Below are 72,089 nucleotides of genomic sequence, written 5' to 3' on the forward strand. Positions count from 1 at the left end.
TCACAAGTGCAAATTAAATCCAAATTAAAGGAGAAAACCGTATGATTGATTACTTATTAATAATATAAACATGCATGGAAGAAATGCCGGAAGACATTTCTTGAAGCCATTTTTTCTCATTCGAGAAAACCTTTTTTTCAAAGTTTCCGCACAAAACTTTCGTCATCATTTTTACGTAATATCACTGGCTTAGATAATTTCCTATTGTCTTTCAGCCAATTATAATCCAGAGTTATGATGTGTAATTTGCACTGGTGTTACACTTGAACTGCACTGCTCTCAGCCAATCAGAATCGAGTAATTTTTCATGTATCTTATTCTTATTCTTATTCTTATTCTTATTCTTATTCTTATTCTTATTCTTATTCTTATTCTTATTCTTATTCTTATTCTTATTCTTATTCTTATTCTTATTCTTATTCTTATTCTTATTCTTATTCTTATTCTTATTCTTATTCTTATTCTTATTCTTATTCTTATTCTTATTCTTATTCTTATTCTTATTCTTATTCTTATTCTTATTCTTATTCTTATTCTTATTCTTATTCTTATTCTTATTCTTATTCTTATTCTTATTCTTATTCTTATTCTTATTCTTATTCTTATTCTTATTCTTATTCTTATTCTTATTCTTATTCTTATTCTTATTCTTATTCTTATTCTTATTCTTATTCTTATTCTTATTCTTATTCTTATTCTTATTCTTATTCTTATTCTTATTCTTATTCTTATTCTTATTCTTATTCTTATTCTTATTCTTATTCTTATTCTTATTCTTATTCTTATTCTTATTCTTATTCTTATTCTTATTCTTATTCTTATTCTTATTATCGAATAACCAATACACGCATAGGCAAACATTACGCGATGGGGAGCATGAAGCGTTTAATGCCTTCAAAATAATTCCTTTATATACTAGAGCGGGGATTAAACGTAGTCAGTTCGCCTAGACGGTGTTAAGTGTTGTTGCTTATGCGAGCCACGGTCTTCCTAATTATCAAAGACTCTTGCATTTCTCAAAAACAATCCTCCACATTTGTGCTATTATTATTTTCGGTGTGAGGTATATATGAAATAATTCATATTTGAACTGTGGTAGTAGATGAAAGTGAAGAATGATCATCGCAGTAAATTTTCATATTTAAGCAATTGGAAGGAAGAAGCCAGGAAGAAATTCAGGGTTCCAACGGGATTCGAACCCGTGACAACTGCGATACCGCTGCGATGCTCTACCAACTGAGCTATGAAGCCACACATTCTTCCTTCCAATTGCTTAAATTGGAAAATTTACTGCGATGATCATTCTTCACTTTCATTATTATTTTCATAACTTTAGAATAAACAAAACAGGAAGAGAGCAAAAACAGAAAGTAATGATAATAATTAGAAATGTCCCTCAAGGCCTTTCTTTGACCTTATTCCCTTAAGCTAACTTCAGACTGTAATTACAACCCACGCGGCAAGACTTAATTATAACACGGTGAATTTGAATATTATTTTTTTCTCCTCTCGCACATTCAAGATGCAAGCAGTCTGGCCTTCTATCACAAAAGGATTCCAATCTCAAGTTCAGGAGTTCATGATTTATGTAATAAATTTTATATAAATTGTATAAATGAACTCCAAGGTATAAAGAAGAAAGCAGCTTAAGAGAAAACACCATGACCAGCTGTCGACCTCATTATCAACAGTTGCTCAATAATTTCAGTTATTCTTGAATACTATCCTTCACAAACAGTATTTTAGCTTCTACTTCGGAATATTGTTACTACTGTCTGATTTAGCATTTTCTTTTCTTTTCTTTTTTTTTTTTTATCTATTCCAGCAATTTTGTCATGTTAAATGTATAACAGACAACGGTGACAAAAATGTAGATATATAGCTTGCAAGCAGGGTCCTTTTTTTCTTTTCCCGCCTAGAGCCTCTAAGCCTCGCAGGCTAGTAAAATACGTGCGAGGGTCTGGTCTATCGATTTTAGGCTTTTTAACCAGTATTTCTGATCGAATGCCTTCAATCGAAGTCGCTAAATTTTCCTATGCCGCTAAAGACAATGTCCTCCTGTGTGATTCTGTCCTTATAGTTTTCTAAAGCTTCCTAATTTTGTTGAGAAATATTGCGTTTCTTTACATAAACAAAACGTGCAATTAATATGGTAATATGGTGTAATTTTCATCTCTTTTTATAAAGCTAGCATATAGCAACAAACAATGTAAATTTACACTTCAACAAGGAAAACGCCTTCATTTACGGAACGCTAGAAGCCCTTGTTCTTGCAATTACCCTTTACTGTTAAACTGTAAACTCTGTTACAAGCTTTACTATTATAGCTATTTTTAACATGTTTCTTGATGATGGGTGTTCAAGATCAACTGTGTAGGACTTTCGTCTTCCTTTTAGCATGCAGCTGTTCAATTGAAGGAGTTAATTAATAAAACATTGACATGTCTGGAATCGTGCCGTCCCAAGTGGCATTATTGTTAAGCGAATGTTAAGCAATACATTGGAAAACACAACAATAGATGGTATTATAAATAGAAGGCAGCAACGGAAAAGGAAGAAACATTTTACATTTATTGCAAGCCTTTGACGTCTAGCAACCTGAAGTCGGCATGTGTAAGCCATTTGACTTTGTTCCGTATTCCGTTGTTTAATTTGCGGCCTGTATGGCGTTAACCAGCCTACCTCAGAAAGTTCCAGCACTCTTTTTAAAAGATATCAAAATATATGGTAACCTTGAAGTTTTCTTAAAATTTGGCAAATTTCAGCATCGATATTCTTAAATTTCTGATACTAGTCACTTGTTTGGCATGAAAACAACCAACAATCTCAAAAACTAGTTCTTACAATCTTTTTTTTTTTTTTTTTTTTGGTAAGAATATTGATATAATTGATATTTTTAGCTTGTGGTAATACAAAGTGGGGTATGTCGACACAATGTCAGATAATTTGCCCTATCATATCATGATTGATGGCGTTGAAGTTACTTTAGAGCCAGAAGCCTGTCATGCACATAAGTTCTTGCGGAAATGTTCTTAGCATCGAACATACGGCTAGTGCTATTTGTGTTGCTTCTGGGCTAGTATTGCTGTTTAGAGAAAAGAAGAATTTTTAAACGGTCTAATGAGAAACATATAATTATATGTGTTGCATTTTCTACTCTAAACACAGAAAATTATATTCTTTTCAATTTGTCAGCCTCGGGCTTACCGGATACTTTTAGAGGTGTCTCGTGTCAAAGCGATTTAGTGCTTCCGGTTTCAACTGTAGATACCTAACCATCATATTCTTATTTTTATTCTTTTGCAATTGCAGTCCAAGTTACAGAATGTTTTCAAAATAGATTTAAATAAAATCGTATTCTCCTACTAAAATCATTCCCGAAGAAAAAATATTTCGAATTAAAAAAAAAAAAATCCCAGACAAAATTGTGTTGTTTATATGTTAACTAGCTACTGTCCAAATATGAGGGCAAACGGAAAAATCCCTTTGACTTGCCGCTTTCAAAAGGTGATTCGGACACTCACAGTTAGAAGTCTTGGAAAATTCGACAATTTACTTTATTTCAAAACAGATTTTGGTATAGTTTGATAGCCAGCTCTATAAGCTTTAATTTGGTTTAGGGATTTGGTATCTACAGTTTAAACCGGATGCACTTCATCGCTTGGATGCGAGACACCTCTAAAGGTATTTGTAATCTTAAATATTAGTGAAATTTCAGCCACAATATCCTTATAAAATATAACCTTATATAATTAAGGCTGTCATTGCACGATAAATTTATGTGGTATTATACTAAAACAAACGTTCAGTGATGGTTTGAAGTGCTAGCTGATATATTCCCCCAAAGTGACGCCTTGTCTAGTTATTATATGGCTGTGTCTTACAAGGACTGGGAACTACCGAATTCACGAATTTGATTGGCTGAAATCGATATTGACCGCGGTCTAGATTCTCCCATCTAGACCGGCTTCTAGACCGGTTTCATTTTACGTTGAAAAAGTAGCAAACTAAAATACAAAAATGTTCGCTGTTTTCTTTTCTTTTCTTCTGAATCATTTATGGAAGTGCCAAAAAGTCTGATGACAACAACAACAACAAAAAAAAAGTAAAGAGGACGAGCAAATTTCAGCAGGTTTAAGTTAAGCTCATCGCCGTTCGCAAGGAAAATGTCAGCAAACCAGTTAAGCTTACATTAAACGAATTCATAAAGTTTTCTTCTTTGCCATATAATAAACATCTTATTAACCGAACTAAGTCGGTCTGTATGGGAGAATCTGGACCTCGGTCGTGTGTACAGACCTCGCTGCGTTCGGTCTGTACTCACGACCTCGGTCAAGATTCTCCTATACAGACCTCCTGCTCGGTTAATAAGAGCTAAATAATAGTCATTCTTAAAATCTATGAAGGTTCTTGTTCGATGCGGCTTTGTGACTTATGAAGGCGTTTTGTTACTGCACATATAAAAGAAATAGGGGAGGTTCCGTAAAGATGGGCGGGGTAAACACTCAAATTTGGATGTAACATTAACATCGGCTAGTCCGTATCTGTAAATAATAGAACTTGCGAACAATTATAATCCTTCTTGCGGCTGAGAAAAACGAAACTTCAGAAAAAGAGTAACATAATTCTTGAAGGTTGTCAAAAAAAATCACCATACATTTGCATGTGCGTTGGGTTGTCAAAATACTTGATAGCAACTGACTACGTTTGTAAAAAGCCAGCAGAGTTAATTACACGGAGACGTAAGAGCGTCAGAGTTCATGATAGTTGAATAATACCCATGCAGATAAATGAAGATAATTCTTTTTCTTTTCATCTCTTTCTGAGTTTCTCTCCTCATAGTTTTCTGCTTAATTTTGCAGGGAAATGTTCGCTTTCTTCCGTTACACAAAATTTATAATTAATATGTTAAGATATTTTACTCTTCAACATGGAAATCACTTTCAATTAAGACACGCTAAAAGCCCTTGTTCTTGCAAATGTTGCCCTATACTGTATAACTGTAAACCCAGTAGTAATTTATACCATTATAGCTCTTTAAATAGAGGTACATGTTTTTTGATGATAGGTGTTGCAGAACAATTATCTAGGACTCTCGTTTTCCGCTTAGCATGCAGCTGTTAAATTCGAGCAATTAATAAAACATTGACATGTTTGGAATCGTACACTCCACAGTGGCTCTCCTGTTAGCTTTGTTTAAGCGAATTCTAAGCAATAAATTTGAAACAAATAAAAAACCAATAATTGGAAGACATAGACGACATCAGTTGGAAAGGAAGAAATATTTGGCATTCATTGTAAACCTTTGACCACAGATGACGTGCACTAGGCATGTGTAAGTTATTTGACTTTGTTCATCAACTTACAACCTGTGACCTGTATGGCGTTAAAACAACATATCTCAAAAACTTCCTGCACCTTTTTTTGATAACGTTATAGTTTTCACGCCCAGCCATAAAATTCTTCTTCTTCTTCTTTTTTTTTTTTTTTTCTTTTTTTCTGGCGATTTAACGCTGAACATTTTCTTGTGAATATCATTAGATTATGGTAATACAAAGTAGACGATACCGAGACAATGTCATTTGACCTGTCTTATAATGACTTTGATGGCATTGAAGTAATTGTAAAGCCAGGCTGCTGGTAATGAAGCTTGATATGACGAACAAAATTTCTTGCGGAAATGTTATTAGGATCGAACATACGGCTTGTACTGTTCTTGTTGTTTCTGGCTAGTTTTGCCATTTAATGAAAGGAAAAAATTCTAAACGGTTTAGTTAAAAACATATAATTATATACATTGTATTCACAATTTTCAACACACAAAATCATATTCTTTTCAAAATGCCCGCCTCGGGTTTATTCTTAAAATTTTGCAAATTTCAGCTCCGATATTCTTGGGAAAGATATATTTTTATGTTAAAAAAGAGGGTAATTACATGAAGAATATACATGTGTGTCAACGTTATTGTGGTTAAAATTTATGTTCAGTGGTAGTTTTAAATACTTACGTAATATATTTCCCCAAAACGGATGTGTTTGCATGTAGCTTTTCTTTTATTAATAATAATCAAAATTGAAATCTATGGAGGTTTTCCTTCGATACGGTGTTGTGGCTAATTGAGACGTTTTGTTTCTGTGTATATAAAAGAAAAATGTGAGAGGTCTAGTAGAGACGGGCAGGACAAAATCTCAAATTTGGGTGTAAAATCGGCTAGTACGTATATGCAGAAACTAAGCTTGTGAGCAATTCTAAACTTCTTGTGGCTGAAGCTAAGGAAGTATTTGAACTTTTTGATCATAAACAAAATGCTTTACTTTAAGACACTTGAATTACGCTCGTTTTTAAGTAACATATCGAATACTTTTTATCACCAGGGAATGGAATAAGATGCTCGCGCGATTCCGCAGTATTGAACAAGAAGTTTACTCTTCTACACCACCTGCGATGCAATTAACACGCTGTAAATGACGAGCTATACTGTCGCCCTTAACTGTCTAAACAATGGTGGTCAACTGAATGATGACTTAGCTGTGGAGCTAGTACAGGTTTTACATTGTTTGAATGATTATGCCACATGAAGAAATATAAATTTGCATCATGTTTTCAATCTTTATTTCGATGGGTTTGTTTATGTGAAAAGAAAAAAAGAAACTTCGGAGAAAGAATTACCTAATTCTGAAGGTTTTCGAAAGAGTTACCATACACGAACGTTGGTTTACAACTGACCGCGTTAAAAGCCATTAGACTAAATTACAGAGAGCAAGAGCGTCAGAATTCATGATAGTTGAATAAGATCGCTAGAATGCCAATTTATATACACGTAAATTCTACGAACAAATGATCTGTCAGCCTGAGGAGAAGGTGTATTTATCACACGATCACGTAACGTTTTTATAGGAACTACTGAGAATGAAAGGGCCCTGAAGCTGATACGGTGGTGGTTCCGAAAACAAAACCCGAAACTGACAAGGACCTTCCTTGAAGCCTTTAGTCAATGTTTTATTTGCCAAATTAAGAAAAAGTGAGATATACGCCGAGTGAGGTAATATTTTATGCACAGCTTTTGCCACTCGGCCACGAAGCAGAACTTAGCATTCAGACGAGTGTCTCTATGTTAAATAATAATGATAAAAGCTTCAACAGAGAGTAATAAGTGGTAGTATCCAGCCAGTCCTGTTTCTCGTTCAATTACAGAGTGCTATGCGAAAGATTTCTATAAATCTAGTTTAAATGCCTTATTTTCTGAGCTATAAAAATAATTTTTATTCAAACAGTACGGCACGTAAGTTCTTTTCAGCTTGAAGAAGAATAGTGTTTGGGGGGATTCTTAGCTTCCTCTCCATCCCCAACTATCAAAAGACTGAGCGATGATAACCAGTACAACAAGACCGGAACATGGACAATCGATACCTTTAATGCAATGCTTCCATGTTCATGTATGTCAGAGTGGCCCTTATGAAATTTGGAAGACAACATAAGTAATTCAATTTGACAAATACAATTCACCGCTACTGAAAATTAGCTTTCATTTATTTCTTCGCATCCGCAGACACTTGAGAATCTTTGTTGTATTTTTTGACATTTCTGACAGACCGTGGCGGCATAATAACAGCTGATTGTATAAGGTAACCTTGAAATTCAAGTGGTGCATCATTTCACACTTAGCCTTCTTCGTTCTTGTGCTCAAATTAAGCACGAGTCACTAACAATACGAAATAATTGGAAACCTTTCTGGTCAACTTATTAAAAATTGGATCGAACGCGTCTGCTTAGCGAAGAGTTTATAGCTTGTCGCCGAACAAACCTTCTCAAGGTAAGAGTTTGGATTCAGAAACATTTTGTGGTGTTTGAATTCACTCCTGAGAGCGAGATGTTCGGTCAAAAGGGCATTTTTAAAACAGCTGATGTAAATTGTATAGCTACTGTTGATTGCATTATTTGCGAAGTCGTTTCTCGATTTAATATTGCTTGTATGTAACTTTCTACTGTGTAGAAGTATAGACGTAATCGAAGCAAGAAAAGAGTACTTCTTTGTTTCGTCAGGCCTGTGTAGACACACAGTACTATGTACTGGTCCTCAAAGTGTTTAACGTGCAACGCGTTTGAGATTGCTATGGTTCTTTCTTACATGCACATGTCTAGCTCCTCCCATTTATTACTTCGCTTTATTCATGTCAACTAAAAATGTTCTTCAAAACATTGTTAAAACTGGGAACTTCACCCAATCTTCACTTCAGTCGGTAGTTTGCGATTGTATTATGGGGACCTTTAATGTTCAGCTTCGAATCGCAACATTCATGCAAGGAAAAAATTTTGAGCCACATTTAACTATAAAATAAGGCATTCAGTTCCAACAAACGAACAAACATAAAATAGATAAATTACTAACTAAAAAGCCAGAGAGAAAAAAAAATGTAGGAATGGACAACCGTGAATTTTCAACCGGACGGTTCCAGCTGAAAATTACAAGGTTAATCGAAATAATAGATCTAAATTACTTAACATATTCATTGTGGGAATAAGCACGTATATTTTAATGGTGGTTACTTCAGGCTCTAAAGGATTCTGTCTGATGCTGGACACTCAAATACTTTAAGGCTAAGTGACAATTTTATTTGAAATACCCCACTTGAGTCCTCCAGCTACCGTACTAATGGCAAGCTATTATTCCTCTCAGGTGACGTGAGAAACACGATGAATCAATCAGGAACCCGATCAGGAACTGGGTTTAGCGAAGAGGACTCAAAGCTGATCGACTTGCCTCAAGTTTGGACTATCTTCCTCATGCTTGTCATGATCCTTGTTCAAGTCTTGACAGTTCTTGGGAATATCACAGTCTTGGTAGTTCTGCGCTATTCAAACGTTCTAAACATGATTGTCAATTGTCCTCTGCTGGTTTCTCTGTCGATTGCAGATCTTCTGGTAGCCATTCTGGTAATGCCTTGCGCACTAGATGCCGTCAATACAGGTTCGTGGAGATGCGGAAAAATCTGGGGCAAGTTCAACGGATTTGGAAACTTTCTTTTCTGTATTTCGTCAATTATATATCTAATGGTGCTGTCGTTTGATCGTTATCTAGCAATTTCTCGCCCACTATTTTATCCATTCGAAATGACCACTAACCGAGCTATAATCATCTGTCTCGCCGCCTGGATGTACTCAGCACTTTGGGCGTTCTTACCCTTATTCGGTGTAAGTTCCTACGAGTGCTTCATCTCCTACATCGGCGAGTGTCAGGCTGAAGACTGGTCCAAATATGGTTTAAATTTTGTTTTCGCCATTTCCGTTGTGTCAGGGACATACGGCCTGGCTTTGGTAGCGATGGTGTACGTCTATTGGAAGATTGCGTGCGTCATACGAAGTCAAAGCCAACGCATTGCAAATACTGCAACCAGCTGTAATACAAGTCTCTCCGACACCAACAACATGAAGTCTTCCTATAGGAGTTCGATAGCTTTTACAAGAAAACTTAGCCAGCATAAAGGTGTTATTACCCTATTGATAGTTATCGTAGTCTATCTAATATGCTGGTCTCCATTTTGTTTCCTGCTCTTTTATGAGATCGGATCGGGAGAGAAAGTCAAAGGACCTGCAGGCACAGTGGTAATGTTAGCTGGGTTTGCAAACAGCTGCTGCAATCCAATGATTTATGCCATAAAATACAAGAACTTTAGAGCTGAAGTCATGCGCTTGCTGCCAAAGAAGAGGCTCAATTTAGACAACGTCTATTTTGACAGGAAGAAAAAGAACGTGAAACTAAGAACGCTTGAAAATAACGTCAGGAATAGTGGAATGGATGCAAAAGTTTCAACACTGGACCTTTCCAGTATAAATAAACACTATTTTAGTTGAGGTAGAAATGGTCGAATTCTCCTAGTTCGCTATCTTTTATTTAGCTAACGGAAAACTTTAAAAAATATCTTTCTGTTTAAATAAGCATTTCACACTAAGCTCACGCATAATTCAGTTTCAAACATGTATTATTAACTACTTAATAACCGAGAGTGATTTCGTTACGGGAAAATCTCAAACTGAGGCCTTGCCGTATTGACCGAGCGATAGCGAGGTCAATACGGTAGGCCGAGGTTTGAGATTTTCCCGTAACGAGCGAACGGTCGAGGTTATCAAGTTGTTTATTATATGGCTCATAAATTAGAGAAAAGAAAAAAAAAATTCAAGCGAAAGTCGTCAATTTACATCCGGTAATGCGCGCGTTTACCAATTCATTCATCGTCTCAAACCCAGGGCAAAACTACACAGTCAATGAACTTCACCGCTCTATTACGTATTCCGTTAAAAACACATTTCTTTACGGGAAAAATGATTGTCACAGCCTCAAAAAGGTATTTTAGTATCGTGGGGCCAAAACTTGATGGGAGAGTCTTTCCGACTTTTGGGGCGAAAGGTCAACGCACTTAGAAAAGAGAAAAAGTGCTCTGAAATAGTCCAAACTGAAATAGGTCTTTCGGTGAAAGAAAATACTGCGCAACATAAATCGATCTTCGCATTCGTTCGACAACATATCTTCGCCTTCTTCATGATTTATGGATGAACTTTTCAAGCCTTGTGAACGTCTAAAACTTCCCGCAGTTATCAGAAACACTGCTACCGACAGAAACCGCCCGATTGTTTACATCTGATGTTCCTGGAAGCTTGTTTGTGTTAAAGCTAGGGAATCTATTTGATGAAAACTGTGACGGAGTTCAATATTGCAGTAACTGTTGTGACTAAGATGATAACGTATAAGTTTCTTCGTGGTGTTCTGCTCAGGATGCATGACAGATCTGCCGATGGTGTTTTTCACTTGGCGACTTTAGCTTCACTTAAGACTCGGCAAACTTTGATTGGTTTTCACTAGTGCCCACCAAGGTCACAGGCTGGTAAGTCAAAAACGACTTCTACATAAATTTTATAACGGAAAAATCTCTGAACTTTTAGCCTCTCGGAATTAAATTTACTTTCTCTCACTGTTTTTAATCGGCTTTCATCGTTTCAAGGCGCTTGAATTTTCAGAGCCGGGCTCTTCCTAATTTGCATAATCCGTAATCGGCCCGTGGGCATTACGACTGCATAGTGACCGCTCAGATCTCGCTCTTAGCCAATCAGAACGCGCGTTATATCGGCCACAAGCCAAAGCCATATAATAATGATTAAAAATAACTGACTTTATTATTTTAACACAAAGAACTGAAACATAATCCTCGAGTTGTAGACGAAGCGCGGATAATGCAATTTTCTGGGGAGTTTTAATTATTACATTGTTTTAGTTTTCTATATTCAGGGGCGGTTTTTCATAAAACAATTATTCCACTCGCGCCTATTGCAAATGAGATGATTAAAACCAACTCAGCGCAACACGGCTCGTTGGCTATCTATCATCTCATATCCAGCGTGTGCTCGTGGAATAATTGTTAAATATATTTGTATATTGTTAATTTTACACACAATCCTTCCATTCCTCAATTATCGTGAGAAAAATTCTCAGCTGCAGAGCCTTCGGTCTTTAAAGCCCTGGAAACATTACGTCGGCATATAGTTTAAGTCTCGCCGGAAGAATGGGTTCCATAATGAACGCTACTAGGTGACTGCTTAATTCAATTTCTATTTCCAAGAATTGTTTTAAATCTTGTGTTTTTTTCGACCCGAAATTATAAACATTTGGTACAGAGTAATTTGCATTTAGGAAAGCAAAGAATGACTTTAGTTGAACAATACATGTGTTTGTCCCGAGGTTACCGTCTTGTTTTGACTGACGTTGTGCAGAATGAAATATGGTGGTCTGGATGGGGTCAAATATGGGATACCACTAAAATCATTCAGAAAAGCTGTATCCTTCCTTCGCGTATATTCCTTCAAGAACGTCTTTTCTTGCTTGGAGTATTTACTGCAGTTTCACAAGGGTGTCATCATTTACAAGTGATTACGCATTCCCCACCCCACTTTTTGTTTTGCGTCAACTACTTAATAAACAATCGCCTCCATTTGGCGTGAAAATATGCTCGGATATTTGTCCGCGGATATTTGTCCGTGTGATAACCTATTGCATATGAATATTAATGTAATGTTGAGAAATTAGTGTGGACAGGATTTTGTCTGGTAGACCACGGTATCCTTTAATCTTGTATCTCTTTTAATGTCAAAAGCTGGCAAACTTTGTCACATTATCTGAGATTTACCCGTGAACTGATTTAGTTTCACGTTTCATTGCATTCGGAATTTGATGTTTCCATGGGAACTTTAAAACTTTAAAAAGAACATGACGGCGTTTTATTTATCTCCTAGTCTTCTTCCTGTCTTGTGGTAGGCGCAGTGGCGTCATGGTTCCGGGTTCAAGCCCTAGCCGGGGACATTGGGTTTTGTTCTTGGGTAAGACATGGTGCCTCTCTCCACCGAGGTGTATAATACAAATGGGTACTGGCGAATTTACTGCTCGGGGTAACCCTGCGATGGATCAGCATCCCATCCAAGGGGAAGTTGAAATACTCCTAGTCGCTTCATGCTACATAAACCGATAAGCGCCGGCCTGATGGTCCCATTGGCTCGTATGCAGACTTTAACTACTTTTTTCCCGGCTATACTATCACTATAAAAGTTTTGCATAGAATGCAAGTCAAGTAGTAAATTGAAAGTGTGCACCTTTCGGACTTAAAAAGCTTTGGAGGACAGCAAAATTCGACTTTTTGTTCGCAATTGGACACGTACGATTTTGGGGGAGAGGGGGGGGGGGGCTTTTAACTAGGAATAGGTGACCTGGCTACTTGCTGTAACCCACCATCAGTGAAATTTAGTGTACATGTTAAAAAGTAGATTGCTTTCCTGAGTAAGTTATTGCAGCTGTTTTTATTTCTCGAAGGATCCAAGCTCAACTCTAATTGCTTTTGTTGACTACTTTACATCGAGAATTTTTAAAGTTGTTGTTTAATCAAGGTGATTGAACTTTTATGACATTTACCGAGAGCTTCGAATCCACCGAAGGAAAAAAGATGGCGGCTCTACATTTTACCACAGTACCTTGCGAACCTAACACAGCCTGTAAGGCACAAAGAAAGACAAATTCTTACAATATTTGTCTCTGTACTAAGGACTTTGTGTATGCTAGCTTTTAAGATTTTGTAACTCTTCTGTGCGTTTTTATGAACGTTGTTAAGGCTTTGGCTCGCTAAGAACTGTGGGTAAATGTACCAGTCGCCATCCTTTTTCCTACGGAGGATTGGTAGCCTGCGAACAGGCTCCCGCGAAGGCTGAAAAATATTCGGCGAGTTCCCTCTTGTTACCAGACCGCTCTCAGCTCGCTCCGCTCGCCCTATACCACACTCGGCTAGCTCGCACTAAAACCCAACCGGGTGCTTGTTCGTAGGCTACGAGTTAATAATTATATGTCTTAGTTTTGTTGTTGCTGTTTAAAAGATATTGAAAATATAACCACTGTAATGCTTCAAGATTGCAAAAACTGTAGATGGTAATGGTTGTCGTCTGTTTCTGGGCCGCCATGATAGCTACAGTGTATATGTCTAACAAAGGAACCTTTTGCTCTAACCTCCTCCCTTCAGTTTCATTCACAGTCTTGATTCTGTTATTTCCAGTGGATGTATTCTCCTGACGTGATCATCACCAATTGTAGACATTCCAGCGTTAGACATCGAAAACTTCAAAACGAAATTTGTTTTACCCAGCATTTTAATCACGGCGATTCTAAATCTCCTGTATTTTATCGAATAAATGACAGGATTGCAGCAGCTATTCGCAAATCCAACAAGCATGGCAACGGTTCCGTAAGGTCCTGGTATCTTCTTCCCTGTTCCAATCTCTACGAAGAGCAAAATGCAAAACGGTGACCAGCATACCAGGTAAACCAAAGTCACAACCAGTAACGTGACCACCCCTTTGTTTCGGCTCAGTTTGTTGGCCATCTTTGCCTGCTTGTTTGTAGTCGAAGGACAGTTATTTTCCCTGTTGTTCGCCGACGTTTTGCGGTCCGTGTACGTAACATCTTTGATGCGTCGAAGTTGCTTTCGGATAACCCGAGCAATCTTCCAATACACGTACACCATGGAGATCAAAGCCAGGCCGTAAGTGCCAGACACAACGGAGATGGCAAAACCAAAGTTCAAACCATATTTGGACCAATCTTCCGCCTTACACCAGCCGATGTAACTTATAAAGCACTCGTAAGAACTTACACCAAATAAAGGCAGAAACGCCCAAACGGCGGAGTAGGCCCATAAAACGAAACACAATATAATGGCGCGTGACTTTGTCATTTCAAGTGGATAAAACAACGGACGAGCAATTGCCAGATAGCGATCAATCGATAACATCATCAGATGCATAATAGACGAAATGCAGAATAAAAAATTTCCAAATCCGTTGAACATGCCCCAGATTTCCCCGCATCTCCATGTACCTGTGTTGACAGCATCTAGTGCGCATGGCATTACCAACGTAGCTACAAGAAGATCCGCGATCGATAACGAGATTAAAAAATGTGAGTTAACGATGGAGTTGAGCACATTTGAGTAACGAAGAACAACCATAACGGCAATATTTCCTACTATAGTCAACATGACAACAATAACCATTATGGCGACAATAATAATTGTCCAGACTTGAGGTATATCGACAAGCTTGATGTTGTCGTTGGTTTCTTTGGTGTCTTCTGTCGATAATGTGTCGTTCATAACGTTTGCTATCAAAAAAGAAAAAAAAATAGACATGCATCATTAAGAATCGTGATTGTAATGGCTACACTACTCATTATATCCATGCATGTATATTGTCATATTAAAGGGAATATGAACTGCATTAAGACATTTACCCACTACACGATTCGCTGCCGACTATTATCAAACTGTCCATTATACTTGTATGTTTTTATCAATATAAACGAACAACACACAAGGTTTCAATCGTAAGCCACTGAGGAACGAGATTTTGTGCTGTTTACACACTGCTTCCTTTTCCTTCAAACCCAAACTAAATAAAAGAAGACTATGCTACAGATATATGTTTTACAGCAACAATTCGAGCACAAATGTATGTCAATTCAGGCAGTATTCGCCAGCTTTGGAGGAAATATCAATGATATTGATCAAAGTGCCGCACAATAATATAAAAACGAGGAAGTCACTCCGCTCTATCCTTTTTTAGTTTCTCTTCATCCCCACCCTCCTCCTTCACCAGCACAAACCTTCGACGGACTTTATAAAGGACCTACGAAAAAAACTTGCAAAGAGCTCCGCCGATAAGCTAACTTCCGTGTAATAATTTAGTAAATTTCCTGATGATTCATTTAGCTTCGTGATTTTATTGCTCTGTTTTCATCATGTACTGCGATTTTCTTGTATACGATCGCGTTTCTTGCATATCCCGGCGTTATTTATGTCCAAACTACGGCGGAAAAAGTTTTGAAGACGGAGGTTTTACTCTGAAAATGCATAAAATGTATTCCGTCCTCATTATGCCAAGTGAATTCAACAGGGCGACAATCACCGATCATTTTGGATTTGTGTTTGAGGAAAACTCGGGGAGGGAAATCCCATGATTACCGTGACGCCATCGTTTTCGATAAGCTTCGTTTTTAAAATGTTTTCTGTCCACACGAAAGCCGGCGTCTTTAATTTCCTCTTGTTTGAACTGAGCGTTATTGAAAAGCTCCGTTTTTCGTGGCGGATTAGTGTGGACGGTACGCCTAACCAGAGAAATAAAGCTGCGTTTTCAGAATTATCCGGCGAAGTGTGGACGCAGAATGACTCTTATTTTGATTAGCAAAGCTCAGTGTTTCCTTCAGTCGTGTACAAATAAAGCAGTCTCTCTATTAAGGAATCATCATGCTGTACAAGACGTTTCCATCTACAGCTGTAGTTGACATTTTGACCATGTCGATTATATAAAGGATGAAATAAAAAATCTTTTGTCAGTTAAACAGGTCGACAGGCGGGGTTTCAATATTTAGCACACGTCTGTTGCCATTAAATGGCACAGAGATGTCGAAAAGATACCCTAGCTGCATTCAACATTCGCTGTACTTACCACTGGATGTCGCAATCCTGTTGAGATTTTAAAAGAGTAATCGATTTTAAGGAGATGTTTATTTCATTGTTTGTTTGTTTGTTTTTTTTTTTGGCTTTATTACAACTGCTAAGTAACGGCAAACAAAAAATGATCTTCAGATAAATACACGCGGTTTTAAATATGAAAAACAAAAGCAAAAATAAAAACACGTCGGGGAGGATCTGCATCCACCGTTACATTAATACCACACCGCAGATTGGCCGTGTCTTTAACATGTTCTTCAAATTTAAAAACGTGCATGCTTTATGCGAAGGTAAAGATGTCACCTTTGAAAAATCCGAACAAAAATACACCCTGCTGCTTTTATTTTTGGCAAAAAAGCTGGGCTTTATTCGTCAGAACTGGGTTGATTGTCTCGAGGTTACTTACGAAGCCATTTGCTTAAACGAAACTGCCACTTTGACAGTAATTAAGGAGGTCATTAAGTTATACTCTTATCTGAAAACGACAGTTAGTGAGGGTAATGTCAAAGAAGTGATATACATGTATGTTGGTCCAACGGATGTAAGGACTGAGCGGTTCCAACATTTTCACTAATTTTAAATTTTCGTAAATCACCGGACGAGCTCTGAAGAGTCGCGATATGACGTTTTTGTACAGTTCAGTTACTCTGGACTAATAGGTTTGAAAGGTTTTTCGGTTAAAAGGTCTTGTGGAAAAGCTCCAACAGTGATTAGACCGCGTACATCAGTTGTTCTTGATTGTTGAAAGTGTTTACGGTAGACACTGAACAATAGGTCACGTTCGACAGATCAATATTCTAACATGGCTCCGAGGCTTTCAGGACAAACTTCTATATTTGGTGGTCTTTTCTTTGTATTCAAGTCTCTTGGAATTGAGGGACAAAAGAAACTTAACAAATTTGTAATTTTGTCCTGAAAGCCTCGGAGCCATGTTAGAATATTGATATATCGAATGTGGCCTACTTTGAATCCGCTCATACAAAGTCATTATACCGAGAAACAGAAACACCACCAACAACAGACACATAAGACTGAATAACAAAAAACAAGCAGACAAAGATCGATCAAAAGTGACGTTATGAGTTGAATCATGATAACAATCTCACAGTTATAATACTCCATGTGAGAATTGAGTGTGACCTTTACACTTTGCACACAATTTTAATTTGTTGCGAAACCTCGCTCATATAAGCTCATATAGGTTCGTACCTTTTACTCTCCAAATAGCCATGTTGCTTGTTTAGAATGCTATATATAAAATGATGATGTTGATGACAGACTATTTATACAACGCTTGATTAACTATTCTGAATCTCAAGGATTAGTGTGTATATTTTAATTCTTTTCTTGATAAAATTTACAGAATACAAAAATACAACTGACATCTTGTTTGTCGCCATTGATACCCGATGCTTTGTTTTTCAAATAAATCGAAACACAAATTTTTGAGAAAAAAAAAATTTCATTTTATCTAGATTCAAAAATTTGAATCAATAACAGAAAGACCAGTTCCGAAACTACAGTAGATTGTTCTTTTAAAAATGCATTTTTTTATTGCGTACAAAGTGATATTACCTCCCTTTTCATTGCCTAGCGAATGTCAAATATAACCTCTCAAATACCTTTTTCAGTTTCTTTTAATTTTGTCAAATTTTCATATTAAGCTTTACAAAATATGTTTGCTCTTCTAAGAAGCATCGTAAGCATATAACTTCTTTGCAGGCCGTGTTCGTACTTAATGCAGATTGCTGGATACAGCATTAGTTCAGTCATTCGTCTTAAATGACTTATTGGTACTACGTTCAAAACTCGAACTTGCCTTTGGCTTGTCAATAATATTTTCCAGAAAGAACTATACACTAGTTATGCACAATGGCATCTCTGTTGTAGTTTAGAAATATCGTTAGGGACGTAGGTTGGTCGGCGGATTGATTCAGGAAATACTCCTCCGATTGCCTGGAGTTTCTCTTGGTAAAATCAGCGAATTCGTACTCATACTCACATCGGGTGAATTCCAAACAGCTAGGATTCGTACATGTAACTGCATTTAGCTCCCACGTAGGTGGCTCCCACGGCACTTTTTTTTTTTCATATACCAGTTGACGCACCTAATCTTTTAATTTATGGCAGTAGGCTTCCAAACTAAAACTAGAGACACATACCTGTAGACACAAATATATCCCTCGAGCTTTCTTTTCAGGATTAACCTTTTCGACACAGCTGTATATTTACCGTACCTCTGAACCAGAATCTTTTTTTATGTAAATTATGATACGCGAACGCTACATCAATATAATTATGCAAATGTGTAACTTCTGCCTTTTATTCTGTTTAATTAGTTACTATGCCATACATTTATCATTAGCATCAGTTCAGACACAAGTAATATTCCACAAACACTACCGCCGAAATCTCAACTCGCCGCTGCTCAATCTTCTTTTGAGACCAAATAATAGCGCTTTAATGGAGATTGTTTTCGGGTACTTCACTTTTCTTTGACATAAATAAAGCGCTCCAATTCAATGAAATCCGAACTTAATCTTTAAGCACCAGCAGAAAAGAAATCGACTCCTTCGCACGCCCGCTACAAAGCTTCCATGCTGGACTCTTAATTCACGCCCCAGGCTCAATGTAACAAATAGTAAAAGTTGTTATCACAACTTCCTCGCGTCGTATATGACAAATTTGCCAAATTTGGAAGCCTTCCTTTCATTTTGCCTTTCATTTATCTGATTTTTCCCTCTTGACCTTGAAAACAAGCAAACACGAGAAACATATCAACATCGAAGAAGCGATTTTGTTCCGACTCAAGCTTATACTCTTCAATGCAGTCGAAATGAAGTGACACTGAAATTGAAAAGCAAAAAAAAAAAAAAAAAAGGTCCTGCAGACCTCTGAAGATCCTCAAGTTTGTTGAATGCTATTTATTAACTATCCTATAGCAAGCTAAGGAAAACAAGAAACTGTGTATTTGAAAATTTTCAGCGTCCGTAACTGAAAACATCACGTGGAAAACATCGTTGTTTAGGAGAAGCAAGGGTGATTGTTTTTCGTTGTTGAATTTCGGTCCAATTCAAAGAGCATATGCTCTTCTCAGTACCACATCAGGTGATCAGTTCCGAAGGCTGGGTACACGCAATATGTATTATTAATCTCTGCCAGCCGTTAAAATAATAGTAGCTAACCGTTCCTTTTTTAAGCCTATTTTCCCGAAAAGGCCTTACTTTGGGTGATTTGCTCAAAGTTTGTGGTAATCTTTTTTCTTCCGTTTTAATTCGGATCAACATTTCATGATAATTTTTCAAGGTAAGTACTCCTTGAATGTTCCGGCGAGCAATGCCGTTGGCCACCGGATGTTGTTTATCATGGAGAAAAACAGGACAATGTTTTTCTATCTTAGTAGTTTATAACAATAGCCAGTGTTTATTGAGAATTGGTTTGATAGCAAGTAAACAAGGAAGTTAAATGTACTTTATCAAATAAAAATAAATAAACTTCTTGTATTCTCTTAATGGTATTTTCCATAAAAACTATAACCGACCATCTAGAATTCAGAAAAAGTTTTGTTTAGTTTTAGTAACGTAATTTACCTTAATTATTTTAATTTAATAATTTTTAGTGCGGTGCGATGAAACGTCGCTTATTTAACGAAATACAAAAAGTCACCTAAAGTAGCAGAACGTCCAATTTACATATGTATTGCTTTCTCTATCAATATGGAGTATCGATAAATATTTGCTAGGAACTGATTTACAAAAGACCCGGCCTCACGTAAATACAGATAAATTTCAATCCAATTAATAAAGTGAAGTGAATCACACGTGAAAGTTGCGGAGTTGAACCATTACCATTCAAAATACTGTTCTGCTATGGTTTTTGTGTGACGAAGATTGATTGATTACTTGATTGTCTGCAGTGTTTTGAAGGAATGAAGATCACAATGGGAAAGAGCTTTAAACTCAATTGATTTTTCTTGTTTGTAGAAATGAGTCCAATGGTTTTAGATTGCGAGATAATTAAAAGCCAGTTCAGCTAAAACTGAGAGACACAGACTGCGGAATCGTATTTAAAGTGCTAACGCAGCCGGGAAATGAAACTCTCGGACAAAATCACCAAGGATATGTGACAAAAACACACTCCATAATATTTTTTCGGTGATAGAAAAGTCCATGATTCATTTTTTATAGGAGCCTAAGTACCTGGTCTCCATGACGCTTCAGTTCATATGACTGAATTAAGGCCGCAAAGAAAAGGACACAAATAAATTAAATGAATTCGAACGAAGATATAAATAGCTTAATCGTTTTGTATTTAACGTGCTGAAACAGGCGAAGAATGAGACTTTTTTCACGCTTAGACAAAATTACCAAGCTATTTCAGTCGGCTTTTTAAGTTTATCGAAGGAGAGAAGGTCAAATGAAGAATATATCCACCGTAGCTGACTAAACGAAGGCATTTTAAGCCCGAAAGAAGGTCAAACCAAATCAGTTTCTACCAGTCGGTGAGCAGACTGTGAGACCCTAATTCGGCAAATACCACGCTTAAAATATTCAACTTAATTTCAATTACCCAAGAAGATACTACGCACATCCAGCTATATTCGGTTTAGAATTTAAATTCGTTTGCGCTAACGAAAGTTAGCCACTGACGAGCCTTTGTATCGAAAACGTTGGCCACCTATTTTGTGAGATTTGTAACGTCAAACGAGCGAATTCCTATTCTCTTTAAGAAATGGAAAGCGTTTTCTGTGTTTTTCTCGAATTATAAAGCACGAGTGGTAGATCGAGGAAGTTTGCGAGGACGAGAAATACGCGGGAACACGAGCTGTAACAAATTCACTCATCGTCGAAATGTAAATTCTCTTTACTTAAGCAAGTTCGATTTTCTATCGAGTAAAGAAGTGTTGCTTTGATGGCGCACTTTCTTTTACAGGGTTTCTCAAAATTATACTGGAAATTTTTGAACTGTTTGTTTTATGTCTATAGCAATCAATACATCTTCCTGAGATAGTAAAATGTTGAAATGACACTCGAGTCGGATAGATTTAATTAAAACAGAAGCTCAATTTTAAAAGCTTCAATATTTACCTAAATGAGTGTATTTGTTATCACTTGTTTTGGTTTAGATTTCTTATTTACCAAAACGAAATTAAAAGATGCTAGTATATAATAATTTCTCAATGCGCAATAATTTCCTTTCAGTAATGTAATCTTATCAAGGAAATTCACCAAGAGCAAATGTTTGAATTTTGGTAATTCTCACGGTTATGACTTCTAATTTCCTTGCGGATTTTTCGTTTTTGTTTTCTAAATAATCTTGATGGTTTTGACAAAATTTACAGCGAGCCGTGATTTCTAAGCTGTCTATATCTCAATTTTTCTTTTTCCGTTGTATTTTGCCCTCGACGGAGCCTTACTGAAGAGGCACGTTTGTCGTCAAAAGCCAAAAAACGATATACCATGTGTTGAATTAGATTTCAATATTTAGTTTGTGATATAAACTGGCTAAGTTTATCCGACTAAACAGATAAGGTGTTCACTTTAATGTTATTTAAAAGAGTGTGAAGAAAAAGCAATTTTCCAAAAAATTCTGAATTAAAACACTGGTTACAATATCGTACGCAGGAGCGACTGAACATTTTGCGATGAATAAAAGAATCATACCCTTCTAAAAAGAAAAGATTATAACGAGTTATGACAGTGTAAATAAGGGTATCGCTTATGAAGGAAGTATCTTGTTTTTGTTTTTTGTTTTTCTTGAGTGTCTGGGTTTTTTAACGTAACAGAAAGGACTTACCATTGGAAGATTATAGCTCTCACTTTGGTTCCTTGTGATAGAAAGTGAAATATTCCAAAATTGAATTTTGACAAAAACATAAATTACTTATTCCATTTCCAGCCTCAGTTTGGGGGATTCATATCCGAAGTGACAGTAAATAACCGGATTTTCCGTCACGACTAAGCTTATATAAATTTGTCTTGAACCAGTAAGAGGCTTCAGAGCGGCCAGGAGTGGAAGTGGACTCAGTATTCGCGACTAGCTCCCTTTCTATTTTGATTGCATTTCCGACAGAAAGCGATGCTTGACATCTGAGCTATTGATAATCGGGAAATGAAGTAAAAAAGTAATATTGAAATTGTACAATGTTTTCTGACACTTACCAGGAAAAATAGCTCTTTCTCGTTCCGGAAAATTCTAAAATTTCTATTTTTGTTTTTTTCCTCGCCTCTTAGCTAGAAAAAGTAATAACATACTTCCAAGAACGGCATTTTCAGTGACTTGGATCAATTACCACCTCTTGATAATTAACGTCCTAATTTGCATTGCCATATTCAAGAGTCTTTAATATTCTCAGTTTTGAAGCCTGAGTGTAACTGGCCTTTTTTACAACAACACTTCATCCGTTTGTCATCATCTTCTGATACTCGAATGTCAAGCAAGGAAAATTAATGAGGCCATTAGGTTTACTTCAGAAAGCAAAAAAAAAAAAAAAAAAAAAGAGTAAAATATAAAAATAAACATGTCAGAAGAAAAATAAAAATTAATCAAAGAGTGCGCGACGAGCTAAGTAAAGATAAGCAAAATAGATATTAAATTTTTGCCCGGCATGATATTCTTTCACCTCTTTTGTAAATAATTTAAGGGCCACAAAGTCAACTGCTGGGTCTACCAGTAATTGTGTTATAGCCTAAATGTTAAGTATTATATAATCGTATACAGTTGGTACGTCAGTTGGTGGAGTTCACACTTGTAAGCTATGAAATCGTTTTCTCCAAATTTAAATGTTGTTAGGTTATTTAATATATCTACCTGATTTTAGAGCGGTTTCGGTGGGTGAAAGTAAATGCGTTATGGAGTAAAAGCTGGGAGGAAGATCTTTTCAATAAGCTGAATAAGCCTCGTCCTAAGCGATATAGGCATGTGTTGCCCTTTTCTGAACCGAAATTGATTTTTGCTTTTCCATTCTGAATTTGAGGGGAGTCAGGGCTCATATATAAATGAACGATCTGCGTGAAAAAGGACAATTTACCGCTTCAGCACCGGGAGGGGGGGGGGGGGGGGACTCCCATCTATAAAGGATGGGGTGCTCCTGTTTTGTGGGCTTGGCTTAAAATTTTTTCATCCCTTAGAGGTACCAATTCTAAGGCAACACATCATCTCCTGTTGTATTGTTTCGACTCAACACCCTAAAAGGTATTGCAAAAGTTCTCACTGTGGACCTTTTAAGGCTTAACACCCTAAGAGGTACAAAACCGTATGATGAGCGCCCCCGTCTTTTTTATATGGAAGTTCCCCCGGGAACTCCTGCGGACTCATCTGAAAAGAAGGAAAGATATTTGAGTGCCAGGTCTGGAGATGGGTGTGAAAAGTATCGTACTTATCTGCATTCACTTACGAAGCGATCGAAAAAATATTTGAACAATCATGAATTAACTCTTGCTGTATACAAATTCAAAATTACAATCATATCTTTATAATAACTACTTAATAACCGAGAGTGAGGTCGTTACGGGAAAATCTCAAACTGAGGTCTTGCCGTATTGACCGAGCGACAGCGAGGTCAATACGGTAGGCCGAGGTCTGAGATTTTCCCGTAACGACCGAACGGTCGAGGTTATTAAGTTGTTTATTATCTGGCTCGCGAATTGAAGAAAAAAAAATTATTCGAGCGGAAGTCGTCAATTTACATGCGGCGATGCGCGCGTTTACCGATTCATCCATCGTCTCAAACCCAGGGCAAAATTACACAGTCAGTGAACTTCACTACTGTAATTCTTTACGGGAAAAATGATTGTCACAGCCCTCAAAAAGGTATTTTAGTATCGTAGAGCCACAACTTGATGAGGGAGTTTTTCCAACTTTTGCGGCGAAACGTCAACGCATATAGAAAAGACAGAAAGTGCTTCAAAATGGTCCAAACCAACGGTCTTTCGGTGAAAGGAAATACTAATGCTTCAGAATGCACTGCCCAGAATAACTCGATCTTCGCATCCGCTTTCGACAACATATCTTGGCCTTCTTCATTCTGGGACTTATGAATGAACTTTTCAAGACTTGTGAGCGTCTAAAACTTCCTGCAAGTATCTGAAACACTGCTACCGACAGAAACCGCCCGATTGTTTACATCTGATGATCCTGGAAGCTGATTTTCACTTGCTTGTGTTGAAGCGAGGGAATCTATTTGATGAGAACTGAAACGGAGTTCAATATTTCGGTAATTATTGTGACTAAGATGATAACTCATAAGTTTCTTCGTGGTTTTCTGCTCAGGATACGTGACACATCTGCCGATGGTGTTTTTCACTTGGCGATGTTAGCTTTACTCAACACTCGGCAAACTTTGATTGCTTTTCACTAGTGCTCGCCAAGGTTACCGGTAAGTCAAAAACGACCTCTATATAAATTTTATTAAGGAAAAATCCCTAAACTTTTAGCTACTGGGAATTAAATTTACTTCTCTTACTGTTTTTAATCGGCTTTCATCGTTTCAATGCGCTTGAATTTTCCGAGCCGGCCTCTTCCTAATTTGCATAATCCGTAATCGGCCCGTGGGCATTACGGCTGCATAATGACCGCTCGGATCTCGCTCTTAGCCAATCAGAGCGCGCGTTATATCGGCCACAAGCCAAAGCCATATAATAATACTTGTTAATATACTTGTACGTACAGTAAGTGGTGATATTGCTTTTGTTCTCAGTCGGTACTGTGATTTCCTAATTAACAATTAGACCCGTAGACCGCTAGGGTTACGGGACAATAGCCCGTGAGGCGAAGCCGAATGGGCTATAGACCCGTGGCCCTTGAGGGCGAAGGGTCTAATTGTTTTAGTATCACCCAACTAGTCGAACAGAAAAGGCAATAATAAAGTTAGCAAATGAAAGTTGAAGAAATAAAAGAAAGCGTCACACTCGATACGCCAATTTCACTACTCTAGGACTATTACTAATAGTCCTCTAGTAGCGTAGCCAATTAAAATGCGGGATTTGCATTAGTCCACTAGTTGGGTGATGCTAAATACTATCGTCAAGAGTTGCTATAGTCTTATCTGAACAAGCAGTAGTGTTGTTTTTTTTTTTCCCTTTTTTTAAAAAAGCATATTTAGATAACGCCCTTCTTCAATACACTTCACAACAAATATTCTATATGTGTAATTAGTAGAATTCTACTAGTATACTAATGCAAATGCTGCAATCTGATTGGCTGAGCTACTCGTATACTATCAGCCGTTAGCGTAAAGTGGCTGTCGGTCGTCCACGAAATGCGACGTTTTTCTCTTTTTTTCCGAGTTTTGGAGGAACGTTTAAATGAAAATAAATAATTAAATTTCTGAGAAGACTAAAAGAAGGACATTAACGGTTTCTTGACTTTAAAAACTTGAAAATATTGGAAAAATGGCTGTGTACGCGTACACAAGTGCAAATTTACCAAAGACGGTTCAATACGTGCGATGTTGTTAAATCGTAAAGTACGATAATGTGTAGAAAAATAATTGGAAACCGTTATTTGCGTTAATTTCAGTTAGAATTCTACTAAAACAATTAGATTATTCGCTCTCGATTTCTATGCGGCGATGGTTGATTTGGCCTTCGGCCTCATCAACTATCACCTCATAGAAATCTCGAGCTCATATTCTAATTGTTAAATAGAAAAGGGAATACAGTACCATGCTGACTACAAACTCTCGGATAAATAATCTGGTAATGGGTTTAGATCTGCGTTCTACTTGGTAATTTATTACCTATGTCCATTGGACGTCAGTACATTAACATAGACACTTAATGGACAGAGGTTACGTCCTTAGGGGCTGGGGGTAGTGCGCCATAACAAGCATTTTATGGTAGGAACAAAATCAGTACTTTAAGTTTGATTTTTATAAGAAAGTAATCGAACACGATTTGGCAAGGCAGACAGTTCTGCAGTTCAAAATCTGAGAATTGCACGACTGATTACAGGTTTCGACGTTCTCCGTGCATTTCATCTCGCACCCACCTCCACGACAAAACTGAGTGCAGTGTTTAGCGTTACATTCCATGTTGCAGTTGGCTCCAGCACAATCTTGCAAACACGTGTAAGATGTGCAGGACATCGAGTCACATGCACCTTCTGAACACGTTTGCTTGCATCTGTTTGAAGTTTGGCAGAACATTGCTCGGCAGTCTCCCTCACTGCACATCTGATTTATGGAATGGTAAATTCTAAGATGTATCCATCCATGTAAAGAACAGCTACGCTTTGGAGGGCATGTTTGATGGCATTCACGTGTCAACATTGTGCATCGCACTCTCCTGAACACTGCTTTAAGTCTGGGACCCTCGGCTGGGATTACGCAGCTCCCAGAGTCACAATAACGCTTACACTGTTTTGCGTTGCATCCAAGAACGCAGTTACCACCGGGACACCATTGGAGACACTCGTTGACGTTGGACAGACAGCTCATGCTGCAGTCTCCACCTCTGCACATTTGGAGACAGGTTTCCGCTTCGCATTCCATTTTGCATCTTCCAGCAACACATTCTTGAATGCAAAGTTTTGAGTTGCATAGGTATTTGGTGCATTTGCCACCAGTGCAGATTTGCGTGCATCTTAGTGGCGCTTTGCAATCAAACTCACAGTTTCCTCCATGACAAACCTGGAGCAACGAACTATGATGGGTGTACTTATAGTTCATGCCGCAATGTCCTTCGGAGCATTTCTGAACACAAATGCCCGCATGTCTATCATCGTTCTCATTGCAGTATTCTACGTATCGAGGAGGAAGATGTACGGCTTCCAGATCTCTGGCTACCTTCAAGCTATAGGTACACTCTCCTCCATCACAAGAACGTTTGCATGTCTCCGCATGGCAAATCATCGTACATTTTCCACCCTTGCATGTCTGTTTACACACCTTGACACCTAAAGGACATCGCATGGTGCATTTTCCCGCTTCGCAGCTCTGAATGCAACTTTCTGCATTTTTCGAACAAAGCATGTCGCAGCCACCCATGAAGCAGTGCTGTCGACAGTTTTTCCCGCCACAATCGATCAGTTGGCACTTCCCTCTTATGCAAATTTGACTGCAGCTCTTCGAATTGCAAAGCATAACGTTGCAACGACCTGCCACACACTTCTGTTCACACGAGATTGGTGCGTTGCACTGCAAGCGGCAACGGGCGCTGTTACAAGTTTGCTGACAAAACTGATATCCCGAGTCTCTCCGGCAGATGATCTCATGGTCGCCTACCTCTCGGTACTGATGACAAGCGTTTTTGTAGATTAAGTTGCACTGAGTTGGCTTTAAACGTCGAAGACCACCACCCACTCCCAGCAGCAACAAAAAGAAGAGGAAGGGAACAGTGATGCTGAACATAGTTTTCTGAAATACAAAATTTAGTCTGTTAACGCAGAACATCGCTAGCACCTGTATCTTGGCAAGGGGTTTTGTAAATTCCTCGTTATTTACTTTACACGTGAACATGAGGTTTAAATTATTGCAATTTTAAGAGATGTTGTAAACATCTTGCAGTTTCAACATCGAACGACTGACATAACCTAGCCTAAGTAATTGCAATATAACTGCAGTTGGTGAGAAACAGAATCAGTCGAACAAACATATCTGTACAAATCTAAATTGATGTTTAAAATCGATCCGTGACAGACGTCTTCTTTGTACTAGTATGTTTGTTTAGATATCGAGATATCTTACTTGATCAATCCAAGACCTCGGCAATCATGTACACACACCGCTTAAGGCTACCTCAGTTCTTATCTTCAACTTCAATGAATAATCTGAGTTGGGTTATGCTGTTTTCGTTACTGCTGTGGAAACGTTGCACCTTGAATTTAACTTCCACTCACTCCTGGCACTATATTAAGTTTGCCTTTTTCCCTATACAAAGATCCTGAATAACAGATATCTTTTAAAAATATCGCGTTACGTCCCTTTATCTCCTGCATGCGGCAGTCTATTTATTTTCAAATCAATGTTATGGCAGAATGAGGTTTCTTCTGGGTGAAGGAACATGTAATTACCGGATACGTCGGCTATTTCATAAGTAAAAAAACATTCTGGTATTAAAATTAGCACCTCGAACGTCCAAGAGCTCCTCTACCTAAGTTTTGGTTGCGTCAATTTGCTACCATATCAAAATCTGAACGAAAAATCATGGCGATATGTTAACGTAGATAGATCTCAAGTGTATAGCTAATGCAGATAAATCTTAATTAATATTGTATTGCTAATGCGGATAAAGTTTAAAGTGTTTATATTAATTCGGTTAATCGACACCACTTCGAGTCGAGAGGTGGAGTTCGTCCGCTTAGAGCGACGCGATAAAAGTAAGTTGATGAGGACGCAATCATTGCATTTTTACGTCTGCTTTTTATATATAGCGCTATCATGATGCACCATCAGCACAAAGCCGTAAAAAGTTAAATGCACGTCAAACAGAACTTGATTAACACAAGTCGGTCTGCCTGTATATATGCTGATACGAAGGGAAACGTTTTGCGAACTCCAGAGACAAGAACCTTAAAACAAAAAAGCATAGTAACAGGCCCACCAGCCAACAACGTATATTAGGTGGGTGTATTTCCCTCTTATGTACTGTACTGTAAATCATAGCTCTGGTAAGCGGCCAGCTCTTGTCCAAATAAGAATCTGAAGTGGTCATTTCTGTGGTTTAAAACCTCTACTGTAAAAGGACACAACACAAGATAAAAGACATTTTTAAGATGTGACTCAAAATATCATAGAAGAAAGACACTATAAACAGACAAACAAACAAAAAATGCATGTACATGAATTGAGATATACATTTATTACAAAATAAATGGGTAAAATTATACAACGTTGAGAATTTAAAGGGTAAAGAGTTAAAAAATATATATTAAAATATTTTTAAAAAACTCGAAATTACATTTAATAGTAAATTGATAAATAGTAAATGAATAGGACAATAAGGTGAAAATAGTTGAAAGGCAACAATAATTATTAAATAACAACAAAATAGTATTTACACAATGGCCTAGTATAAAAAGGATTTATGTTCTAGGTATGGGATTAAAAGTACTTTCGAAAAAGAGTCACTGTATACTAGCATAATAATAGTTATCCAACGGCCTAGTTTAAAAGGTATTTTTTATTGTTTATTTTTTTCCAGGCCAAAAAAAAAAATTTTTGTAGTCTAGGCCATTGTGTCATTATTCTCTACCCTGTTTTATTGAGCAAACGGCGTTCGCTTAATTTATCACTGTATGGCAGATTTTTATCGACTGCTGGGCGGGAGATAAAATTAATTAAGCTATTGCACGCTTAAGAGAGATAACCTTATCACTAGCGGGAAATCTTTTTGTAATTAAAATCTATTTATCGTGAAACCACATTGTTTACAACGAGCTATCTAGTATAATTCTTCACATGATTAAAGGATTGAAGTCGATAAGAGAGGGGGTTCCAGTTATCTTAATAAATTATTCGTTCAATTTCGACTAAATTGTTTGTATCATGATGTCTTGATCGTAGATGTTTGTTTAATATCGGAATATCACATTTTCTTCTAAAAATAAAACATTTTCTAGGTACCAAATTTATCTAACGTGCATGTGTCTGTGTGTGTTTTGCTCTTAGTGTTTCGTCTACAATGAGTAATCCGCGAGGCATTATCAACCACTGAACAATATGATAAACACATGACACGACACGAAGAATTGAGCTGTCTTTTGAGCTGTCAAAAGCGGAGAATCTACAGAATAGACCCACAGGGTTGACTGTGTCCTATGATGGGAGACGGGGTCGGGTTATTGATAGCCACTTCTAATTCTGAGGGATTACATAATATTTTATCGCACCGTAAAATATATGTTGATTATCCGTTGTGTTATTCCCTTATCTCCGTGATAAGTTTAATTCGCCAGTTATTGCTCATACCCCAAAATCTGCTTTCAAGATCAGTGAAGGACACCAAAGATGGTTTCGCACACCCCATAATTCCCGTCTCGCTTTAATCACATGATCAGAGCCACCTTAAATTTTCAAAAATTTAAGGTGGCTCTGAAGCTACTCTACAATTGTTTTAAAATTTTGCAAAAAGTTGCAACTTATCATGCTCATTACAATTCGATGATAATAATAATGGGGGTCACCGAAGTAGTTTGTGAGTTAAAAGCACTTAAAACCAAAATTGAGGGTGTTTTTAGCGCGTCATGCTGTTGCTATGGTTATCTATTGTGTCACGAAAATGATTACGTGTTCGCCAATGATTGGCCAATATTTTGATCAACTGATAAAGGGTGGTTATAATGACCTATCAAAATCTAAGTCCTTGAAAGTGCTGTAAACTGTTACCAGCCACCTTAACGTGGAAAGAGACTAGGTAAATAACGGGTAAGCTACTAGAATTTATGATAAGATCACGCAAATAAAGACACAGTGAGTGCAACTGATCCCTAGTCTTTTAAATGAAAAACACGTTTCAGTCACGTTGGAAGGGTCTTAGAAGATAATTAGGGGTACTTTGTTAACATCGGAAGTGATAAGCAAACCAAGAACCGGGTAACAATGTGAAGTGATAGTAGCTGTTACTCGCACGTAGCATGTATGAATATGACTAGAAGTATAGAATATATTACTTCTCACTGATTGAGTTAAAACGCTGCCATGCATCGGCCACTTGTATTTGGTTTTCTCATTAGGCGATTTTAAGGTGTAATGAAAACAAATTAAAATTCCTCTACGCGCTACGCTTTCCTCTTGGTAATGTCAACATTCCATATTTTCTCGTATATTACGATGACGAGACCTTTAAAGGCATAATGAATGGCAAAGTCCGAGGCCCACCGAATACAAAGACGGTTTCTATGATGTTTGGACCAATATTAGTCCTAAAACGGTCTACCATTCTACGTCGTAGGTTAAGATCAACCGCGGTGTCAATCTCGAAGAGAGGACTCAGAGGCAGCGCGGTCGTAAGACCCCATCCTCCCTTACCTTCCCCTGCAGCCACTCTGGCGGGACCTGCCTATCTAGGCCTCGTCAGCCATGAACAAGCCTGCACCCAGTAGGCGAAGAAAGCCTTTTGTAACTTTTATCTGCGAAGAAACGTTTTGAGTTCTAAAGTTGAATTTTTCCGATTGTTTGATATTTCGAGACTCGAAGCAAGTTTGGTGAGGTATTTTTGGAGCCGCTCGTGTTTGTTCTCAATTATGCAACCCAAATTATGTTGTTATCGGCGTTGTGACTAACGAGAAATATATATTTGTTATAGTCAAGAAGATGTAATCACTGTACACCGCCTTCTATGTGCTGTAAACTATCCCACATGGTGATATTGAAGAGTTTCTTACTCTTACACTTTATCGGCCTATGTCTACCTATGGAGAACAAAAGTGTCTGAGGCAGCCTATTAAAATCAAGAAGCATGTGAAGCTACGATTTAATAGTTATAAATATCGGTGACATTTAAAGACCTACCTTATTGAGAGGGCAATCGGATGGGCAGAGCTGAGTAGGATAATCTGTTCATCTGGATTAATCATTTGCGATAAGGCTGCTTGAACATGATGGTATCATTAGAACTTTCTAGATCGTTAATTGCGTTGAGAAGGGTGGATTGTGAGAAAATACAGCCCACAGGGTTGCGGACGAAAGGACAGCTTCAATTTCAACAAATCCACTCCACTATTTATTGGCAGGCTATAATTATAAAAACACAATTTCATACCTTACTAATGGCTGAGCTTTAGTAATGCACTGACGTTCTTTTCCAGACAAATAAAGGGCTACATGTTTTTAACACAGTCCAGAACAACTTTGTTCGACAACCTTTTACTTCTGCCTCGTTATCTGCTAAAATCGCCGTAAACCGATCATGATAAATATCTTTGTGCCATGGAAGGTTAGGGACCCGTCAAAAAGTATTGGGGGTGGGTCAGAGCAGAGAGGGAGGGAGGGTCATCAGTTTTTGAGCCCTTGGTAAAGGGTGGGTCGTTCAATTTTTAGCTACCCATAGGAGTGGGTCATCCTATTTAATGACAGTAATTGGCACGCATTTATAATATGTATATTTTAATAATCAAAATCTTGATACTACTGGAACAGTTGGCCACACATTTAAATTTTGTACGCAAAATTCTTTTGTGTCTTTAACTTATATATAATATGTAAGTCTGTACTAAAGCTAAGAAGTCTAACAAATGAGCAAGGAGTCCCAGTGCAGAAATTTTTCAACTGACTACGCTCTTTCTACATGTTGGTCTCCAAGAACACCAAATGGCCTACTTGTGTCCACATGCTATTTATCCACAAGGGTAAAGGGTCTGGGACTCACACTAGCTCTTGGGCCGGGTCTCGACGTTTGCTGGACAGCCTTTTTCTAGATGGATCACTATTCCACAGGAGGCAAAGCGTGCAAGGTTTACAGTCAAGTGTTTTTGTAGAGTTTACAGACATGACTTAATACTGCAAGAGTAAAGGAAAACAATTTTACTTTTAGATGCGTTTGTATTATTATTAGGAAGTATATCTAAAACGTAAATTTCACCACAACTTTCTTACAGAAATTGTGGTTTTGTTAACTTATACAACCAAAATGTCATGTTTTATAGGGGCGACGGGTGGTGTAATTTTCAGCTTGCATTTAGGAGTGGGTCACTCAGTTTTCAAACCGGATTTCTCCCTGAAACACGGTGCTCATAATAGAATCGTCACCCCAAATGTCACTATCATCAAATCTCATATCTATCCCAATTAAATAAAAATTATAATGATTTTAATTGCGCAGCTCCGGCGGTCCAAAGGGCAGCCTTGCGGAGCATCATAACTGCAGGAAGAGAACCACATACATGCATAGAAATAAAAAACCAAGCAACTCTTTATTCATGGTCACCATGGCTAGCGGCATGGTTCGCTTGGCGGCCATGCTCCAGCTAATTGGTCGACCGCAGCATCCAGCCTTGGTTTGCAGCGTACATTTTTGATACTGGACATCCATGTTCTGGTCAATTGAGACCTGTCAAAACAAGGTATCGGCTGACCATTATCACGTGACCATATAAATTAACTGCTGGCCGTAAAAAGGCCATAACATTACCGCTAGCCGTAAAGCCCCTACCCTATTGAGACCCCGGCTATATGGGGTATTCAGACACTTACCCTTCATTAACCCTTTGTACGGAGTCATAACCTGTTTTTATTATTATTATTATTATTATTATTATTATTATTATTATTATTAATTTGTATTGAGTGATTCGATGACAAAATCAACTTGAGTTGTATCCGTTGGAGCAATATTTATAGCCTGTTCAGTTTGATATATTTTCTTCATATCCGAGTTCTTGAACTGGTTCAGCAATTCAAGCTTGGTTTCCCTCCTGAAAATATTCACTGGTTATAACTTTGTCTAGTCTGAAGGAGTTGCTTTCGATGATTTTTTTTATTGTTAGAGATCAACTAGTGGATCTTTTCGGGAAGAAACCAGGGTTGAATTAGAGTCAAATAGTGACAATCCTAGTTTGAGAACCGAGTCAGTTCAATCATGTCTCCACATTTACATCGTGCCAAGGCAGGGAACAACAATCAGTGTGTATGCCCTTTGGACAACATCAGACATTGTTTACAAAGTTGAAAAATAATTATCCCCTTGAACTTAGCAGTAGCTTGTTTCGCTTTGACGTAATTTTGCAAGGTAACTGACAAGTGCACGATGAACCGAGATATTACACCCCATTTGTCGATTTGCCACATCAAAAACTCGCGCGAGACTGGGAACAAGCTTATTTTACAGGTGTCTGTAACTATCATGAAATATAATTGGTTAGTACGTTGTTTCCAAAGGTATTTATTGACCAATCACTGCACGAACACTGTAAGTTAAGCTGTCAATTTTTTTTGCTGTTTCTAATAATGACTGGAAAGCGTGAATAAAATTCAGATCGCCGTTTGATTACATTCATTTTGCCCGTTACTAAACCGAAGAAAACTACGCCATACCAGAAATTTCAATCATTGTTAGTTTCACAGAAGGCGACTGATATGGAGAATGTCATCTTTATCAGCAGGTAACGTAATCTTATGGAAGTCTTGTTGCGTCGTTATTCAAAGGTCACTCTCTGAATTTCGCGAATTTTCCTTTAAATGGTTCGCATTTCCGAAATTAATTAATTCAACATTTCTCGCATTTTCTGCCAACTTTGCTAGAGAATTTTCCTACCATTTACCCCGGCTCAAAAAGCGTCGAAATTAAGCCTATCCTGTGGTGTAATTGAAAGAAATTCGATTAAGTTTCTTGCAACTGATGAAATTCGCAATCACTTCATTGGATTTCTGAGGAAAATAATATCAGGAAAAAAAATAACAATACGCGGAAATTCGGTTTCAGTATTATTTAGTACCTATAAATGTCTCTTTATTGTTACTTTTTTGTGATCATTGTTGGTGGCGAACTAAATGGAATACACTGAGGAAAGTCACGCTTTCTCTGATCATGTCGCTGTTTTTGGAAACAAGAAAATGAGCGGGAGACTTGACTTGACATGCGCATGCCCGAAAAAGGTCCATTCAAACAGGAACAGGGATTCGTGCTATTTTCGTGTGTTGCAATCAACTAATTTTGTTTTGATTCGTTTTATTATATTATACTCCTCGAGGCTGTGTCTAGTTATTTCTCTTATTTTACCGGATATCTGACATGGGCGAACCGTAATTAAACCAATTGAAAAATGTATTTTTGTGTGTGACGTTTCCCCTGCATGTGTTGCTTGGTCAACAAACGGACCCTTGTTTTGTTTAATTTGACTACAGCAATTACGAGGCGTATGAAACAAGCGTAAGCCAGTTGAGACTTCTCTCGTCTCTTGTGGCAATCATTTTTTTTTTTTTTCAATCAACTTTTAAGATATTTCTTTAGAATACCAATAAGTCAGTACACTTGTATTGATATTCAACATAAATGAATTTCATCCAGTTGACATAAATGAGTACAGTTTGTCAAATTAAAAATTTCGTCAGCCACCATGAAACAGAACGCCCTTTTTGCCGTGTTGTTCATTCACTGAGTTGTTATATTTTGCGTGGGTTTCCTGAGGCAGATATATCTCCTCTAGAACGAGTCTCCTTGATTGAATGAGCCAAATGTTAGAAATTACTTCCTCACTTTTCAATTTTATTTATCTATTTAGTTGTTCCTGTTTGCTTTTAGCCGCTGTCCAAACGCTTTCTACTTATAGATTCTTCAAATGCTCTCAGCCCAAAACAGTTCCGAATAGAGAAAAACAAGCTAAGATATAATGATTTTCAGCTGTTGAGCGACTGGCAGACATGTTTCTCGGTTTTCCGGCTGATTTAAGAATTCGAAAACTATTTAAATTCGGAAATTAAATAGAAGCTTAATCCTCAACGCCCTTTTCGTCGAATGATTGGTCTTGGCTTGACAGAAATTATTAGGAGTAGTATCTCGGCGTTCGTTAGTTAATTCCAGAATGGTCCGCTTTAATTAACACTGGAATAAGACAATGCTTGCATGTAACCATGAATGTGTTGGGAATAAAGAAAAATTTTCAAAACAGCGGGGGTGACGAAGCCGTGCAAATCGCATTATTTTGTTGAGATCAGGCCTGTGCATATTGAAGGCAGGAAAACCATTTAATCTTTGGAAGATGCTGACAAAATGAATGAACAAAAATAGAGCCAATTTTACTTTATCGAAAGCAGTTTTAGTCGGGCAAAACACTAATAAAAGCGTGGAGTAACTGCAACCTCTTCTTTTGGTTTATGCTGAAGCCTTGCTGTTTTCCATACTGCAAACACGACATTGTTCAAAATAATTGAAAATTTTCTCGTCCAGTGAATTACTGGGTAAGTGGTTACAGCGTAAGGTCTGAAATCAAAAGAAAACAGTCGTCTGACAAACAGGTCACGGAAGAAGCTGCATCATGTTTCCGTCAGCTGAAAAGCATACTGCCCGCTTGGGGAATTCTAATATCTTGCGCCAGTTCAAACCCTGGCGTTTAATTTATCACAGTTGCCCTAAAGCTTTTAATGTGCCACAGCTAATAAGAAAATTGTTGATTTTGAAGGCAGAGCAATTTCCCCCGATTTTTAAAGCCTTTAGGATGGCATAGTCAACATCGGGAGGAAAATTGAATTGCATACCTAGTAGGAAAGGTTTAGATCGGTAGTTTTTCTTCTAATATGTCTAAATTGATAAGCTGGTATATCGAAGAAAAGTGCCAACGAAACTGATTATTATAATTTAGAGCTGTTTTAGGAAAATAATTTTCCTGTGGTTTTCCTGTCTTTCCGTGTGAAACAGAGTTCATCACAGCAATTCATTGACCAAAACCCTGATTCCTATTAAATATTTCCGTGTTTAAAAAACTTGATGTATCTTCCGTGAGAGAGGCTACATATATGCCAAAAGGAATATCTAATAACAAAACGCTGCTGACAACTTATCGAAAAATGAGACAATTTTCTTCTCAAAATCCGAGCAAAGTGAATGCAGCGTTGATAACTTATAAAGTGCTAACCGGATTATTGGAAATCTATTTAGAAATTTATAAAATCCCTTTCCTTTTTTGTCTATCCGGCCTGGCGGCCTTTTTTCGCCATCCTCGGTAATAAGATTGTGTTCGTTAAAATTAGCGAATAGCGTTTCTTCGAGTCATAGTTTGTATGCAAATAAATTGCCTTATGTTTTAGGTAACTGACATGGTTGAATAATTCAGCGCCTTAATATTTCGCTTCCCAAGTCAGCTGTATAAACAAGAGGACTAAATATCTCAGGGCACACTAAAAAAAAATTTTAACTGCTCTGTTGATGGCCATAGCGATTTTATTGAAATTTGTTCTTTGTACGCATCTAACTTGAATTGAAAGTGTAGTGAAGTAAAGGAAGAGTTAAATACAAGGTGAGCTGAAACCACATGCGGTTCAGTTATACCGGAAGGATATATGGATCGCTTCATCTCACTGACCAGTGTGTTTACCACAGCGAAAGGTTATCGCCATGTTTTGCGGTCTTTGACACCTGATAATTGAGCGAAATATAACGAGTTGGAGAGCAACAGCCGAGACAGCCTTTTAAATTTCTTTTCATCTTTCAAGTGGATTATAGTTACGCGAATTGTTGACAAAAGACCATTCGTCGCAAAATACTATCGTTTCGGTGTGCACTCGGCTAATATCTCCAATCATCTCTTAGACAATGGAGGCGTCGAATACGCAAACAGTGAGAATACAAAAGTGTGACAAATGAAAATTGCTTAATGCCTTTTAAGAAATATGCTTTAGCTGTCCACTGCTAGAGGAAAAAAATAATAAAAAGAGTAAAAGTCGGGCAGAAATTCATAAATATTTTGAGATAAATTGTGAGTTAGTCTTGCGTATCTCCTTCCGGCCTCGACTTAGACCGGAAAAACTCCTCACCAAAGCGAGGCAGAGCGCGCGGTCACGAGCGCTCAAATGAGATAAAGACATAAATAAGTTCAATCAATTAGTTGAAGATATAAAATGAGAGAGCAGCTGTTTTTGTGATTCATTTATCTAGTGGCCTTCGCCGTTGAGCGTCGAAGGAAGAATGTGGTGGACTTTAGCGCTTCTTTTACTGTTTTCCGTGAACATTTCTCAAGGAAGTGGCAGTAGCAATGCGAAGGTATGCACGAGGTCTTTCTAGTAGGCGGTTTCAATTTCTTGTGGTATTCTTAACTCGCTCGTTGGTTTTCTCTTTATCGATCGTCATTTCTGATATATTTGTTTTGTAATTTTGTTTTTTCACTTTGTACAGAGGCCCGCGGAACATCCACTGCCGCGATCTCTTCCCGAGTCGAAACTAAGCGACTTGGCAAAGAGAACGGACTACGAAGCTTTCTACAACGACACGTTTCTGAAAGGGATCTACCGAGTACGTGTCCCTGGGACAACGGGGCATCACAAAGTCAAGATGGTAAGGAAAATAACGGCAAATGTTTCCGTACTTCCTTTGCTTCGAGTAAACAAGCTAGACCCTTCTTTTAATTAAGTTTAACCATTCTAGATTCAAAACAAAGGCTCAGTGTACGACAGCGCGAACACTCATGTTTTTTGGTCTTTACCTGAGGGCTCAGTTCTCGCTATCTCACCGTTAAATGTGAACACGAAATGCTGTTTTAAAGTCACCGATTTTAAAGACGTCGTTCTTGGTAGCCAATTACAGTTACTATACCCGTTGAGCGATTGATTTTTGCGAAGTCAATACAATCTTACTAGAGCGATACATGCTTGTACATAGTTTTAGTGCAATCCATTCTTAAATTCAAAATGAATTGGATACAATATTCAAATACTGCCCCTTCGCAGGTAGCACAATATTTTTTGAATTGGCAAACGATTTCCTTGTTTTCTTTTCTTACAACACTCGGCGGAAGCATACAGAGAGACATTTGGTTTGGGTTATCTCCATCTTGTTAATTCAGTCAATATTTTCGTATCTCATCGAGAATATCAATTTACGTTCTAGTGTGTGTTTCTTTCGTGCGGGTTGGTTTGACAAAACATTAGAACAGCGGTTAAAGTAAAGTGCTGAGGATTTTTATTTTTTATTTTAACACATTTTTGGAATGATTAAGAAAATTATAAAAAATAACAGGTCAGGTTGTTTTGGATAATTACTATTTTCAAAAGAATACAAAAACCCCTATGGCAATTCTTTATGATCTTAATTGCATTACTCATTACGGTGTCCTTGGTGAATTTTCCTAAGCTGAAGAAACCTCTAGCATAATTTGTATGAATTTTCAGTTGTTTGATTTCAAGAATTTTAATGATTATCCCAATTTTTAAATATTACTTACAATAATAATTGAAACTCTGCTCTCAAAGGAATCAGGAAAGTTGTTTTTAGCTCTTATTAACCGAGCTGGAGGTCTGTATGGGAGAATCTCGACTGTGCTTGCGAACGGCGATGAGCTTAACATAAACCTGCTGAAATTTGCTCATCCTCTTTACTTTTTTTTTGTCATCAGGCTTTTTGGCACTTCCATAAATGATTGAGAAGAAAATAAAAGAAAATGGTGAACATTTTTGTATTTTAGTTTGCTACTTTTTCAACGCAAAATGAAACCGGTCTAGATGCCGGTCTAGATGAGAAAATCTAGACCGCGGTCAATATCGATTTCAGCCAATCAAATTCGTGAATTCGGTAGTTCCCAGTCCTTGTGAGACACAGCCATATAATAATAGAATATATTAAATTTATTAACATTATTATCTCCTCAGAGCTTTATTATCTAGCTCTCTGCACGCACTGCAGGCCTATGATGCTCCCTCATCATAGGCCTGCAGTGCGTGCAGAGAGCTAGATAATAAAGCTCTGAGAAGACATGAAAGGCCGCGTGCAAGAATGTCCCCTAGATTTTTTGGCCATTTTGAAAGTGCTCAAAAATAGCTGAATTTTGGCATGTAGGCTTCGTTGTACCTGAGAAACATTGCTCTGAATTTTTTTTTGGCTGGGGTGCTCTTCGTTCTCGAGAAATAACGTATGCAAAAAGCTCAGTTTTCCAAGCGGCATCTTTTGGAGATCTTTTGTTGAACAAAAAACAAAAGAAACATTATTTTGTTGAACAGCAAACAGGCAGACTGTTTATAGTGTATTCCACTGAATCTTAGCTGTCTTAAAGTCAAAAGAAAATAGTATAAAGAGCGGAGATCTGGGAACAGATTGTTTACATCGGTTATTGTGACGTAAACACAACGCATGAATCGATCGAGCGGCAAACGAAATACTATCGAACGAAAAAGAGATGTGCTGCATTAGAGCTCTGTCAACTAATATCTTAAGCATAGTGTTAAAGTACCTTGTATGTCTGCCTGGTGGTTGAGAGGCATCATAAAGCCTCGATAAACCCGTAAGTCATCAGCACGTTTTAAAGAATCAAAATGTGTTCTGAAACTTTGAAGGTAGCTGATATACTGTAATCGTGTTATCGGCGTTCGAAGTCAGATCGAGCCAGGCAGCAAAGTACAAGAGCAGTTCTTGCCCAAGAAAAATACCCTCTCGTGAGTTGTGGCCCATTTGCCAAGCGTTGCTAGTGTCAAAGTTTGGAAAGCGAGAACTGGTTTTTGACTTATAAAATTTGTCTTGTATCGACCGCCATGTTTTCCCGCGCACGAGGTGTAAAGACCCTTCCCGGCATGCATTGCGATCACGTTCTGCTCGCGTTTCTCGAACTGGTAACTAGATTGTTTCGGCTTTTTTCAATTAAAGGTAATAATGGCCAACAAGTAGCGATCGATTGTAACATAGATTTGTGATCCAGGTTGTGTTGATTTTATTTCATATCGGCATGATTTGTAGTGTTTTGAACTTCTGGGATCAGCGGACATGCAGATGTATGGAGACCCGTACGTTGCGCAGAAGGGTTAATTTGTTAATCTGTTAGGTGGTACGTGACATAAAGCTACGATCGCGTTTGTCGAAAAATATGTATTTATCTCGTGATTTTTAGCCATTTAAGACGTTGCTGTATTTGGAAAAGTGCTTATTTGATGTTTATTTGTTCAGTGCAGATAATCATTGTCCCAGATAACCAAAGTAAGTTCCAGATGTTAACACTATTTTCTGGCTGCCATATTTTACCTATTTAAACCTGAAATCAACATTTTTGAGCTTATACGTTGCGTGAAATTAACATTTTGCTGTTTTCTAAGTGCAATCAACATCCTTTCCGTCACGCGTTACGTGAAATCAACATTTTTACTTATTTAGACCTGAAATTAACAATTTTTAGCTTATAAGTTGCGTGAAATTAACATTTTGCCGTTTTCTAAGTGAAATCAACATCCTTGCCGTCACGCGTTAACGTGAAATCAGCATTTTTACCTATTTAGACCTGAGATCAACATTTTTGAGCTTATAAGTTGCGTGAAATTAACATTTTGCTGTTTTCTAAGTGAAATCAACATCCTTGCCGTCACGCGTTAACGTGAAATCAACATTTTTACCTATTTAGACCCGAGATCAACAATGTTTAGCTTATACATTGCGTGAAATTAACATTTTGCTGTTTTCTAAGTGAAATCAACATCCTTGCTGTCACACGTTAACGTGAAATCAGCATTTTTACCTACCTAGACCTGAAATCAACATTTTTGAGCTTATACGCTGCGTGAAATTAACATTTTGCCGTTTCCTAAGTGAAATCAACATCCTTGCCGTCACGCGTTAACGCGAAATCAGCACTTTTACCTATTTAGACCTGAAATTAACATTTTTGAGCTTATACGTTGCGTGAAATTATCATTTTGCTGTTTTCTAAGTGAAATCAACATCCTTGCCGTCACGTGTTAACATGAAATCAGCATTTTTACCTATTTAGACCTGAAATCAACATTTTTGAGTTTATACGCTGCGTAAAGTTAACATTTTGCTGTTTTCTAAGTGAAATCAACATCCTTGCCGTCGCGCGTTAACATGAGTCAACATTTTAAGCACTTTTGACCTGAAATCAACAAATTTGAGCTTATATAAGCTGCGTGAAATTGACATTTTGCTGGTTTCTAAGTAAAATCAAAGTCCTTGCGGTCGCGGCGGGCCGATCCTTTGTTATAATAAACCGAGGCGAGTTTTTGACTTATAACAAAGGCTTGGCTTGGCTATTATAACAAAGGATCGGCTCTGTTTATCATAACAAAGGCCCGGCTTCGTTTATTTGAAGGACTCGGCGGGAAAAGGGCATCAGGTATTTTAATCAAAGGTGAACTTTGTCGAAAACGCTCCAAATTTCGCATGCAGTTTCGTTCAGGTATGTTAAGCAATGTCCCATAGTTTTCACGCTAAAGTTCGCTTCGTTCTTGAGATATTGCGTATGCAATAAACCACTCGGTTTTTCCAACCTGTGTGCCTTTTTTGTATACGTTATTTCTCGAGAATGAAAAGCAACCCAGCGAAAAAAACTTCAGAGCAATGTTTCTCAGGTGAAACGAAGCCCACATGCCAAAATTCAGCTAGTTTTAAGCACTTTCAAAAATGGCCAAAAAATCTAGGGGACGTTCTTGCACGCGGCCTTTCATTTGAAGTTGGAATTTCATGTCCAATCCCCTCTACCCTTTTAGCATTAAATTTGCCAGTTCCCAGTTATATACCTGGGCTGGGTTGTTCAAATCTGGATTAAGGTAACTCGGTCTTAGCGAGAATTTTGATTTCAGTTTTGTAACTTTTAGGTGAGGTTTTCTGTTTATATTGTTTGCCCTTCAGTTTTTAGTCTGAATAACAGGGATTCACATTCACAGTCGTCTGGTTTTCCGTGATGACTGAAAAATCTTGGGGACGGCCAAAACAATACGGAAACTCGTCCGCTGGACGAGTTTAGTTTGACTCTACCAGGAAAAAAATTTTTGTTTTAGTTCCCTGCATTCTGACCACTTGTTATCCATTTGGAACTTGTAGAAAACAGAGAAAGATATTCAGCTTTCTTTTTCGATAGAATCGTCATTTTAGTTCACCATCTTGGATGATGTGATGAATGATGTCATTGCAGCCTCAATGTTTATTTTGTCAACTGATGCTCTGTACTGCATCTGCATCCGCGAAAAATATGTAGCATGATGGCATCAGCAGTTTTGGTCATTTTGACCAGCATATGACATTAAATTTTAGCTATGTTAACATTTGGGAAACATGAGCTAATTATGAGCAGGAAGAGCGAAAGCTCGGTTTATAAGATCTTCATTACGTGGTAAACCAGAGAAATTTAATTCGTTTAATGAAACTGGTTTGTACTAGCTGACATTTTGCTTGCAAACAGGGATGAGCTGAACTTAAATCTGCAAAAGTTTGCTCATCTTCTTTCCTTTTTTTCTCATCAGGCTCTTTGGCACTTCCACTAATATTTCTAGAGAAAATAGTCAATATTTTTGTGTTTTATTTTACAACTTTTTGACCACAAAATGTAACCGGCCTAGATGCCAGTCTAGAATCTAGTCCAAAATCTAGACTGCATTCAATATCAATTTCAGCCAATCAAATTCATGAATTCGGTAGTTCCCAGTCCTTGGGAGACACAGCTATATAATAAATAGAGGATGTTATGTGGTTGTGCGGAGATATGAAATTTCTCTTTGAGAGAGGGCAGCGAACAAGTGATATATTATTCAACACTAGAAGAGAAATTCCGTATCTCAAGAGGCCATGTAATGTTCTAGAACATTACGTAATAAATTTTATTATATCAGCACCAATGAAACAACAAACCATTTAACTTTTTCTGTGAAAGGTGCATTGTATTGTATAACCATAGCAACAGTGATCTTTTCACATGTGAAGATAACATGTTATTTTCACTTGTGAAGATATCATGTTTTTTTGTGAAAGCTCACCTGGTATTTCATTGGTGTTTAATATAATATATGTCTGAATTTATGAAAACCGTGTTAAAGACTTTGCACCAAAATAGCGGGCATGTTTTTGGAAAATCGGTTAGAAAGTGTACATAAAGTGTACATAAATATGTCGCACTGAGAGTGCTATCTACCTCGTTTACTCTCAATAGAGTCCATACCATGCCTATACAAGCCTTTGAAGTCTCTGCAAATGAGTCGAACGAGCCAAACAAAGCTAAATTAGAGCTTAAATTGATCATTTGATTTGCGGCACTAATTTAGACAGGCTTAACCTCTGCGATTTCACCTAAATGACCTCACTATGTCTTTACTGTGGGTGAAATTAGCCAATCATGGTGACAAGAGCATGGTAAGCAGTGGAATCGGATATTTATCTCGATATTTCAGCAAAAAAGTAGCCCTTATGTGACATTTCATTTCAATATCTGTTTTGATTCGCAAAAACATAGCCACAGAATTTGACTTGTCACTGATAATCTTTTAATGACTTTAATAAATTATGTTTCACAGTTGTGTAGTTATCAACTAGTTGCAGCTTTAATTATTTGGGTAAGAATTAAAAAGAAAATCTACTGTTTGATTAAATGCTAGCTTAATTAGAGTGAAATAAGAAAGACCACCTGAACATTTCAGTAATTGACACATATTATAACTTTTCCATGTGCCATGGCCACCACAGCCAGTCAATTTTCCCGGCTCTTACTGCAATCCCTGCTCAGTGAGTTAAGGTGGATGTTACTTTATCAAATAGCAGTAAAATCATTTTAGACTGCCAATCAAAGCCTAGCATGTACTAGCTCTGTTACTCTCTCATTCTTTTTTTTTTTTTGATTAATGGTATTTAATTTTATTTCTGTAGTTTATAAAGAAACAATTTGAGGACTTGAACTGGACAGTTATCTTGGATGAATTTGATGATGCCACCCCATTTGGAATGAAGCGATTCACAAACATAATTGCCACTCTCAACCCCAATGCTCGCAGAAGGCTCATCTTTGCAGCGCATTATGATTCTAAATATTTTCCTGATGATGGGAGTGGACGCTATTTTCTTGCTGCTACTGATTCAGGAATACCTTGTGCCATGCTCGTTGAGATTGCTAGAGTAGTCACCCCTCTATTCAAAGCACGAGAGCAACAGCAAGCAAATATGGCTGAGGCTGACGATGAGGTAAATCAATGCAAAAATGAATGTATTGTAGTCTTGAATTGCATTTTCATTAAAGGCAACTACCAGGGTGACAAATTCCAACTTGATAACTCAGTTCAGCTTCCAAGATTGTAGTGTGAACCAGCAATATCTGTTCTAAAGTTGCATGCCTTCTAAAGCCTGTTGTGACAATTTTTGGAGTGAACCCTATTAATTAGTAAATGTTGAGTTCTGTGTGTATTTTCCTTTTATCAAAAGAGCTATTCTGCCCCATACATATGCAGGACTCCAAAAAAATGCTGTCCAGTTGTCCGGAACAAATACATTATCCTGCTGGGCAAGTAACCCTTCATTCTTACTTGCTGGAAAGGCATGGTCTCAGACAAGTCGTCTGCCAACTAAATAAGTCTTGAAAAGGGCAAGCAGAATTTGAGACCTCCTTGTCCAAAGGGAAGCTGGAATTTAAGTTTTTTTAAAGCCCTAATATGGCATCTATTCTGCTAGTTACTTAAGGCTGGTGTGGTTTCAGTTTTTTATTCACCTTAAAGGAGCTCAGTCATTGAGTTATTTTGGCCACATACAAAATTACTTTTAAAGTGCATATGACATGAAAAACTATTTTTTGCTTATTTGAAAGGCCTTTCAAAATACAGAAGAATGGTGTTTTTCTTTTTGAAATATCTTTTTTTCATTTTAAAGATATTAACGTTTTTCTATTATGCAAATTAGATCAGTGATGATGTCATATTGTTTGCAACTAAAAATGCTAAAATACTGAACAAACAATATCTCTTGGAATATTGAAGCAGTGTTCTTGAAACTTGGCACCACAAATGTAAATCACAAAAGAAACAAAATGACACCCTTAGTGGTGTTGCCATAGCAGCTCTTTTGGCTCCAGTCTCTTTCTGTCAAAAAAAAATATATATCCCCATTTGCAACCTCTAAACACAGGCTGCCCAAGCTCACAATGCGAGGAGTTTTTTTTTTTTAATCTTTATGCAAACGTTCAGCGCACGAAACGTGACACGGTTACCGCCGACATCTACTATTACATAATGACCGAGTTTGGTTACGCGAAACATGACCTTCGCCTTGCAGTATGTGGTGGTGTTGTGTTACAACGGTTTGAATTTATAAAGGTTTGTATGGGGAAAAACGGTAATCGACATTATAGCTGAAATTTTGGTATTTTTGCAATAAAAATGACTCACCTCAATGCCTTGTTGTCTTTTCTATTGTCATCTCGCTTCTCAGCTCGATCCGAAGCCTTTTAAGCAAGTTGTTGCTTTTTGGTTTTCCTCTACTAAGAAAGAGTAAAGGCTACACACTCGATTCTGTACTGACCCCCATTCGAAGCGAAAAAAAAACACTGAAATCCCGCCAGCCGCCCCAATTCCTCTGCAGAATCATAGTACAGGTTTAAGCGCTCCCTTGCAGTTAAATTCCAAGCCAAATTCATCTCCACAGCGCACGATACAAAGCTCTGAATCGAAGAAAGCTAACCATCAGGAATCAGTGATCATGCTGCCGGGACCATTTGTGGACACATTCGAAACCCAAGTGGAATGCCGGGCTAACAAATTGACCCTGACCAGGGGAAGGGAGCGCACAGTTCTCGACAAGCCAGGTACTTTGCTCCACGGTCCCCTGGGAAGATTTTTGTCCAGGCCGCCAACAGAGCATTGTTGTGACAAGCCAATCAAAGCAACGACTAGACATGTTTACAAATTTTGAAAAAAAGTGCTTCGTTCGCACCGGCAATCTCAATCTAATCGTTGGATTGTCCGTGAAAGTTTTAACAATGCTCACAACAATGCTTCAACAATGATTACCGTTTTTCCCCATACAAACCTTTATAAATTCAAACCATTGTAACACAACACCACCACATACTGCAAGGCTAAGGTAACGTTTCGCATAACCAAACTCGGTCGTTATGTAATAGTAGATGAATAAAGTGGCCGTAATAACGAGGTGGCTGTATTAGCGGGGAGGTCATAAGGAGGGGTTCCACTTTTTGCAAAAAGTTGAATCTCACGACTTTGACAAATATTCTGAACAGGATAACAGCAGGTCAAAACAGATAACAATGTCCTTTGTTAGCAACTTACTAGTAATTTTATTACAGATTTCTGAAAATTTTTAATTTATTCCTTTGAGTTACTGTCCTTTTTTTTTACTGTAGTTTGCTCCAGTATTGCTTTTCGGTCAAGGAACCCCTAACGCTTGAACTTTTGTCCAAGGAACTTATTTAAAAAAACATGCATGACAATCCACAGGCGGCCCAAGCTCACAATGCGAGGAGTTTTTTTTTTTTTTTAATCTTTATGCGAACGTTCAGCGCGCGAAACGTGACACAGTTGCCGCTGACATCTACTATTACATAACGACCGAGTTTGGTTACGCGAAACGTGACCTTCACCTTGCAGTATGTGGTGGTGTTGTGTTACAACGGTTTGAATTTATAAAGGTTTGTATGGGGAAAAACGGTAATCATTGTTGAAGCATTGTTGTGAGCATTGTTAAAACTTTCACGGACAATCCAACGATTAGATTGAGATTGCCGGTGCGAACGAAGCACTTTTTTTCAAAATTTGTAAACACGTCTAGTCATTGCTTTGATTGGTTTGTCACAACAATGCTCCGTCGGCGGCCTGGACAAAAATCTTCCCAGGGGACCATGGAGCAAAGTACCTGGCTTGTCGAGAACTGTGCGCTCCCTTCCCCTGGTCAGGGTCAATTTGTTAGCCTGGCATTCCACTCGGGTTTCGAATGTGTCCACTAATGGTCCCGGCAGCATGATCACTGATTCCTGATGGTTAGCTTTCTTTGATTCAGAGCTTTGTATCGTGTGCTGTGGAGATGAATTTGGCTTGGAATTTAACTGCAAGGGAGCACTTAAACCTGTACTATGATTCCGCAGAGGAATTGGGGTGGCTGGCGGGATTTCAGTGTTTTTTTTTCGCTTCGAGCGGGGGTCAGTACAGAATCGAGTGTGTAGCCTTTACTCTTTCTTAGTAGAGGAAAACCAAAAGGCGACAACTTGCTTAAAAGGCTTCAGATCGAGCTGAGAAGCGAGATGACAATAGAAAAGACAACAAGGCATTGAGGTGAGTCATTTTTATTGCAAAAATACCAAAATTCCAGCTATAATGTCGATTACCGTTTTTCCCCATACAAACCTTTATAAATTCAAACCGTTGTAACACAACACCACCACATACTGCAAGGCGAAGGTCATGTTTCGCGTAACCAAACTCGGTCATTATGTAATAGTAGATGTCAGCGGTAACCGTGTCACGTTTCGCACGCTGAACGTTCGCATAAAGATTTAAAAAAAAACTCCTCGCATTGTGAGCTTGGGCCGCCTGTGCTCTAAAGTGTGACAAAGGGTTCTACTTGGAACAGACATAGTTCACATATTGTCTTAACTCCCATCATTTGATTGGGTTGGGTAGACGGTTCTTGGTTTAAAACAAAAACTGGGAATTTCAGTTTTTATTCAGACAGCACCAGCGGCAAAACTGTTGTCATGGCAACAGCACCACGGGTGTCATTTTTTTTTCTTTTATGATGTACATTTGTAGTGCCAAGTTTCAAGAACACTGCTTCGATATTTCTAGAGATATTATTTATTCAGTATTGAAGGAAACCTTAAAATAATAGTAGTTCACTAAGATAGAGAAACAGTAAAGAGAGAATTGGCACAAATTACAAACAGCGAACTTGAAAAATATGAACTGCTCATGATGGGCAAACCATAACACAGCTCCATTAAGTGTACATCTAAGGCATTTGGACACCACTGGCTGTAAATGTGCAAGCTTTTCATGTACTTTTAAACATAAGATTGATTTTTAGACTTGCGTTATTTTTGTTGCTATGACCATACAGTATGCGTACAATGTATAATGTGATGATCTATTTTTGATTTCTACAGCAGTCGGATGTCACTCTGCAAATGGTTTTCTTTGATGGCGAGGAAGCATTTGTTAAATGGAGTCAAACAGACTCTCTGTATGGGGCTAGACATCTTGCAGAACAGTGGAGCAACACACATCACCCAAAGGGCTCCAGTACTACAATGATAGACACCATAGTAAGTATCTTGTTTTTTTTTTTTCTTCCTTTGCATCAAATCTATACTACATTCTGAAGCAGCAAAGTATTGGAAAAGTATGGGACTCCAATGCGACTTTTAACAGTCAACTATTAACTTTACTTGATATTTCATTGTATGAGGCCTTCTGATATTATGCGATGGTGTGATTTCGCACAATCTACCTCAAAGTGCTTCTGATCGCACAATTCATGTAAAAAATGAACAATTACAACAAAATAAACCATTAGTTAATGCTTTATCTGGAAAAATGCCACAACTACACTATGAACTTCGATTTCATAAACAAAATTATTGAAGTTCAAGGCTTTTCTTGGACGTCTGGGGACTGGCACTAGTTGTCAATCTCAAAAAATTGCCTGTTGGTGCAATGCAAACAGTCCCTTTCTTCGCTTGGGCCAATCAGAATTGCCAGTATTATTTATCAACAACATACATGTAGTAACAAAGTGTTGTTTATTTTAACGGCAAAGTACATAGCTACTTTGGTGAAATTCAAAATAAACGTCCCTTTTGCATAAGTTTGCAGTGAAAACGCCTGCTGTTTCTTCGACTGGAAAGACTAAATCATAACTTTTGCCAAATTGTAACTGTGAAAGATAGAGCAAGAAAATTACCCTTCCATGTGGATGATAGGCTGAAAATGCAATGTTGTTCGATCAATCATCTCTGGAAGTCTGTGGTGGATAAGCACCTCGAGTCTTTTTTTTTATCACAATTTATGTATTACATGTTTAATTTTTGTTCCTTTGTGTTCAATCTGTCTTTGGAGCAGCCCAAAAATGTTTCACTTCTTATGAAACTTACTTGTACTACTAACTGAGCACTAGGCAGGATACATGTATTGATGACATCATTTCTCACTTTTTCACTGTACTCTAAGTAGTTCCAAACTGTGAGTTTGTCTATCTATGTACCAAAAAGAAGATTATACGATGGCCTGGAGGTTATGAATTTCATTTTCCCAAGTTGAAAATAGTATTTAACTCCTAGTTTTCATAGGGAATCTTAATTCAATTTCTAGGTTGTTTGTGCTTTCAAATGATTATTTTCTTTAATTAAAACAGAATGCCATGGTACTGTTGGATCTCATTGGCGCAGATAATCCAGTGTTTTATAATACTTTTAGAGAGACTGATGATTTATTTCAAAGAATGCAGTTAATTGGTATGTACAGTACTTTGTAAATTTCGGATTATGCTTTTTTGAATAGTTCACTCATTGTACTGTACTTATCTCTTAATGTACATGTTACAGCTAGCCATGGTATTAACCATATCATTTTGCAGGCAAGAATTGACTGTTTTTTTGTGTGTGTACTTTTGATTAGAGCATGCAATCAGACTCGGCCTCACAGGTAACCATACTTGTATTTCTCCCATGCCACCACACATTAATATATTTCTATCCTGTTGTTAACTACAGCTGTTTATTATCTTGTAATTAAGAGATTTTTTTTTTTTTTTTTGTAATTTTTATTTTTTTTCAACATTTTGGGTTATAATACATACAATACAACACAAGACATAACACTAGTTACAATACTTACAATACGTCATAACTACAATAGATTACATACAACAAATTATAATTACTAATCGTAGCCTAATTATACCTAAAGAATATACAATGCGTTGTTTACAATAGTGCAGCTACCCAAATACAGAAAAAAAAAAAAAAAAAAAAAAATTAAGAGATGAAAAGTTCTGTTGACAGTAATGTTATGTGCAATTTTTTTTTTTCTATCAGAGAGTCGACTGATGAGCTCTGAACAGCTTTTGTCTGGGCACACACGACCTTATTTTCACCCTGGTCTTTTGGATCGAGGATATATGGTAGAAGATGATCACATCCCTTTCCTACACAGGGGTGAGTTATTTGTTACAGTTAGTGAAAGTGATCTCCCTGGGATGTGATGTAAGTCCATTACAAAGTAGAATTTCATCTAAACGCTTCATGTCACAAAACTGGGATAAGTTGCAGATGCAGTTACAGTACTATGGAAAATGGGCAAAATATTATTTTAGCTATTATCTAGCTATATTAGTTTAATTTATCCTTGTAAAGCAGGGTTGAGGTTTTATGCCATTATTGATTAATTTTATTTCCTTTGATTTCAGGTGTTAAAATCCTGCATCTGATTTCACTTCCATTCCCACCATGTTGGCACAAAATATGCGATGACAAAGTGTCGATAAATCACCGCGTTGTCAAGGATTTGTTGAAGATATTCCAAGTATTTGTTGCAGAGTACTTTGGCCTTTCGGTGGTTTAAATAAATTATTGGACTAAGCTCACTCATTTCTTGTGACACAGATTTATAGAGGAGAAGCACATGGTTGCAACTATATCTTTATTTTTTGAATTTATTCCTAATCTATGTACAGTTATATTCAAAGCATTCCTATGTGGAAGGGAAGTGTAGCATAACCTTAAAAGGGCCCTAGTCAGCCATAACGTTGGTTTTGTTTACATGCAAGGGTTTGGCTATTCAATTTTATTTGGAGCATGTTGATGCAGGGGAAATCACTGTGAAATTACCAAAGATAATTACACATACTTTCAGGAACACAACTTACAGTAAAGCAATAAGATTTCGTTTCACCATGCAATGTCAATAATTTTGATAGCATCAATAATGGCAGAGGCTGACTAGGGTCCTTGAAGTGTACACAGAGAGAAGTGTGTCGGCTGATACCTGTGTATGTCAGTAATGTTAAGGGTGCATGCTGTATTTGAGTTGATGAGCACACAAACTTCAGGTTTGTTGTTTTGTGAAACATATCTCCTGTCAGTCATATCTTTATGTTCAAATTATGCTACATGTACAATAGCCCTTCTTAGTGTTAATAATTAATTTTACTGCATATACATGCATATACATACACTTACAAATTAAAATGTACTTGAACATGCTACGAGCTAGATCATGGAAGTTCATCTTTGGGGATGGTGAACTTCTATTGGGTTTGACATTGCAGTCTTCAAATCTAACAGACAAAGGTTAGTAAACCCAGTAGAATTTTGGCTAAGAGATTAATTTGATGGCATAGTTTTGATGGTGAATGTGCTGGGGTAACTACTGAGTAGATCTAAAATGTTTAAGCTCATGCTAACACGTGATGACTTTCTTTAGGTTTAGAGGAGGACTATATGGGCTTTTTTTTTTTTTTTTTTAGTTGAACACACTTCAGATGAAATGACATTGGTAGAAATCAGTCTTCTCCACGCTTTAGCCAGGTGGATGTCCAGGCATCCTGTGGACAGCCACTTTCTAAAGAAAATTGTTTTATTTTTCATACACTGTATGTTGCCTTATAAATTGCTTATTTGAGCAGGCCCTAAAGCACAGTTTGGACGGCGACTTTTCAAAGTCTGGCTAAAAGCCTGGTCTTTACTGAAAAACTGTCAATCGAGTGTAACTCCATTTACTGAAGAGAAATTTATTGAAATATAACCTCTGTCAATAATTGCATGAAGTGAAAAAGTATTATAAATTAGCTGTCAGCACAGGGGTTTATGAGGTTTATTTGAGTTAAGATAATTTAAAAAAAAAAAAAAAAAAGGTACCTTGAATTTTCAAAGTAAGTCAGGTGATTTTGTGGTAGCTGCATACATGTATGACTGGACAGTTATGATAGATTTATTTTGAATTAAATATCTAACTGTTTTATCTGATTTTCAGGTCTCTTTTACTTTTGATACTGGAGGGGCGGTGGCCTCATGGTTAGTTGGCTTGTCTCCGGATCAAGCGATCAGGGTTCGAGCACTGGCTGCGTGCATTGTGTTGTGTTCTTGCCACTCTCCACCCAGGTGTATAAATGGGTACCAGCAAAGTTAATGCTGGGGTAACATTAACATTAACTTGGCAGAAACGAATGTATTGATATAGAAAGGGGAATGTAATTAACAAATGAAATATTAGCATATTTAAAAAAAAAAAAAAAAAAAAAAAAAAAGCAGAGGTTATTATGATTTTACTTAAACTTATTTTATTGCCCGATTGAAAAAGAAAAGTTTTAATTTTATAAATTTTGTTATACGGTAGTATCAACATTTTAGCGGGCCGCAACTTTTTTCCTCATGTACCAGGGGTTCCATTAACATTTTCAGCAGGAGGGAAAATGGTTTTCGCAGGCTGGCGAAACTGTTTGAACTGAACTTTCCTGTGGACGGTCAAACCACTCAGGCAAAGTCATCCTCACAGCTGGTCAGTTTGCTGTCTGTTTACTATAAATATATATGAGCTAGCTATCACAACCAGTACTTTAAAAAAGAAGCGTGCTTAGACCAGTAGAGGGTGCATAGTTCTTAAAATAATTGCACGGAGTGGTGATATGCTAAAGAGAACAAAACAACGTGTCAGTTAATCGAGTTAGACTCATTAAATACGTGCATAGTAGTACATTATGTAACTTGCAATCTTAGAAGAGCTTTTAAAGTTGCAATAAAATGCACTTTTACATCATGCACTGACTTGATGTTGGATTTCTCCCACAGTCTATGGCTAATGTTGAGTAATGTGTTGAACCTCGTGTACATGTGTTTGTAAAGTTAGCTTCTTTCTCCCAAGAGGTGTGTGGGTGTGTGTGTGTGTGGGGTGGGGGGAGGGGTGGGGGAAGGGAATCCCATATGTAAAGGACAGAGGTGCTTGTCGTACCTTTTAGGGGTTAAAAAGCGATTTGGCTCCTCTTAGGGTGTTTAGTCTCAAAAGGCCCATAGAGTCCTAAAGTATGACGTCACAAAAAAATTAATTTGAGAAATTATGGGATTTGGCGCCATTTTCGCATAGAGCGTCCTTAAAAAAGGGTCTTTGCCAAAAATTACCGCTTAATTGCAATTCCCAGCCGAAATATAAAGGACGAAAATTTGGTACTGCCCCATATAAATCTCTCTAATTTTGAGTCAGTTCTAAACTGAAGGAACTGAAACAAATTTTGAAGGGTTGGTATGGGATGCTATCAAACTTTGATCCCTTATATCTCTATCGGGAATTGCAATTCAGAGCTAATTTTTTGGATGAGGGCATCTTTTAGGATCCTCTATAAGAATATTACATCAAATCCCATAATTTTAAAATTTTTATTTTTGTGACGTCATCACTTTAGGACTCTGTATTGGAAGCTTTCGCGGTACATTTAAGGGTATTGAGCCCAAAAAAGATGGAACAGGAGGTAATGTGAAGTTTTAGAATTGGCACCCCTTAATTATGGGTGCAAAAATTTCAAGCCACGCTAACAAAACATCATCTTGATAACATTTACTTTTAGGGGTTCTTTCCAAAATTTCTGAAGACCACCCCGTCCATTTTATACGGGAGTGCCCCAAGTTCTTTCTATGGGAAAGGGACAAACCTCCAATCAAGGAGCTAATTTTTGAGGTAAAAACTATTGTGCTTTTAAAGCTAGTTTCCATCCACCACATGTACCTTTTTGTGGTACTTTTTGGAGATGTGTTATCAAAATGAAGTCAGTATTAAAAAGTCTGCTCTATCTCTGTCTGCACTCTAGCTGATTTCTGATTTTAAGTAAGCAGCTTCCCCTCTGCGCCCCTACTTCCCCCCCCCCCACCCCTCCCTATCTCTGCACGAAAAATCTTATCTCTTATCGAAAGATCTTGTCTCGCAGGAGGGGAGGAGCGAAGAAGGATCGAGTGACTCTCCCATCCATACCTACAACTTGGAAAATATCATTTTCCAAGCAAAAAAAGTACCCAGAAAAACACTGCTATGGGGAGATAAATTCAAAATCATCGAATGTTTTAACGAAAAAAATCGAACCTCATTCATTCTGTCTTAAAACAAGTGTTATAAATACATTTGGAAATTTAAGATCTTGACCGCTTTTGGAGTAATAGAAAAAAGCTAGAAGGGATGTTAAGGGCGTGTGGAGTGGAATGCTCCAAAACTATGCACATAACAAAAACACCAAACCATGCCAGTAAGGGATTAGGTAATCGAGATCTTAAAAAAGAAATGCCTTCACAGAGATATAAACAATGCATTGCCTCGGATGTTGTCATCTGAAAATACTCAGATCTCTCTAACAAACTGAAGAAAGAAATAACTTTCAATTTAATTACGGGGTAGTGTGTTTCCTTGTACAAAAACTGTCTCTGGGTTTAACTTGTGGCCTGGATTTGTAACATGTTATCTAGTGCTTTCAAACCGGAAGTCGCAGATTAAAAATGAGTTGAATAATCACGAGTATGTATCAAACCAGATTAATTACCACTTAAAATTTACGCACTTATCGTTCGCGTTTCCGTGGATGGACCCGTACTTTTGCGAGTCGCGTAGTATACAATTCTACGGTGAAATAGGGGCTCGTATTTTGCTCGATCTCTTGACTTAATGGGGTAAGATGGCGAAATACTGGAATAATAAAAACCATTAATAGCTTTTAATCGTAAATTCTCGTCCAGTCAATCTAGCCTGCGTGGCAGGCGCACATAGTGGAGGGAGTGGGGAATATGAGAGGGAGGGGGAGAGAGGGGCACAGCTGCAAGGACACTATTGTTTTCTCCGTTTTTTTACGACCACCAGATGAACATAAAAAATCCGAAATTCGCCGCTGAGTATTAAATAATCCTTAACTACTACAGAATCTGGCTATAATTTGTTTGTTTTTCCTGCTGTTTCACATTGTAATGGACCGTCCCTTTACCTGAATATAAATTTGTCTTTCATCGAAATTGACGTACTTAACATTCTTTCTGTATATATACTATAACACAGTCTTACAATTGGACGATGCTGCAAAATAACACACAATATCTGGAACGCTTTGGATCTACGGTGATTCACTCGGCCGTCGGCTATACAGTTCTGTCAAGGCTCGTCCCTTATGCTGTTTTAACATTCGTCAAAAAAAATACTGCGTTCTTCCCTTTCAGCGAGATGCCCTTTTCAGCGCCTACGCCATGTCAGCCATGTGCAAAGCAGGACTTGACGTCATAGGCGTCTATCCATTAACCGATTGGTATCCACATAGATGTTCAGACATGTTTATTACCACAACGTGGTTTTTAACGTAATGAAGACAATGCTTGAGAAGTACAAAGCGCACTACAACAAGAAACTTGACGAAAATGAAAAACGTGGTAAAATGAAACGATGCGTACACTGTAAGTCCAGGAAACTTTTGACGGCTTAAGTGGGCTGGTACGTTTGTAAAGACTGACAGTAGACGGCTATTTCAGTGAATTGTTAGTCCAGGTCTCTAAATAAAACTGTACAAAACTACACAAAACCATACCGGCACTTGTGAAATGTTTTTATTCCCGCTCGTTTTCCTCAGCTTTCCGCCCTCGTAGTCGGCAAGTTGCATAATTTTTGTCACTTAACTACGACTGCCATGAAAACTGAGTGGGGTAGCCGTAAGGATTTACCCCTTGCCGAAGCAAGTTTTTGGAAAATTCAAAGTCATTGGGAGTTAAATAAAGATGACACATTTCCTCTAAGCTAAAGTCGTCAATCGCAGACAACCAAAGTGTGAAAACTTTTTCTATTGTATTCCTAACTACACCTTTAGAGTTGAAGTAAGGCCGAGTACCAATTTACTGTACCCTAACCCTGTCTCTCTAATGACATTTTAAAATGATGTAAAAAGTTTGCAGTTGTTCATCGCGGTGAAAAGCAGTAATAATAGCGGAGCTCCTGAGCGCCGAAGGCGCGCGAGCGGAGCATCGATACCTCAGGGAATTTGGCAACCCATCCAGACGAGAAAATTTGGTTAAGACGTCACCGTACGAGTAAGCGAGCGAGCGACCGTCGTCCGTCCTTATAGACTCTGGGGGAGGGGAAGAGGAGTCTCAAGGTAACCGGAACGGGGATCTCAAGAATGTCATCTTCCCTTGCTGGAATTGAAGAGGAGAAAAGTCGTTTCTTTTGTTATGTAAACAAATGATAGCATAGTTGATATAACGTTTGCAATACAGGTTTTAACTGAGGCCGAAAGAAACCGGCAAACAAGTAGCCAAGACAATAACGAAAGAGAGTCGGCCAGGGCTGGAGAAAGGAGGCGAAACAGTACTGAAGAATGCCATGAAGCAGAGCGAGCAAGAGCTTGAGAAAGGAGGTGAAATAACTGGAAAATTGACTCGAAAGGCTGCAAAACGTCCCAAGTTAATTCCCGCGCCGAAATGTCCAGCGGTGCAAGAAACATCACATGATTCATCAGATGATCAACAAGAGAGATCAAACGTATTTGGTTTTTTTTTATAGAAAAATCGCCAAACGCCGAGTACAGTTGAAAAGGTAGTTTATTCGTATCTATCAAAAAATAGTTGTTCCGTTCAGTCTTCACAACCTCTGGTGGAAGTTTCTGCCTGGGAGATTAACAATGAAATGAATTGTCAACTTGCGGTAAGCGACTCTTTGTTATGAAAAATTCGTTGCGTTTTCTATAAGCTTAAAAATGATTAATTTGCCTCGACAAGATAAGCTTATCTTCGATAGGAGTTTATAAATCTTCCTGATCATGATTTGAAATCATGCTGCCGAAAAAATGACTGCAAAGCCGCTGGCAAAAATAATATTTAAATTACGGTAAATAAATAAGGAAATTTCTTGAACATTTCTTTCATTTGTTGTCGTCCTTCGTTGAGACAGGATTTGCTCTTTAATACTCCTATGTAGTGAAGTATACATATTATGTTTCTGTAGATTTCATCGTTTTTTTTTTTTTTTTTTTGCTGTTGTTGTTCAATTCATTCGGTTTGGTGAAAATGCTTATTGCTGAATTTCCTTAAAGGTTGTAGAGTCGAGTAAATAATAAATATTTCATGGGGGCTCCTGTCTTAAGCTTGGCTAAACCTTCATATTAAAGTATAATCGTTTGTTTCACGGTGTGGTTACTTGTGAACTCGACTACGCGTCGAGTAGGCGCATTTTGTTCCTCTCTGTTTCTGTGAGTTGTTTCCTCGGACGTTCGTTGTAATGCGGCTCTCCTGTTGTTGTGTACTGTTACTTGATCTTAGGTATCCATGCTTCTGGAATTTTTATTCCATTATCCCTGTTGATGTTGTCAGGGCGAAGTCTGATGTGAATCGCCTCTTTAACCCTGCGTGTACATGTATACCAATAAGGATCACGATAACTGAACTACACTTTATTCCAAAGCAAGTGGCTCATCGAATCAACATTAAATTTTACAACGTTACTCATAATCTTTCCACTATTTCAGTTTATTTCGAAGCTATAAGAGAATATGCTGGATGAGGAAGAACTAAAATATCCTTTCGAAATCTATGTCCACAAACCATTGCGTCGGCCTTTGCATGCAAGCACTATTGCTGTTTTGGATATGACACATAGGTCAAGCCGACCGTACCAAGCACTGTCAACACTTACACAAGCGTAGAACTATTCAATATAGCTATTTGCGTATTCGATAAATACGGGAGACTGACAACTAAAAAAATTAAAAGCTTAAATAGTTCAAAGACTCTCTCGTAAACAGGAAATCGTGGCTTTTTAAAGTGACACATTTTAAGTAATTTAATTTTGGTCTTAATTGAAACTGTCCCAGTATCAACAATCGTTGCTTACTGAGAAAAGCGTTTACCCAATTTATTCTTTTGGAATTAGGGAAGGCGGGTATCTGTTGTCTAGCTTAACTTATAAGTGTGCATTTCCACCGTGAATTCTTCTGTCTATTTAATTTTTGCTTTCAGTATGTGGTTTAATGTCGCATCCGATATCACAGAACTGTTCCTGACTCTCTTTACCTCCTTACATAAAGCCTTGAAAAAAAGAACGTAAAACGAATGTCATTTCCTTAAAGTGATTTTTCTTTCTTTCCGGTCACCTTCTACCTTCCCCGACAACCAGCAATCGTCTTAGCAAATCAGATAAACTAAAATATATAGATATTATTCGCTTTTTACATTTCTTTTCTGAGTTCTAACCCACTCGGAATTGTTAACTATTTTCTCAGCACAAGTCGACGAGTACTAACACGTTGAACAACAACGTACTTGTCTGATTGTGTCCTTCACTGCACGTCTTACCTCCTTAATCTTCCAACAGTAAAGTAACGGATTTAATGATGAATTGGAGAAAACTAAGGTGGCAGTAAACTGCCTAGCAAGGACGGCAGCTGGAGACAGTCCGCTATGAGCGAGTACAAACTCCACCATACCATGTGGGAGATAGCAAATGATCAATGTCAACTGCAACCACAACGCACTGGATACTGCCTTTCTGTATCGCGCTATATTCAATGGAATTATTTGGCTTGGTTGTTGCTGGTGAACAGAATCTTGTACTTGAACCTGATGGCGATGGAGGGTAAGGAAAATCTTTGTGTAAGATATGATCGATATTGTTACACAAAGTGATACTATTAAATAGCAATAAGATAATGTTACTAGATAGTTAAAAAAGTACATCACTGCAGCGAAACTGGACATGACCCAAAAGCTCATGACAAATAGAAACATTCGCCTCATTGTTACAACTTGTCTGTATCTCAGACCCAGCAACAGGGCGAGAAGTCTGTCCACGCTTATTGCAGACAAGGTCGGCAAAGACACTCCACACAAAACGTATCCTGCAATGAGACTAGAGGCGAATGTAGAGCGACACATATTCCATCGTTCATACAATAGACTTATCTCATAGCCAGCATAGATGGGTTGTGCAATAAGACCAACAAAGAGATCAGTTATTGCCAGACAACGTAACAAAAGTTTTGATGGCGGATGAAGCGAAGACACCTTGTGGAGGGCAACTAGGATTAGAACATTTCCCAGAAATGCAGTCATGGACAGAAGTATATTCAGCACTGATAGGTAGGTTAACGGATGCGGTGCTCCAACTGTTACAGCTGCAGTGCATATTAGTTGATGTAACGTTTTCTGCGTTCGATTTCCAGAAACGTTTGTTATCGCCATTGCCGTCAGTGGAAGGACTTGTGGGCTTATCGCTTTTGATATTTTTGAACAGGATTCACTTAGCTATATGTTGCCTCTTAAAAACAATTGATTTTATGCTTTTTCGTGCTTCTTCCTTAAATAGTGCCTTTCATTTCCTGAAACGTGTGAAAAATGAATGAATATATTTTAACAAGCCAATGACTTTTTATGAAACTGTCTATTTTCTTGCCATAAGGTAAAGATTGCTTCCAATTTCACGCTTAATTTAACGCAAACATTTACATAATTTTTGACTTTTAATTGAACTCAATTGGAACTGTGCAACTGCTCAAACAACCACCAAGACCTTTTCTCGCCAAAATTTAATCCTGCCATCACAGAAACCGCCATAGATGCTTCCATTTTAGTTCTTGTGACATTTTGAACAAATGAAAGATCGTTGGAACTACCTAAAACTGCCAAGAACAGAAGTTATGTTATATAATCCCTTTGCCATTTTAATTGTTTATCCCTTGGGAATTTTCTCTTTTGGGTCACCTGCTAACACAAACATGGAAATTGGCAAACAGACAGAGTTATATGGAGAAAAATTATTTACATGATCAATTTTAAAAATATCATGTGACAAACAGATGTTGGTTTAACTGTGGAAAATGATTATCGATGTAGACTACTGATTTATTCCTTTCTACCAACCAGAATTTCTCCATAAAAGTCTGTTATGCCTATCATTTGCAACGAGAGAACGTGAGTATAAACACTCACTAAATTACTGGTACAAACACTCTCGAAATTATTGATATAAACAATCTCGAAATTATTGATATAAACACTCTCGAAATTATTGGACCGGATGTTTCCCTTCATGTCCATTGTTAACACTGCCTCCTATGAATTAATGGATAATGTTTTGCTCAGTTCTAGCTAGTGGCTTCCGTTAGGTTGTTTTATCACAGGTCTAATATAAACCTAGGCAGAAAGTTATATGAAGAAAAATTATTGAAATTGACCAAAGCTACAACTGTCATTTACCAAGCAGTGTTTACGATAAACGTTAAATTTTGAGGAAATTTTATTTCCTTGCACCAAGGCACAACTGTTCAGTCCATCTCTACTTAAGGTTACTTTACACTCTTCGATTTTTCGGCTCGATAAACGTTGGTTCATTCGAACTGAACAAGCTAATTTACACACCATGGTTTCCCGCCACGATATTTTGGCTTGATTTGAATTTCTAAACTAAGGAAAACTGCAATAAAATATTTCTTAACAACATATTCAGAAATTTCCGTTAAAAACGACGGCGTTTCTATGTTTAGCTAAGGCATTATCAAGTCGAAATCTCGTGAAATCTGAAGTCAAATTTGAATTAATTTCGGGGATAAAAATTTGCCATATTTGTTAAATTTGTTGCAACATATTTTTCAATTCTGACCGGCCAGTTTTATCAAATTTGGGGCATACCGGGTCTACAAAAGCAGAGCCCTTCATGGTTCTCCAGCGGTGACATTTGCGCCCACAAAGCCAAATTAACAAAAATAAATGCACGCACATGCTCTTTGATTAGAATTTAGTTATTAAAGTTTATTTCTAGCCTTCCGATTGGCACAAATCCTGTGAGATGTCATTCTGTGAAATTTGAATGATAATCAGTTCATTTGAGATCTTATAAGATCAACCAGCAATCGAAAGAATACTTCCATAAATATCGGGGCATATATATTGTAAAATATGGATTGAATTGGTAAAACGTGGATTAGATTTATAAAACATGGATTTGTAAACCATGGATTTGTAGATTTATACCAAAACCGTTGATAGTTTTGAAACAGTCTATCACACGCGTCAAGGGACTTAAGTCTCTTGCACACTACAGTCTTTTGCGCGTGTTCAATTTCACATCACAACCTTTAACAACCCGTCTACAGCTTCCGTGCAATCGTATCGAAATTTTTAACTATAAACAAGACGCAAGACCATTATTTTTTAGTTTTTATCGACGTTAGATATATCTTTTGCGTTTTAACTGTTCGAAATAATACTCAGGAGTCACGACAGCATTCCTTTAACAACAATACGATAAAATAAAGAATGTTGTCTGTAAAGGTTGAATATGTATTTTCTTGGAATTTGGCTCAAGTAAATTAAGTATATTCTCGCTCGCCTTTTCATCAAAACTTTTCATTTGTCAAAATGCTCTCTTAAGTAACGGTGTCCCTGTGTCTGGCTATGTTGCTTATGTTCCTGTGGCTTATGCGCTATTGAAAAGCAGCCTTTAAGGATTCAGAATAAAAAAAAATAATGAATAAATTCAAACCGTTTCCTAAACGTGTCAGTGTCATGGAAACTTGAAATGTTTCTTGAAAGTGTTGAATATATTGTCTGAATCTTCATTACAGTGAGACTATTCAAAAGAAGAAGGAACACGAAGGGCAGGTTGAATTTTAAAAATATGTGGTTATACTTAATTGTCATTATTGTTATTTTTAGCTTCCTTTATGTTTCCTTTATCTTCTTAGCTGACTATGAGCAATGGTTGCGATAAAATTCTAAGTGTCCTTTTGTTGTATTTATGTCAGGCAGGACACTTGCTCATTGGCATGCAGCATGATGTTGCCATGAAAGTAAATTGCGAGGAGTCTTTCTTTCGCAAAACCTATGCGGGTGAGCACTATAGATATTCGCGCGCCTCAAGAGCGTCGTGAGTGGACGCTTTATGTAGTTCGCCGCTCGAATACTTGGTGTTTTTTGGCTCAGTTTTTGCCTTCTTTTCCTCGCGGAGTTTAGAGCGAATAGAAGATCTCACGGCAGTCTAGGATGATAGAGGCAGACATCCTGAGTTTAAGACCTGCTAAAGGATAATCAGTCTGTGAGGGAGCATTTTTTTTAAAGACTAGATTCGAAGGTCTCTTAAGGTGTCTCGAAAACTCAGACCCGAATAACTCTTGTGAATTTAGCAGAATTAATCGCAGAATAAGGAAACCGCCACGCAACGCACCTCGCGCCAACTAAACTTGGAACTCGAATGGCTTCTAAGCAGAAAATAAATTTGATAAATTTGATTTATTTGGTCCTTTATGCAAATCACTTCATCAAAAGCGTGGAAATAGCTACATGTGGATCTACCGTGTTCACAATGAAGGCATGAACATTACTTTGGGAAGAGACCTTGATTTTCGACCTGAAAAGTCATCGGAACCATTGTCGACGTTCTTCGCTTGCAAGAAATGTAGCAAGAGGAAAGCGCCTTGCTTTTAAACCTGGTCTTGCATTTTGCAAAAAGGGTCACTTTTACTACTTATCAGAGGCCGCTCATAGATGACTTAATACTGGTTTTGAAGGCAAATAAATTCTTGCATGGTGAAAGAGTTCCAAAGGTGGAAGTCATCCACCTCCATTTGCAAGGAAGATGCATTTTCCCGAAACCGAACCGATTTTCGATTCTTGCTACCAAGGTTTGTGCTCTCTGATTTGTCAGCTGTTAAGGTAAGTTCGAAAATTCGATGGTGTACAACGATTAATTAAAAACGCGTCTTTTCTTTCCGTTGTCGTACGGCTCTCCTGTTGTTCTGTTTCTTGATCGTAGGCATCCATACTTCTGTAGTTTTTATTCCATTATCTCTGTTGATGTTGTTAGGGTTAAATCTGATGTTATTCGCCTCTTTGACCCTGCGTTTGTTCCAATGACGATCACGATAAATGAACATGGCTTCGTTCCAAAGCAGGTGGCTCATCGAATCGACTTAACGTTTTCCAACGCTACTAATAATCTTTCCTCTATTTCGAAGCTATATGAAAATTTACAGGATGAGGCCGAACCGAGATATCTGCAAGACTAATTTCTGCCTCGCACCGTCCTGAAATAGTTGAGTTTGAGGCCCACAGGTTAGCTAGCTGTTCCATTTCAGTTACCTCCACTGCGTCCATTTCGAATGTCACTAAAAAGGCCCCTGGTGAGTTTCGTTTGATACATTACTTGTCCTTTCCGCGGGGCTCCTCGGTTAAAGCTGGTATTTATTCTGAGCATACCAGGGCTCACTATGGAACTTTTGATGATGCCATTAACTATAGTATAAGATGGCGGGCCAGGGCTGCTCCACCCCTTACGAGATCCAGCCTGCAATCATCTTCCCTTTCCACCTACAAACGGATTTTCAAGCTTAGAGTATCAAATGTGTCAATTTCAAGCAATGCGCTTGTTTGCCTTTTATGCTTTTCTTAGAGTGGATGAGATCACTTCGACAAATGGTCTCGGTCCTCAAGCTTTAAAAATGCGCCAAGTAGTGTAGCTGGTGATTGACTATTACTCATTCAGAGGTAATTGGGTCGTCAACTGTGTGGAAAATAGGTGCACTTGAACGATATAATTATGTCACGTACATTTTCTAATTATAACTGGTAACGTTAGAAGCCTATATAATCTTGTTCTGTCAAAGTTAGTCACAGATTTATCGAATTTCAATAAACCACGGGCTCGGGATGAATTGCTCCCATACAGGTCACCCTTTGCCCCCATAGACTCACTTTTTTCTTTTATTCAGGGGTACAGAGCCCCAGTGCAGCTTTATAACATTCTTACCATAGCAACTAGCTGAGTCTTTTAGGATAAGGAAATCTTTCATTAGGATCTTGACACCTTGGGGAGGATTGGGGGAGTGTAATCCCCACTGGCCGAAGAGGATTGTGACCTATCTTTCAGCTCCCTAACTCGGATAGGATAAGCACTTCTCTAGCGGGAACTACCACCCCGGAGAGGGTTGGGGATTATGCCCCTCTTCGCACAAAGGACTGTGACCTTTTTGTGCCATTGAGTGTTAGTTCGTAGTCTTGAGCTGTGCGAGCATTTTTTTCTGGAGCACTTTATTCTCAACTCCCGTTATCCTACAAAATTATTTTCACTTCGACAACGTACTTGAAGTAGCTTAAGTTTTCGTATTATTTTTCGTATGATTATTTCTTGTCAGAATAATCAATCAATCAATCAATCAATTAATCAATCAACCTTTATTTTAAAACGATATGTAGTTTTCAAAGCTACAAAGCTTGTGGGGTCGTTTAACAAAGGATCTAATGTGGACACGGAGCATCTAATAAAATCGCGTGCAAGTAATCCCTTAGACTAGAAGAGTAATCGATAATACCGAGTGAGCCAGGTCCTGCGCAGTTGTTTTAGCTGTAGTGCTGATTCTTCTCACTGAGTGTTCTTCAATACATACGGCTTCTCATTAAACCCTGCCACTGATTCACGTTCCATGAAAGCAGCGACTGGAAGCGTAAATGTCTCTGTCTGTGTCTCTTGATGGATTTTTTCTTTGACGCTTTCCTTTGCTTTCCAGTCTCTTTCCTGTAACCCGATCGTGTTCTCATCTGGATCCCTGAGTTTACCTTCCCCAGGTATCAGAGTGATACTCATAGCCCCGCTATCTTTCGCGGAAGAGGCAATGGAAGGTTTATCCACTGTGCCTGTTTGTAGCTGGGTTTTCAAGACATTTTTACCAACCATGCCCCGAATTTCTCCTTGCAAGTCATTGAGAGGGAGAAGCAACGCTAAACAGCAAGAGAAAGACCAATGTGGATTTTTTCTCCATTCAGTGAAGTACTGATACAAGTGAACCAAGTACTGAACTGAAAGGTAAAAGACGAAAGCTATTTTCTACATTGATAGTAAGTTTTTTAAATTGTATTTCCTGGCTGCCCTCATATCAGAACAAAATGCTCCTTAAAATATAGTAGTACTATCTAAATTTAAGGAAGGTAATCAATACGGATACCAGAAATTTCACCGCCTGAATTTTCCTAGCCATGGTAAAAAGACGTCGTACAACGTCATTTCCGAGCTTCCTGAAAATGACATTTGAGTAACTAGCGAAGAAATACAATGACTTGACTGTGGAACAGAAACAGGAAAAAATAAAACAGGAATAGCTAAAACAAAGAAATTAAGTCATGCTATATGGACGCTTAATTGTCATTGTTGCCTCGACTCAAGCGCAGATTGGACTGAGTGCCAAGTAACAGGCACTGAAGAAAAGGAAATGGCCCAGTGACAAACTCAACAAAGCCTGACAGACCCGGCTTGGTTAATATAAGGTAAGTGCCTTGCTGGTGGGCAAGTTGACTCAGGTTTCTTTTACCTGGACACTGTTGTGTCTGGGTTCATAGTGTGATAATATAAGAATACGCTGCAAAAATTAAATTCCAAATTAATTTATCTTTGCAGAGTATTTTAAAGAAAATGAGTGCTCATTGGCATTAAAGCCAATTTCAAAAATGGCATAAACTGAGGTCGTGTTAGTATCGTTGAGAACTAAATCTATCTTTGTTAATTGTTTGAAGCCGCCTGTCGCTTCAGAACTCAGTAATAGAATACAGAAGATACAGTTTTATAGTTATAGTCAAAGTTTTATAGTTGTAGTCAAATAATGAAATCATACAAGTGTACTTATAAAATTGCTTTCACTAACACATGTTACTATGTATGTGACATTTTCAAAACCACAGCTGCACGGCTTTAAAAAAGGGATAAAAACAATATCATTTCCCTGTAAAGCGTAAAGCTTGATGGAACTAAAGTGTGAAACATATACAGATTACTGGTAATTTGTGTTGCTTAACGTTCAATCTTACCAACGAGTAGGCCAATCACCAGAGAATTTGCTCCAAGTATTAATATCTTCATCGCCGCTGCGTCTGTGTGTAGGTCCATTGAGCCTGGTATATTCTCGGCAGGAATTCGACTTACAGCTCCAACACCCAAGTTGACAACAGTAACGGCAAGGGAGGTCGACATCAATCTGTTTTCGAACGCATCTTGTATGGGTTTGACCCAGCAGAAAAGCATTCCATACATTCCAGCGACGACCCATGCCAAGCCAATGTAGGATCTGCTCTCTTGTCCCACGAGAATTAGACCAGATGTCAGGATTACTTTACGAGACATTTCAACTAGTTCCCAATACCATGAACGAGTTTGGTAGTTTTCAAAAAGAAAATGCAATCCTGTGATCATTTCAGTACCAACGCGTGAATCACTGTCCGTTGCGGTTAGGATTATTCTGCGTTTTCTCCAGAGGGCGATGAATGAGGCGGTAGGAAGAGCAAAGATGTATGCAGCAGAAATGTATGCCACGGTAAGTAAGTGGTTGTACTTTGCTCCTTGACACTTGACGCTATAATCCACTTTGAGATACGCGTCGCAGATCTCTTCATTTTCGTCCTTGCAGAGTTGCCGGCAAGCGAACGGCAGGACACTGGCTGTCTTGGAACACGTGCTCAAATAAGTTACATATAGGAAAAAGAACAAATTTCTGTACAAAACTTCTTTCGTCTGTGAAATTTCAGTTGACTTTTCCTTGTCCTCTAGGCCTTGTCGTTTTAAAATGATCCTCTTACGGATGCAGTAAACGATGCCAAAAGCGCCAATGACAATGATATTCATTGCCATAATCAGACATAAGTCTCCAAGGGCATCAACGCGTAATCCCGGGAAAAGGCAATGGATTGGTGCAATTTGAAGTAAATTCATCTGGAGTATACCAGAATACTTGGAGATAACTTCCATGGAGCCTGGCCATTTTATATAGGAGAATACTTCCAGTAAACCATGGGTAACCTGATAAAAGCCGATTACAATCTTAAGTTTTGAGAAAAAACCGTCTATTAGATTGCGTCGTCGGTCCTTTTCTTTTCTTCTTTTGCTCTTCCAGATAAGAAGAACAACAATTATCGATAAAATGGCTGCAATGATTACCAACTGTCCCACAGTCCACTGCCCTGACGGACATTGCTTGCATGTTTGCAACTGTTTGTAATATCCTGGACTGCAAACTCCGCAGATCGGTCCATCGTACCCATTCTCACACGGTGAATCTAAGCCGCCCTTGCATGACTCTTCGAACGGGCATTTATAAGGCGTTGGAATCGGATAAGGATATTGTATGGAGAATCTATCTAACGCTGGTGAAGATGCCAAAAGGTTTTGAATAAAGTCTCTGTAACGTTGTTTGTATGTCTCGTTACGCCACTGCCACCAGAAACCAGGTTTTAAAGAAGCATATTCTCCTTTACATAACAGTCCACCTTGCCCACATTTGTAACACTCGGCGAATAGATTGGTTCGATAAAATCCTTCCAGGCATGGACAAGCACGGTATCCAGCGAAAAAGTCAGTTTCTGTTCCTAGTGACCGGTAAAAAATAAAAGTCTTGTTAAGGTTTCTCAGTGGAAACATTTAAAATGTTTTCAAACTGAAATTAAGTAATATTAGAGTAAAACGTATTTAAATCCGGTTTTTTTTCTTTTGCACTGTTTATCATTATTTAAACATTCAATATCGACCCGGAATAGTAGGGGTAAAACAAGGGACGTAGACACCGGGCGTAGACACAAGCGTTTTCGCCGTCATCTGTTCTGTTATGTGTCACAATAACTTTCATGTCCTTACAGAAATGCCGCAATTTAAGAGTTGAGTCATTGTCAACAAATACCAAACTTCAAAAATACGGTTAACTACAATCGTACTGGACAATCTCCAACCTCCGCTGTTGTCATGCAACACGCACAAAACAGTCTGCGATCGCGGGTTACTCGTTTGGCCGGAAGCACTTTGGAGTGAGAGTGATGTCAAGCTTTAGAGTAATCAGTTGGCAAGTTCTCAAGATTCAAGGAGCTCCAATCTAGTCTTCCTACTTCTACAAATCCACCCATAGCTATCATTCAATCGGAACAGGTGACAAATTTCCTGATAGCGCTGAGCAGACATGCGCACAATAATTGAGCGTGTTGGTTATTTACCTTCGGGACAAGCTTTACAATCAAGGACAGATTTTCCTGGAGCTTTGTCATATGAGATATAAGAACCATTTGGACATTTCTTACAGTCATGGGCCATGTAACCGAGAGTGTCAGAGTAAAATCCGCCTAGGGAGAGAAAAAGATGTTAGATTGATAAGGAAACTTATTTGATGGAATACTGTTTTTTGTAATCTGATTTTATATATTTATTTATTTTTTATTTTAAAGATTCGCCATGAGGAAGGTAGGGATACAAATACAAATCTGTAATTATAACGACCTTTGCCAGAGAATAATCGCATTAGGAGCAGTATTAGCAGCGTTATGTATCAATTAATTAGGGAATGTCAAATGTCCACTAAGACCGAGCTAAATCGAAAATGACTGTGTGGTACATGATGAAATCCAAATTCTTTATATCTGTACTCATAATATTTTTACTGTAAATTTAGTACTTATTTGCTTTTCGCATTACATATTTTTCCAAATGAAATGAGTCTTGGCCGCTCCACAATTAAGGGGTTTCTAGGACACGAACAATTGGTTTTAGCGGAGCTCCAAACGGAGCCTCATACTCATAGAAACTCCTGAATCCCCTGTTTTGGTTTCTTCTAACTTTACTTGTCTGGCGATTTGGGCGAGCCGCATTAGGGGTGCCGTGGTTTCTTGCCCCCCTACCCCGGCTGCGGTTTTGTTTTATCCAGCAAACAAATAAAGTCAATGTATTAGTATAGGCTGGTCTTTGTTGTATGTTGAATGTCACGAAGGTATATGTACAGTATTTGATTTCAACCAATAGCATTATATTACGTAGTTAATCATTTCCGGGGCCGATCACGTGTTTGCGTGAGGTCGCCAGCTTTGTATCATATCATTGCTCGTACTTAGCTTAGCAGCATCAATTTTCAATACCCTCCCACCCTACTCGCGAGCCCCATCAGGGGTGCAGTGCTCATGCGTACCCCTACGGTGTGGTCATGACCGCATCAGGGGTGCGGTTGTTTGCATTAAGTGCATTTCATGATAACCCCTTAATCAGTGTTTGTTGACTTTTCGAACATAAATGCTCGAGCTTCAGCTTAGTATGTTGCGGTAAGTTGGGCAAGTCGTTCAAAAATAAGAATAAATCCAAAGATATTTATTGAAAATTAATGATACAGGAAATATAACGAATTAGGAATTTTAAAAACAAAGTATAAAATCCAAACTAAGACAAAAATCTGATCCTAAGGTGAAATAAAATAGGTAAAATAACCCTTTAAAAACACTGTTGCCAAAGAGACTTTAAGTCACGTAATTAAATCGATACACCAAAATGAGCCCTGAAAATTTTTAGGAAAAGTTACAAACTTTGACCACTACAGGTACAGGCTGAATGAAGTGTGTGAGCACTTGGAGCCCCCTATCCCATTCCCATTACCTATGGCTGAATTGGGTTAATTCGTAGCTAACTACTTCTCAGTGTTATGATAAAAACGTCACAAAAGACCTGTAAAGGAAATGAAAGGTGGTTTGTTGGCCCAGAAGTATTCTTAAATTCTTTCACGGTAACAAAACTACAAAACATGGTAAAAAGGCTGCTTCGTTGCGATTTACTCGCTTTATTATGTTAGAGGAAAATTTTGAAAACTAACTGTATGAAGTGTCTAAGATATACCTGGCAGGCATTTTATACATGGTTGGTTTGCTGTTGATGAAGGCTTCAGAAAGGTCCCCAGAGGACAAGGTAAAAATACGTAGCTATTGCTCTCATCATCAGGGACTTGCCTAAACCCTGAAAGCAACAGAGCAGTTGCTTCTTGGATTGAAGAGGCTTTGACGCCTCTTGTGCGTGAATTAAGAGGATACCTAGGAGATGAAATTGACAATATAAGTTGATTTAGGAGAATGCAATTTAAACAATGTCGAGCATGTTTCTTGAATATAGTTGTCAAACATTGCAAGAAAGAGATATTCGTTGCGATTTTCGACTTTGATTTGTCAGGGGCGTTTCAGGAGAGGTGCAAGGCAGGTTTCTACTTCGCAGCAAAATTTACTGTCGGCTGTCTTCGTACTTTTAACTTTTTTACTCCTTTTCACGGCTCAAGAAGAAAAATTTCCGCACAAGTTTCTTCTTAAACGTTTTCTTTTTCGTCGCTTTAAAATGGCTGAAGAAAAGAAATATAAATTTGGTTCATTTGACCTTTAAAAAATCTTAATCAACGCTATTCACACCTTTGTAAGCAAGAAAAAACATTTTTTAACGTCACAAAAAATTTACGTAATCGATTATTCAAGACATCAAATTATCGTTTTAAAAGCGAAAACAAAAAATCCAAAACGATACGATTATTAGGGACACTAAGTTATTTACTTTACCAAATTTGTAGCATTTTTCAATAAAACTAGAGAAAATAAAGCAATAGGGTTGATTTTGAAGAAACAGTATAGTTCGGTGGGACACTGATCTTTAAATTGTTATAAATAAAAAAAATATATTTGTCATATCGAGAAACGGTACTCAGTCCATTACTCCACTAGTCATGCCCGTTCGAATGATGCATTTCGTGGTATGAAATCATAAACTTTATAGACCATATGTACGTGGAGTCATCAAATATGACGTCATAATTTGACATTTTGTCACATTTTTAGACTGAAATGATTATGACAGGAATTCAAGGGTACGAGAAAAGTTTGGCGAAAAACGAAGCAAAGTTAGTGTACTTAGACGTTCTTAGCATCTTAAATCCCCAGTGTGGATTAAGCACTCCTCGTCCCGCTCGTAAAACTGGGAGAGGATTACGATGCAATAAAATAAATGCGATTTATTATTTTTTTTTTGAGGAAATTTTACTCGAATTTTAAGTGCAACTACATTGTTGTCGAGGAAATTAGGATTAGAATGTAATCGCCTCAACAGAAAGAGAGGATGACAAGAATCTTGACATAGCCATTAACACGTGTGAGAAACAGGTTTTCTAGTTAAATATACTTCTACGCTAGAATCAGTTTTATCCACATAAGCCACATGCAAAGGACAGTTCTATATGTAAGGACCACTGACAGATGTATTTTGCAGTTCTGGCCAGCAGTGTAATATTCCAGTGTTCGTACTCTTCTACTCGGCATTACCCTGCAACAAGGATGTAGCAAAAAACATGGAAGTCATTGAATTTTAGCTGTCCCAGTGACGACAAGATCCAGAATTGAAATCAGGATTTATAATTTAAACACGGGACACGAAAAAAATTAAAAAAAAAATTAAAAAGAAAATCCATGTTCATATATTAAATTATTGTACCCTTGAATCTAGGGGGCATTCTCACTAATAGCAGCCGCAAAAAAAGACAGTCACTACTCCCCCAACATGTTATCAACCCTTTTGATTTATCAAGCATTTAAAAATGTCACGAGAATGAGACTAAAAATACCTTTTTATAGGTATAACCTTGTCTCACAACGACTAAGGACTACTAAATTCAAGAATATGATTGGCTAAGATCGATATTGACCGCGGTCTAGATTTTGTCATATAGACTGGCATCTGGATCTCTCTACCTTTTACTTTCACCGAGAGAAAGTTGTAAGCAGAAAAAAAAATGATTTGGCTTGTTTCGGCTAAAATTACTAAATAGAACGGAAGCCCCAAAAAGACCAAGAGAAAAAAGGTCAATTAAACAAGCAATTTCTGGTCAATGTTAGTTTAACTTAGGCAATCGCAACACCCGTCGAATACGAAATTGAGACCTTTTTGCAAGTTCAGAAGTAAAAAG

General features: G+C 37.9%; 6 protein-coding genes across 6 annotated transcripts in view; 2 read left to right on the forward strand and 4 right to left on the reverse strand.

Moving 5' to 3' along the window:
- Positions 1-8,608: 8,608 nt before the first annotated feature.
- LOC110069691 (histamine H2 receptor-like) lies at positions 8,609-11,731 on the forward strand. Its single transcript, XM_089292713.1, has one exon. The coding sequence runs from the start codon at positions 8,696-8,698 to the stop codon at positions 9,851-9,853; it is 1,158 nt and encodes a 385-aa protein (XP_089148839.1). The 5' UTR covers positions 8,609-8,695; the 3' UTR covers positions 9,854-11,731.
- A 1,091-nt stretch (positions 11,732-12,822) lies between these two features.
- Positions 12,823-14,702, reverse strand: LOC110069690 (trace amine-associated receptor 1-like). The gene has a single exon (XM_020777219.2). It carries the CDS (start codon positions 14,677-14,679, stop codon positions 13,558-13,560), a length of 1,122 nt encoding a protein of 373 aa, XP_020632878.2. The 5' UTR covers positions 14,680-14,702; the 3' UTR covers positions 12,823-13,557.
- An 11,196-nt stretch (positions 14,703-25,898) lies between these two features.
- LOC110069680 (uncharacterized) lies at positions 25,899-27,385 on the reverse strand. The gene has a single exon (XM_020777208.2). The coding sequence runs from the start codon at positions 27,383-27,385 to the stop codon at positions 25,907-25,909; it is 1,479 nt and encodes a 492-aa protein (XP_020632867.2). The 3' UTR covers positions 25,899-25,906.
- Positions 27,386-37,449: 10,064 nt separating this feature from the next.
- LOC110069696 (glutaminyl-peptide cyclotransferase-like) lies at positions 37,450-53,131 on the forward strand. Its single transcript, XM_089291615.1, has 7 exons — positions 37,450-37,667; positions 37,800-37,958; positions 44,250-44,561; positions 48,484-48,642; positions 49,731-49,830; positions 50,413-50,532; positions 50,784-53,131. Exons 1-7 carry the CDS (start codon positions 37,593-37,595, stop codon positions 50,936-50,938), a joined length of 1,080 nt encoding a protein of 359 aa, XP_089147741.1. The 5' UTR covers positions 37,450-37,592; the 3' UTR covers positions 50,939-53,131.
- A 4,621-nt stretch (positions 53,132-57,752) lies between these two features.
- LOC110069674 (melanocyte-stimulating hormone receptor-like) lies at positions 57,753-59,731 on the reverse strand. The gene has a single exon (XM_020777201.2). The coding sequence runs from the start codon at positions 59,557-59,559 to the stop codon at positions 58,618-58,620; it is 942 nt and encodes a 313-aa protein (XP_020632860.2). The 5' UTR covers positions 59,560-59,731; the 3' UTR covers positions 57,753-58,617.
- A 4,799-nt stretch (positions 59,732-64,530) lies between these two features.
- The window catches only part of LOC149110498 (uncharacterized), a 12,321-nt gene continuing 4,762 nt past the window's right edge, over positions 64,531-72,089 (reverse strand). The window contains exons 3-6 of the mRNA XM_089292295.1: positions 69,992-70,182; positions 68,335-68,460; positions 66,169-67,719; positions 64,531-65,166 (exon numbers count right to left, since the gene is read on the reverse strand). Coding sequence (XP_089148421.1) covers positions 64,733-65,166; positions 66,169-67,719; positions 68,335-68,460; positions 69,992-70,182 — 2,302 coding nt within the window. The 3' untranslated portion in view covers positions 64,531-64,732. The remainder of the gene's footprint in view (positions 65,167-66,168; positions 67,720-68,334; positions 68,461-69,991; positions 70,183-72,089) is intronic.

This window comes from Orbicella faveolata, unplaced genomic scaffold (genome assembly GCF_042242905.1).
Source record: "Orbicella faveolata isolate gen_17 unplaced genomic scaffold, um_ofav_v1 contig_24, whole genome shotgun sequence".
Classification (NCBI taxonomy): Eukaryota; Metazoa; Cnidaria; class Anthozoa; order Scleractinia; family Merulinidae; genus Orbicella; species Orbicella faveolata.

Coding starts and splice junctions, on each gene's coding strand:
- LOC110069691 (XM_089292713.1), top strand. CDS start 8,696: ATGAATCAATCAGGAACCCGATCAGGAACTGGGTTTAGCGAAGAGGAC.
- LOC110069690 (XM_020777219.2), bottom strand. CDS start 14,679: ATGAACGACACATTATCGACAGAAGACACCAAAGAAACCAACGACAAC.
- LOC110069680 (XM_020777208.2), bottom strand. CDS start 27,385: ATGTTCAGCATCACTGTTCCCTTCCTCTTCTTTTTGTTGCTGCTGGGA.
- LOC110069696 (XM_089291615.1), top strand. CDS start 37,593: ATGTGGTGGACTTTAGCGCTTCTTTTACTGTTTTCCGTGAACATTTCT. Junction 44,562..48,483: donor TGGCTGAGGCTGACGATGAG/GTAAATCAATGC, acceptor TGATTTCTACAG/CAGTCGGATGTCACTCTGCA. Junction 50,533..50,783: donor CATCCCTTTCCTACACAGGG/GTGAGTTATTTG, acceptor CTTTGATTTCAG/GTGTTAAAATCCTGCATCTG.
- LOC110069674 (XM_020777201.2), bottom strand. CDS start 59,559: ATGGCGATAACAAACGTTTCTGGAAATCGAACGCAGAAAACGTTACAT.